General features: G+C 35.2%; 4 protein-coding genes and 1 long non-coding RNA gene across 5 annotated transcripts; 1 reads left to right on the forward strand and 4 right to left on the reverse strand.

Moving 5' to 3' along the window:
• Positions 1 to 18,025: 18,025 nt before the first annotated feature.
• LOC123533449 (sodium-coupled monocarboxylate transporter 2-like) lies at positions 18,026 to 19,843 on the reverse strand. Its single transcript, XM_045315089.2, has one exon. It carries the CDS (start codon positions 19,841 to 19,843, stop codon positions 18,026 to 18,028), a length of 1,818 nt encoding a protein of 605 aa, XP_045171024.2.
• Positions 19,844 to 23,054: 3,211 nt separating this feature from the next.
• On the reverse strand, positions 23,055 to 23,954 carry LOC128547600 (sodium-coupled monocarboxylate transporter 2-like). Its single transcript, XM_053520632.1, has one exon. The coding sequence runs from the start codon at positions 23,952 to 23,954 to the stop codon at positions 23,055 to 23,057; it is 900 nt and encodes a 299-aa protein (XP_053376607.1).
• A 5,572-nt stretch (positions 23,955 to 29,526) lies between these two features.
• LOC123544870 (uncharacterized) lies at positions 29,527 to 34,858 on the reverse strand. The gene is made up of 2 exons (XM_045330952.2): positions 34,398 to 34,858; positions 29,527 to 30,520 (listed from the first exon to the last, which is right to left on the reverse strand). Exons 1-2 carry the CDS (start codon positions 34,609 to 34,611, stop codon positions 29,922 to 29,924), a joined length of 813 nt encoding a protein of 270 aa, XP_045186887.2. The 5' UTR covers positions 34,612 to 34,858; the 3' UTR covers positions 29,527 to 29,921.
• Positions 34,859 to 39,963: 5,105 nt separating this feature from the next.
• LOC123535076 (protein unc-1-like) lies at positions 39,964 to 56,684 on the forward strand. Its single transcript, XM_045317608.2, has 9 exons — positions 39,964 to 40,076; positions 42,456 to 42,598; positions 43,407 to 43,479; positions 44,047 to 44,129; positions 47,862 to 48,074; positions 48,733 to 48,785; positions 49,339 to 49,417; positions 53,020 to 53,258; positions 55,583 to 56,684. Exons 1-8 carry the CDS (start codon positions 40,055 to 40,057, stop codon positions 53,245 to 53,247), a joined length of 894 nt encoding a protein of 297 aa, XP_045173543.2. The 5' UTR covers positions 39,964 to 40,054; the 3' UTR covers positions 53,248 to 53,258; positions 55,583 to 56,684.
• Positions 56,685 to 60,715: 4,031 nt separating this feature from the next.
• LOC128547431 (uncharacterized) lies at positions 60,716 to 67,952 on the reverse strand. The gene is made up of 4 exons (XR_008366537.1): positions 67,710 to 67,952; positions 66,308 to 66,466; positions 63,540 to 63,619; positions 60,716 to 60,775 (listed from the first exon to the last, which is right to left on the reverse strand). It is a non-coding gene; the product is annotated as an uncharacterized LOC128547431 (long non-coding RNA).
• Between the last annotated feature and the right edge of the window lie 4,137 nt (positions 67,953 to 72,089).

Below are 72,089 nucleotides of genomic sequence, written 5' to 3' on the forward strand. Positions count from 1 at the left end.
GGTTAAAATAAACAGCCAACGCTTTCTCAGCACGGCCACAGTAAAATGTTCCTTTTTCACCAAGAAACGCAAATGCTTTCCTAGCACGACCAAAGTAAAACGGTCACTATTTCCGCATTATAGCCAAATACTTATCTTCCGTCGCAGTTTTCACATATTTTTAATTAAAATATCTAAACAGTATATCAATCAAACAATCTCTTCGTTAAGCTAATAACTACAGTTTGAAAACGTCTGAAATTTATGTCAGCCAAACAATGTTACGGTTATCACATCTAAAATAATTAATGGATTAATGATTATATTTTATTGTAAAAGCCAAGGTAAAACGGACAGTAGCCTCATATTCGAAAAATTACAAGAACAAACACCATCACAGCACGGTTGTAAAACTACTGAATATATCAAAACATAATAATCCGTCATTGAAAAGAACATTATATATTAGATATTTCATATTTTCATAGCAGAATTTCGTACATTGTAGTTTTTTGTTAGCCTTACAACTTCTAAAATAAATATCTACCAATCAACGTTTTCCTAATCACGACATCTGAGAACAACAATCAACAGATTGAAGATTGATCTACATGTAAAACTCTCATAGTATAACAAAGATAAAACGGTCAGTGGTCTCAAGTACTTCTTTTTGTAGTTGAATTTATCACACAACTGCAATAAGACAGTCAACACAATAATGCATGACTTAATGGCAGAAAACGTACTAATGCACGGAAGGCTAAAAGCAACATAGCTAACTCAGTAATAAATTGTCTCAAAAATCCATAAAAGTACTCTGAAATGACTAGTGGTACAAACTTATAGGCATAAGAGTTTTGCACACATTTTACATTGTTCTTGCATTTTTCCCAATATCTAACTTTTATTTTCACCCACTTCATTTTTCAGTGTCATATGCAAAACATGACAGAAATGAACATATTGAAAATTTTCACCTACACTATGGCCGAGTAGTCTTAAAAACCAAATTTATCTAAAACATATACTTATCTTTTCACTGCAAATTTATTCTTGAAAACATATTCACCACGTGGTCTACAATTAACCAAATCAAAGCTTCTGTGCTAAACACAACATCACACGATTCCAATTCAACATAACTGACGTTTTGGTGACTTCATGTTACAACTAAAATATAAGAACAAATACTAAATTTTTATCATAGTTCTAACCAATTCTGAATACTGAATTGCAACAACAACAACAACATTACCTTTATTAAACTCAAATCACAAAGTGACACAAGAGTATACAGTAAAACATTACATATCTGAAAAATGCACATCAATAAACGAGCTCTACGTTAACGGCTGATCATCTCTAATAATTTTTCTCAAAATTCCATAACAAGAGGGTACTCTGAAGTGACTAGTGGCATAAGATTTTTTGAAAGATACTCTTAAAGACCCACCACGACCTAGTGACCTACTTTTTCACCAACAAAATCTTCATGAAAATCATTCTTAAAATACAGCTATACCACAAGATTTTAGGTGGACAATTTAGGCCTTTCCTGAATAAATGTGTTTTGACAACTTCATCTGAAAAATTATTCAGGAAATCTCTTTTCAGCATAGTTTCAAAAATATATATGAATAACTATCTTAAACTGTTGAAACAAAATGTGATCGAAATTTAACTAAATACACTGATTTATGTACATATTGCTACAGTAATTCAATAAAATCTTAAAACATTACACACATTGTCTTGGCCATATATATGCCCCTGTCAATTTGTAACTAGATACTTGTTATTTCTCATTTTCTCATGTATAATTACCATCATGGAAATACAAAAGAATACAGTTATTTTGTGGTGCCTCTTTAAAAATAACCAAATATAGAGTGCAGAAGGAACAAACAGTTTCAACGCTATTGAAGTAATGCAGCCAATTTACATTATTCTTGCATTTTTTCCAATATCTAACTTTATTTTCACCCACTTCATCATTTTTTCAGTGTCATATATACATTCTATGCCAAACATGGCGGAAATTAACATTGAAATTCATTTTTTTTTGCCTAAACTATGGGCAAGTAGCTTTAAAAACCAAATTTATCTAAACATATACTTATCTTTTCACTGCAATTTAATTTATGAAAACATATCCACCACGTGGTCTACATTTAAGCAAGTCAAAGCTTCTGTGCTAATCACAACATCACACGATTCAAAATCAATCAGAAACTTTCTATTGTTTTCTCTGATTATGCTAAAAGCCAATAGCATCATCTTGTGCACATGTGCCATAAAACTAACTTTCCGAAATTGCTACCTTTTTCGCAGAGTATTACGTTGAGTGTTCATTTCCAGATGCAAATGATGTCCAAAAACTGAATATTCGTCTCAGAAGGGTTTGTCAAGTTTTCTTACGAGAATAAACAAATAATCAAAATACTTGTTATGCTGTCAAATATTCAACCTCGAGTGAAGAATATCAATTAACAATCACTTATATAGTGCACTGAAAACATGAGAAAATCGTGAATTGCAAGCAGAAAACGCGGTAAAATAACTACCGGGAACTGGAGACAAAATAGTTAGCAGACGATGAAAAACGTGAATAATTTTATGCTACCGTCCACGCCCTCTAGCCCCGGGTTGAGCAGAACTTTACACATGCTAAAAGTACAAAGAGCAATTTAGAGACATCCGCAGATGTATTCAAACGGCGGTGAACATGGAACCTTCAATGATACACGTGTTGAGGCGTGTAATTCCATGAACAGGGCGTTTGGTCCCCAGATAAAGTAAAGGGTTTGCCCCAAACGAGGAAACAATGGGCAGAACTAAACAAACTGGAATTTAGAAAGGGGATCTGAGGTTATGGAGCCTGCGTATCACAGGAACTGTCAAAAGACAAAATTAAAAAGCAGGCACCATATCCAAGGGGTGATTAAACAATACCCAATGCTATGAAAGCGGGAGTATTGAACCACCCAGGCCGAAATGGTCATGTTGAGAAACTAAACAGTACCAATAACACGACATAAAAGTCGTGCTGAACGATCTGAGAAGATCCAAATATAACAGCCCTGATTGAATGTACGGGGAGACTTTTTACGGCCGCCACACGGCACAAACAACGCTGCTGTGACGATAAAATAGAGAAGTGGAAACATCACAGGTCGCTCAACACGACAAAAACGAAAATGTTGCAGGCCCGGTTTGATTGAGCCTGTTCATGGACGGTAGTGGAAATGCATGCTACCGTCCACGCCCTCTAGCCCCAGGTTGAGCAGAACTCAACATTTACACATGCTAAAAGTACAAAGAGCAATTTAGAGACATCCGCTAATAAACCATGTGACCCCCGGGGCGGGGCCATATTTGACCCTAGGGGGATAATTTGAAAAATGTTTGGTAGAGGACCACTAGATTATGCTACACACCAGATATAAAAGCCCTCGACCCTATGGTTTTGGATAAGAAGATTTTCCTTTCGGTTGCCACGGCAACCAGAGTTCTGCATGGAATAAATATCTTTGAACAATTTTGAAAGGGAGCCGCCAAAGGATCATTCCTGTGAAGTTTGGTGTAATTCTGCCCATTGGTTTTCAAGAAGAAGATTTTTTTAGAAATTGTTGACGCACGACGGACGACGGGACTGACGACGGACGACGGACGTCAAGCGGTCACAATAGCTCACCTTGTCCCTTCGTGACAGGTGAGCTAAAAATATAAAAGTTCTCAATAGAATCAAATTGTTATGATTGAAGGGGGACAACTCAAATAACTTGACAACTGCCTGTTGTGTTGATCTTACATTCTTTCGGGTAAATATATTTTTTACTTGTAAGATCCGTACTTTAAAACGCAACAGGTCAATAGATTCTTTTAAAACTATCCTAAACACAGAGATCTTGTTTCAAACTTCGGTTGAACTCTATGTTAGGGAAAAGTTTGTTTTTTAAAGTACACAATATAATGTTATCTATATGTACGTGTAGTAAGACATTTCATTGTAACCTTTATATTGCTGTTTTGCTGATATCAATCTAATATGAAATGAAACATGTGTGTGTGTGTGTGTGTGTGTGTGTGTGTGTGTGTGTGTGTGTGTGCATATATATATGATTTTTTGATATTAAGTTACCTGTCGCTGAAAATAAAATAATATAAAAAAATAAATAAAAATAAAAAAAAATAAACCAATTACTTTTGTCAGGTAACTATGAGTTACAAGCTTGATATCACTATTTAGATTAAAATAAAAAAAGACAAAAAACTGTTCTTCTCTGCCACATAATTAATTTTAAACTATGCACTGTCGCCACACTTTGTATTAGACAATGGCAACAAGCGTCAGTTTCTAGGGTCTGTCATATGAAGGTTCTAAACATTGACCAGCCCGAAGTTATCAGATCGTCTGTCTGTACATCCGTCCAATCAGTTTTCAATCAATAACTGAATAGGCGCAGGAACCTCAAACTTGGCAGGCTGGCATGCCCTAAACGCGAGTAGACCGAAGTTTCCTTCATATAAGTTGTTGACTTTACAAGGCGGTGTCCCTAGTTTTTAACATGCTATTTTCTGTCTGTTTCATATTAGATGTTCTGTATATTGTCAGGTATATTGGTGATATTACTTACCTTAAACCCTCTCCCACCCTTAAGTTTACGCCCTCACTCCTCTTTAAATGAATACTAGTAAGGTTAAGTCCCCACCACATACCGGCTGGTGTTTTGCCACTGGCTGTTCCTGGGCGGTGCTCCACTGTGTTCCTGAGTCTGTTTCGTTTGTCCGCTTGACTATTTGTTTTAATCAGTGTGTGTGTGTGTGTGTGTGTGTGTGTGTGTGTGTGTGTGTGTGTGTGCACGCGTACGTGCGTTAGTGCTTAAGTTCGCGCGTATGAGTTGCTTTTGTGCATCCACGCGTGTACTACTGTTGGCAAGGAGCTTGCGTTGTTTTGAACGTGACATTCTTGGTTGGATTCTGGGCTTCCAAAGGATCTTCTTATAGATTTTATTTCCCTGTTGAGTATCCATTCTTGGTTTTTTCCCCTCTCAAACAACCCCAAACAATTGTTATATCTTTCATGTAATGAAAGAGTACTTTTTGATTAATATTTGAAGCAATCCATCTACAGATTATATTTGTGGCGGCCCCCACTTTGCAATGTGTGGCTGTATTTGTGTTTGCTGTGCTATCCTTAATTTTTATGTTTTGACATTTATTAGGTTTAAAATAGTTTAGTTGTCTACTTTGTTACCCTCTACCTTTTTAAATATCTTTGTTTTGTTTGTTTTGGGTTTAACGCCGTTATAATACTATGACTGTATCGTTCTGTAATTAATAAGATTTTGATTTTAACTATTTTCTAAACTTGAAATCATATTCATTTTCTTTAAAGTAGCTAGACTATAGTAAAGGCGAGGCTAATTTAAGGGACAGCAAGTTTAAATAAAGCGTGACAAGTTCCACCGTGGTATCTATTCGATGTGCAGATATCTATCCTTATTTTAAAATGTTACTGGATTTCTTTCCTTAAATATACCTTGTTAGAATATATTATATACTAATTCCAATAAGGTGGCGTGAGAAATGGTCAGCAGTTGACACATCATCTTCTACGGTTTTGCTATATAACTTTTGTCTCATTGATAGACTAATATGTGGGTTTAGGAGGTTAGGATGGGAGAGCACCTTAGCTAGGCAGCACTTTTGCTGCAGAGCGCCTTGGCTTCGAGCAGAGCTGTAAGATGATGGGTGTCTCTCAGTTATGGCATTTAAGATCTAAATTATAATTATTATTAAACTTAATTTATTTTAAAGGACTATTTTGGAACTATGGATAAATTAATTAATGAAAGATAGAATTATTTATCTTAAATGTGCATCTAGAGAGAGAGATTTTATGTATTAATTAATTCAGGATAATTTCGGGATTTGGAATGAATAAATCATATCTAAAGAACTTTGTACCTCATGTTTTTATGTACTAAATAAAATTCACTATACGACCGACTAACGAACTATATAAAACGGCCGATAGGGGTACACCATTTTTCAACAGTATTTCAGTTATGTAACGGCGGGCAGTTAACCTAACAAGTGTTCCTGGATTCTGTACCAGTACAAACCTGTTCTCCGCAAGTAACTGCCAACTTCCCCACATGAATCAGAGGTGGAGGACTAATGATTTCAGACACAATGTCGTTTATCAAATAGTCACGGAGAACATGCGCCCCGCCCGAGGATCAAACTTGCGACCCCGCGATCCGTAGACCAACGCTCTTACCTACTGAGCTAAGCGGGCAGGCTTGGATTGAAATTGAATAAAAACAAAACTGTAGGAATGCGGATCGGTAAATCAAAATTCAGCAAAAAACTAATTGACGGGATAAATTGGCCTGAAACCCCCATCAAAGTGTCAGGCATTTATTTTGGTCACAATGCATCTAAATGCTCTGAATTAAACTGGGAAGAAAAAATCGTCAAATGCAAAACAAACCATAATTGATAAGTGGAAAAAAAAGAAAAATTTCTTTTTTTGGCAGGATTCAAATAAGCAAAACACTAATCATACCAAAATTCACATTCGCTTTTCATGCACTAGAGGTCCCAAAATCCGTAATCATAGAGATTAACAAGTTTATATTTGATTTTCTCTGGAATCTTAAACGAGAAAATATAAAAAGCACTCCACTCATTGGAAAGAAACTTAACGGAGGAATTGAAATGATTGATACAGAGTCTTACATCAGCGCAATTAAAAATCTTCCTTCTAGATGTAAAACAAGCTGATTGGAAAATATTACCAAACTATTTTTTATCAAATTTCGGATATAACTTTCTCATATTATATATGAATATTGACAGTCCAAAAAGTATTCATACAACAACTCTACTAAAGTTCTATCAAGATCTTCTACACATCTGGATTAATTTGAAAAACAAAGAACGGTATTATTATAATACATTTTACGATATAAGAAAGGAAGTATTATGGGATTAACAGAACAAAACAACGAAATGAATCCACCTGATTTCACGAATGATAGAAATAGTCATTCAATGATTAATTACGCTGATGAAGAAGATAACCTTTCTTTACCTAGTCTCGTTCGTCAGAATGAACAGAGTGGACAATCGTCTGTACCAAGTCATACATATCAGGGCGACATTATCAATCCCACTAACGCGAATGAAGGAAACAACAGCTCTCAAACGATTCAAGTGATCATAAGCAACAACGGTCAAGATCATGACAACATAAGTCATCCCGACCTAAACAACCGACATTATAGACCCCGTGTCCTCATTCAGTCACAGCAGAAACCTGAAATGAAAGAAACTAAAACGAACCATTCTAAAACTAAACGCAGTCAAAATTCGCAAGACAACGTTATGTAAAAGCGTAAAACATCTTGCCAATACAAAGTGTTTTGTTTTCTTTGTTGTTGGACTGGCATTTTCATATCCACCTATTATGGTTCTTATAACATTCATTATAGATACGTTTCAGGATTCTGGTCTACCGACAGACAATGCTAATATGGGACTTCTCCTTCTGGATTCGGTATAATAGGACGTCTGCTTCCCGGAATCATGATGCAGCCGAAATATATCAAAACAATGATTGTGCCCGTCATTGCGAGTCTAGTGACGGCCGTGTGCATGTCAGGGTTCATTTTGACAAACTTGCTGTATCTAAAATTAGTTTTCTTAAGCCTGACTGGAATTGCATATGGTATGTTTGTATCCTGCTTCAGTGTTACATCATTGGATATTGTGGGCGCCGGCCATCTTGGAAATGCAATTGGATTTTCCTTCACATTGAACGGCTTAGCTAACATCGCTGCTGGACCAGTAAGCGGTAACTTTTACTATTGCTTTTGGTATTTTACTTTAAAACATAAAAAATTCGATAAAAAAAAACGAATAATAACTGACACGAAACAATTAAGGTAACTTTTTATACAGTAAGCTGTATCATTACACATCGTTTCGATACATTAATTTAGTAAGTAATTGAGATTGTTTAGATTAAAATGAAAACGAAGCGTGGTATGTGGACCTAAACCCAGATGTAATGGAAAAGATTTTTTTATGCTTGTTTTACGAAAAAAATATGTACTTTTGAAAATATGTAACGGCAGCAGACCTAGTGAGAATGTTTTTTTCCATACAAACTTATTGATTGTCTTATATCTATATTTCAGGCTATATTCGAGACTCAACCGGATCATACTTGCTTGTGTTCCTGTTAGCATCCGGTTCTCAGTTAATTGGAGTAATTATGTTTGTAATAGCCCACAGACTTCAAAATCTCAAAAAGGAAACACAACTTAGACAGGAGAATGTATATTATATAACAAAACTTTAATATGTATCGTGTACCTATTTTTTCATTTTCATTGATATTTAGGTATTCATATACAAGCTTCTATGCTAAAAGTAAATTTATATACATAGATATATAATATATATAAATATACTGCTCTTCAAAGAAAATACCACGGAAGTCGTCGTAAAACCTTAACCTATACTGTGTTGGTGCGCCTTAAAACCCAAATAAATAAATAATGTTATTTATCTTGTAAAAGCATTAGAGAAAATGATATGCGTTACCATGTAAACACGAGCTCCGCGACATACATTTTGTGAGCTAATACATACATTGATAAATCTTACAACAATGTAGAATGTTTTGGTACCCATCTAGCAGATGTGTTTTCATACGTAAATTCATCATTTTATGATCGTAACGAATCTCATATATGTGTGAAACAACAAAAATTATTATCGCTAATATTACAGGCATGCAATGTATACTGGTTGTTTCCGGACACATGTAATAAAATGTATACACATGTATCTGTTAATAAAGTCAAATCATAGGAAAAACATGCCATAAAATTGTTTGAAAAGATCGGTATAAGTCATATACTATCAAACAAGCCGTGCAAAGCAACATGTATTAGAATTGCGAAACAGAAGTTGCTAGATATTGATATTGTTAATTGGAACAATTGTTTATATAGTGTTGGCAGAAATACAAGTAATGGCAACAAATTAAGAACATATAGCACATGTAAAAGTATATTTAAAACTGTGCCATATATATTGTTAAATATGTCAAGGGAACAACGCCGTGTTCTTGCCGAATTCAGGGCCTGTATCTCCCTCTTGCAATAGAAACAGGACGATATCATGCCACTCCAAAATACCTGTTAATGAAAGCCTCTTTATAAACTGTGACACTAGTGTCGTTGATGATGAGACCAATTTTCTTATAGACTAATTTTTATAGTGATCTTTGACATTAATTGTTTGAAAAAGCATATAGGATAGACCCACACTTTTACATTTTAATGAATACAGATTGTTTACAATTCTCGGTTGCAAACTGTCTCAACTTGATGTTAGAAAGAAGAAAACATACATTACAGTTTAATATATAACTAACAATTGTTAGCTTATTGTTCAATATCTCGTGTAACAGTGACAGAATGTAAATACGTGTTGTAACTGTCATAATTTTAAATATTAGCAATTAGAAAGCTTTATAATAGTTTTTGGTTAGCTGTTGTTGTAACATAGTGTGCAACAAACATTATCTTTAGTATGATTGTGTCGGGGTAACACCCCGGTTTGTATACATTAACTGACAATTTATATCATAAAGACTATTTAGAAGAACAATTACTGTACATCACAAATGTGCGACCTTATACCATAAAGAATATTTTGGAGAACAAATATTGTACATCACCAATAAGTGATTCTATTTTTATAATAATTATAAAGAAGAATATTTAGAAGAACAAGTATTGTATATCACAAATCAAATAATGTGATCTCATAACTTTCAAATATAGACTCATGACAGTATAAATCTGTACCGGTGTCTCATAAGCCATATTTGGCTGGGTGTATAAAGAATGATTTGGTTATGTTAGTTTCAATTATATGTGCCGAAATGTGTATATGCTTTTTGCATAAGCCACATTTGGCTGGGTGTATAAAGAATGATGTGGTTATGTTAGTTTCAATTGTATGTGCCGAAATGTGTATATGCTGTTTGCATAAGCCACATTTGGCTGGGTGTATAAAGAATGATGTGGTTCTTTTAGTTTCAATTATATGTGCCGTAATATGTATATACTGTTTGCATTAGCCATATGTGGCTTGGTGTATAAAGAATGATGTGGTTCTTTTAGTTTCAATTATATGTACCGTAATATGTATATACTGTTCGCATTAGCCATATGTGGCTGGGTGTATAAAGAATGATGTGGTTCTTTTAGTTTCAATTATATGTACCGTAATATGTATATACTGTTCGCATTAGCCATATGTGGCTGGGTGTATAAAGCATGATGTGGTTCTTTTAGTTTCAATTATATGTACCGTAATATGTATATACTGTTCGCATTAGCCATATGTGGCTGGGTGTATAAAGAATGATGTGGTTCTTTTAGTTTCAATTATATGTACCGTAATATGTATATACTGTCTGCGTTAGCCATATGTGACTGGGTGTATAAAGAATGATGTGGTTATGTTAGTTTCAATTATATGTGCCGAAGTGTGTATATACTGTTTGCATTAGCCATATGTGGCTGGGTGTATAAATAATGATGTGGTTCTTTTAGTTTCAATTATATGTGCCGTAATATGTATCTACTGTTTGCAAAATTATGCATGTGACACTTTAATAAACACTAAAATTGTAAAAATTGTAGTGTATTAACCGTTTTATTGGGCGTTATTCACACGATTGTTTTTATTTGGATTATTTGGATGTTTGCTCTTCATGTCTACAACAATCCACTGTTTCACAAGTCTGTATAATGTTAGGTTTTATGATGATACCTCACCTGTATTTACAAAATATTTTTTCGGTCTTAACGGGACATGAAGTTAGCATTGCGCATGCGCAGAGGTTTTAACTTGTCGAGGTATCAATTGGGGAAGAAATAATTAACCTGTATATTTATTTTCTGCTTATAACATGTGTTACTTTTAATTTCTCGGAAATAGTTTCATAAAATGCATGGCTGTTTTTTATTCTATATCTATTTGAATTATCAAGAATTAGTGTTATACGAAATTCGAGTTTTTGAAAATTAGCCTCTCTTGCCTTTCGTAGATGCTGTTGAAAGTCAAGTAGTCTGTCATATGCATTGTTTGAAAAATTAATGATAAAGAAATGTGTAAAAATAGTTTTATTACATTTTTCGATATCAAAATAACAGCAAACCATCGTCAAAATATTTGTCCAGTTACCTCACGGGAAAGAAATCTTAATTTTGTGACCCGATTTGAGGTCCAATGGAACCCATATTTTACGTCACAACGTGATGCTGATTACAATCGGATGCGGGAGCTGAGGTTTGGGCAATGTGGGCTTCAATTATGCCAACTATTTTTGAGAAATTAGTGGAGTGTTATGAGAGTTATATTTCAAAATTTAACTTTTTTTCTCACTTTAAATACGTTTTTAGAATACGTTAATGTTTTCAAGAATGTAAATTAGATACACGAAAAAATAAAATCTCAATACGGGGAGGGTGGATGGACAATCGTTACTACATAATACACATAAGCCTAGTATTATGCATAACACTACAATTCCTTGAGTGTCAAATACATACACGCTTATCCTTATTTCTTACTCGTCTCATGTTTTAGTACCCTACCAGTAACACCGGAGGATAATATAGGAATGCTCTCCGTTCGTCCGTCTGTCGGAACGTCCGTCTGGCTGTCCGTCCGTCCGCAAATATGAATCCTGCAAGTACTCAACAAGTATTCAATCTAGGTTCATGAAGCTTGGTATGTGAACAGAGAGCAATATGTAAATTATGCACGTACATGACTTATGCTTGTAGGTCAAAGGTCAAGGTCACTATTTAAAAGTAAAAATTGATTCCGCTTCATAACTTTTATATGCATTGATGCTACACAGAAATGTTTCCAGTGGTGAGACAATGTGTCAACACAAGACCTATGCTTGTGGGTCAAAGGTCAATGTCACTATTGAAAGTTTTCCACCGGTAGGGGACCTCTGTATTGCCACTGCAATACTCAATCACTTGTTCTGTCTGGCTTTCTCTATAAACTAAAAAAAAATCCTCACGTGAGAAGGTCTTCATTTGCAAAAAAAAGAAAACAGATTTGTTAGAAATAGGATAAAGATCACATGTTGTAATGTAAAGAATTCGACTGATGTACGGTGATGTCTCTTTGTACATGTGTAATAATTATTTTTGACATTGACAGATTCTTAAAGCAATGAACAAATTTTGTCACTTGTTGTGCTATCGTCCAGATAATATAACATATTTTATGAACAAGGATATCTATCTCTTTACAGTGCTAAGCTTTACCCGGGTTAAGTTTTTTTTGTTTGTTTATACATAATGTATTTTAGGTCGATTGTGAAGCAAGTTCTACAATTTATATTAATCACTCTCGACACCTCATTCCTGATGGAATCCATCGCAACGAGAGTATGAGAGAAGAGTAGCCAGTTTCCCTTTTAATGCTGAGCGCCAAGCAAGGGAGCTACACTGGTACCATTATCACGTCTTTGGTATGACGCAGCCGGTGATCGAATCACGACCTCCCGCACTCGAAGCGGACGCTCTACCACTAGGCTATCGAGGTGGTACCCGGGTTAAGTTGTTTGCAGTGTATTTGCAAATTTGAAGTTGCTCGTTTGATAAACCGGAAGCCATGGCGTAATGCCATTGTGCGGACATTTATGCAGAAAACATAAAGCCTGCACTCGGCATACGGAAACTAAAGTCATTACATGAAAAAACGTTACCTTTATATACATCTATAAAAATAACGACAACGTTTTTATCTTCCTAAAGATAAAATGTAATAACGAACATATTTACACGTGAAAAAATCTAAACTAGTGTCTTATGAATCACTCAAAATTTATGGACCTCATAAATCATTGACAAATATATAATTATAGAGAAATGTAAGGAAGTGTGTTTTTAATTTGACCATATTATAGACATATGTTTATTTTCAACTGTAAACTTTTTCAATACATTCTATAAAGAAAACCACATAGTCGAAAAACATTTCTAAATAATTTGGTACCAAATAACACTAATAAATTTTGTTAGATTTTAGAAGATATAGACATGATAGAATATACTGTTATCAGAGAGTCGTGATCAGATACCACGCATAACAAGAATGTGTTAAAATTGTGATAGCTTATCACTGGGCGAATCGTTTTTAGAACGATAACTTTAAAAGATTAAAACTCTTTTGCATACAACCTTATCATCGTAGATATTAAAACACGGTTGTGATGTAATCCTTTGTTAGTTTTGTACATTATATAGGTTATTGTACCGATACCGCTCTACATACACGATTATTTTACTATACCTGTCCATTATTAACCTGTAACTGTCCATTCTTAAGATAATGGATACCTTAAGAATGGACAGGTACAGGTTAATAATGGACAGGTATAGTAATAACCTTGTACGTTGAGAGGTGTGAGTACATCAGCCTATGAAATTCGAAAGTTTTGAAATATATTAAAACTGCAACGTGTTTTTCCAGAATTTATAGCTGCAATAAAAAAAGCACCCTGAAGGGGAACGTATGATTTTAACCCAATGTGCCACAAGTAATTAAAATCTTAAACCATTAGAAAGTAGTAAAGTCCCATTCGTGTACTCCTGAATCTCAATAGAAAAGTATAGCAGATATACAACCTGGTATGACATTTTCAGTCGAAAATAGATGAAAGTAGGCAACGTAATGTAAAAACAAGAGCTGTCGGAAAACAGCAACGCTCGACTATTCAACTGCCTTGTCAATTGAATGAATAAAAAAGCCGAAAAGGGGGCATAATTTTGTAAAATTGCAAAAAGAGTTATGGAACCTGTGCAATGCATATCAGTATATGACAATGGACAATTGTGCAAGTTTCAATCCATTCCCATTAGAGGGTACTGAGATACCAGCTTACATACGAAAATGTAACCAACAAAGTCTTAGTCGAAAAAAATAGCATAATTTTGTAAAAAATGCAAAATAGAGTTATGACATCTGAGCACTTTATATCAGATTATTACAGTGGAGAAGTATGTGGCGTTTAAATCCATTTCGGTTAGTAGGTACTGAAATACCAGGTTACATATAAAAGCTTATTCAAAAAATTCTAAGTCGTAAAAGGGGCGCAGTTTTATACAAAAATAAAATAAAGTTATGAACCTGTGCAGTGTAAGCCAGTTTATCACAGTGAATAAGGTTCATGTAAAGTGTTTTGAAACTGCCCACAGGTGATTTTATTTTGTTTTATGGCATCATAGGCCTTTTTTGTCATAAAATGTATACCAAACTGTTCAGAATAAGTAGAAGTGTCTTTCAAGAGAAGTGTTATGTTTGGAATAATAAATTTTCTCTCATATCACATGTACTTTGCTCGTCCACATTCTGTTTTGTAGAAAATATCAAACATTCCTTTAAAAAATATTTTGACATTATGTCTATACTTACTGTGTGCCAAATATATTTCTCTAGGTACTCCCAGTGTTGAAAATGTTAAAAACATGTACATTTCAAAATGTTGCAAAACTTGCAAAGTGAAAGTGAAAGCAGAGCTGTCAAAATGACAAAATACTGCTATGTTCAAGAAAATATGTAAGTTTACCATATTTCATTACTGGGAGTACCCAGATAAATATGTTGCACGCACAACCAAAAAAAATACTTTGAAAATACGTTTGAAAATGAAGTTTGATATTTTCTTAATAATAGAATGTTGACAGTCGAAGTGCCTGCGATATTTAACAAAATACACATTTCCAAACAATCTTACCTTTAAAATGTATTTACTACTTACTCTGAACATTTCAGTATATTTATTATAAATGGTAATGGTCTATTAGAAGTAATTTTCCAAAATTGATATTCACCTGAGGGATGGTCCCCAAACACTTTTGATGAACCTTAACCAAATCGGGACGCCGACGCAGACTCAAAGATGAAATAAAAAAGTGGAAAACCACAGGTCGCCCAACACGACATAAACGAAAATGTTCAGGTTCGGTTGGATTGAATCTGTTCATGAACGGTAGTGGAAGTGCAAGCTACCGTCCACGCCCTCTAGCCCCGGGTTAAGCAGTACTCAACATTTACACATGTTATAAGTACCAGAATGTAATTTAGAGACATTAGCAGATGTGTTCAAACGGCGGTGCACATGGTACCTTCAACGATGCACAAAGTGCAATTCCATGAAAAGCGGATAAAATAATGGTTGGGCCCTAAACGAGAAAACAGTGGGCAGATTTAAATAAACTGGAGTCCAATAGCTCTACCTGTTCTTTGAATAGTCGAGCTAAAAAACACCTGGTTAAATTTTTTGCCATAACTGACATTCAGAAATGTGCAATTTTACATTTCTACTACAGAGATAAAAAAAAAGAAACCTTCCCTAAAGTTTTACTGCATGTTTCGGTATTTCGGTATACCATACAATTTGGCCGTAATGATCTTAATTTACAATACATTTATTTTTTTTTTAACTTTCATCACTAGTACACATCTCATATAATACGTGTTATTTTCTTCTAATAAAATTGATAGAATACCTCGTAATTACGAGATCAGAACGATTGTTTTGTAATAATGATATATAATACATATACATACATTTTAGAATGTGTTCACCTGGACCCGTCATCTACAATGTATATAAAACTGCAAACTCAGCACGAACAAAGCGTGGACAACTATTGATACATACATCATACGGCCAAGTAAAATTTTACTTTTTGTAAAGATACTTCAAATCATTCATAAATATGACAAAACGAGATATGTTCGAAACTTTCCTAAGAATCAGCACTAAATGTCATTGGTGTTTTAAAAAAAAAACTTTTCATTGCAATAAATATTTTTACGCAATCTTATTTAAACTTCGTATTTTTACTTAGAACAGAGACACAAATCAATGAATTGTCTTTGCCTCAAAGAGGACAATATTATAGACATTATACAATATCACGATAATCTTGATTTTTTCGTGAGGACCGTGTTTTAAGTCAGAGAAAAGCCGAAAACTGTCCATTATGTGAAAGAATGGACAATCTCGGCGCGTTGCGCCTCGATTTGTCCATTCTTTCACATAATGGACAGTTTTCGGCTTTTCTCCTTTACTTAAATGTAGTAATATATTATTGTAATGAAATTTGTTTAAATATTTTTCGACGTCGGTATTTGCTCTTCGGTGCATGTTGAAAGTTTAAATGGAAAACTTAATTGTAACCGAAATCAGAGGCGCTAGATATCAAAATTGGTCGATTTATATCCATCACATAATTTATGTTGACAAAAGTTATATTGGAGGATGCTATGACAGAGCTTTCAGCATTGTAGTGGTGTTTGTCCAATATTATGGTACTAAGGAATCCCTTACAGCTTTACGTGGAGAGCGATTTCGTTTTGTTTGGTCCAAGTACAAGCGCATTCCTTTTATTTCATCATTAAATTCATTCAGTGGCACTTTGTATATGGCGACTTAGCAGCCTTTCAAAACGTTTGGTCGCAAATGTTGCTACTCCCAACACTAACGACTACATGTAGTTTTAGCAGGAACCCGTTTTAAAACAAATCAAGCATGGAGTACAGTATAGTAAATTAGTTTCTCTCATTCTTGAAGCTGGTTCTTGAAGTGTTGAATGCTGCACCATACTATTAGCCCGAATAATTTGATATTGTTACTTCCACGTTGAACGATTTCATGTCCTTATCTTAGTCTCTTTATTGTCTGCCCTCTTTTAAATATCAGGCTAATTCGAACTTCACAGGAATGTTTTAACTACTTTTCGATATGATAGTATCTTTAGCTATATGCTTACGAGCCCTTCTTGCATTTGATTGACGAAATATACATGTGTATTTAGTGTTCATGTTGTAAATCCGAATAAAGCTAAACTCTGCAATACATAACGATTGAATGGTCTCCATGATCCCGTAAAGCCAGAAAATGTATTAATACTGAACAGACGTACAGGAAGACTTTCCACGGTAGCCACATGTCACTGAAAGACAATTGGTGTTTTAAGTTAAAGAAATTTATCAGAAAATAAGGTCATACTTTTATACGTTTGTTTCGAAAAGGAAACGAGAGACTTATGTTTTTATCATTTACGGTCAGATGAAGGGTTTATTTGGTGAGCACATTGAATCTCCGCGAAATAATTGGTGGATATTTTTTAATTAAATTTCGATAACAGCTAGTGTGAATTAGTATTTCTAGAGTTATGACCCTTGCATAAGTCATAATTGAGAAAATTGACGGTGTCCGTAAAATAGTACGTCCTGGATGAGACACTTCTTTAACTGACATGTACGAGCATAGTTTCCGGTGGATACCAAGAACCTATTCATAATTATATAACATTAATGTTATATATTAAAAACAGAATAATTACTTTACGCATATGTTAGTTTCACCAATGGCGTTAGAATTAGCCGTCTGCAGAAAAACAGGATTTTAGTGTATGCACATCGGTGAACGGGGAGGCCTGCTCATGAGGGAAAACAGTACGTTAGAAGTACTGTAAACATTCTTTAGTGGCAAATAGTTTCATAAATTTTCTTCTCTGCTGAAATGTTTGTACTTTGAGTTACAAAAAACACATATTAGCAATAGGATATATTTGAAATTATACGTAGACATCGACATATAAGAATAGCTACATTTTTATTGCATGTATATACATGTATTTTAAACTTGGCTCGCCCAAGCAAACGTGTCATAAATAACAAGTTTTTGTTTTTTTAAAGTAATGACAAATCAAAATGGCAAAATGAAAAACACAACATTCAAACAAAAAGATGATTAATGCATTTGTGTGGTCTAACTATCGTATTAGTATTTCAGTTTTATGATTTATTTATTTTTGGCATTGAGTACACTCTCTGCGAAAACGACCAAGATGTGCAATTTAAAGTATATGCACTTTCTTTATATAGACATTTATATATTGTACAATATATGTCACAATTCAACATCTTTTGACATGAACTCCATTACTTCTTCCATGTCAATATTATCATCAACATAGGAATCAGATGCTGGTTTGTGTCCGCATAATTCCTCAAGAATATGCTTCCTAAACGAGAACAAACATCGTTCGTCAAGCTGCTTAGGCGGACTTGTACACAGACTTACAAGAAATCCAACGATAAGTGCGGTGATCATGCCTATGAGAGAAAACAGTACGTAAGAAATACTGTAAAAAGTCTCCAGTGACGAAAGGTCACGGACATTTTGTTCTGAAGAAATCGTTGATGTTGCAGTTTTCTGAGTTACAGAAAACAATGTAAGATTATAAGCAAGAGGATAAATAGTATTCGTTGACATATTAGAAAAGTCAGAACTTTCACCGTAGACGCTGCATTGATCGGTTGGTCCAGAGGGAAGGTATGGATATGGTGGAACACCTGAAAAATGGCTGCCAATGTTTACCCAAAATGCAACTGCTGATCCGCATATTGCGCCAGTAATAACTCCTTTCGCAGTTGCTTTGCGGTACATTGTGGACAACAAAAATGTTGCAACTATTGGTCCGTCAAAACATCCCATGAAACTGGCAAATATGGCGAAAACAGATCCTGGTATTAGTGAAACAGCAAAAGCAAGTCCTATAGCGATAAGGCCATACATCAAAACTATAACTCTTGAAAGTTTAGTGGCTTTATAAGCGTGCATGTCTGGAAATTTGACTTTTATAATGTCTTCATATGTTACAGCAGACAGACTGCTGAGGCAAGATGACATTGTACTGAGAGCTGCACTTGATAAAGAAGCTGTGAACAATCCTGCTAATCCGGGCAAGTCCTGAAATAAATCCAGGACAGCTAACGGAACAATTTCATTGATGTTGTCTACAACGCCCGCGCCTAAAATGTCACACCGTTTTGCCACATAGTAGGCAAATATAGTTGCACCTTCTAATGTTGCCATCAATATAAATACACAATAAAACGGTGTGGATATAAAATACAGGTAACGTGCAGTTTTGACAGTTGGTGTTGAATAAACCCTTTGCATAGCTGGTTGCATCAATGATATGTACAGATAAGAACTGATTGTTCCAAAGGAGGTATTCCAAACCTGGTAGCGGATTGTTGGATCAAGCCTGAGGTCCGTCGAACCGATTCTGTCTTTTGCATATTCAATAACTTTTTCTACTCCTCCAGCACCAGTTGTTGATTTAACCAGAATAGCTGTCATTCCAGTAAGCATTATTATGAATTGAAATACATCTGTCCAAATTACGGCCTTAACACCACCAACTGAAGTATATACTGTAGTGACAATAGTATAAATAAGTATTGTCCCCCAGAAAGGAATTCCTATAACGACGTCGAGAGCAACGCAAGTACCGACCATCACTGTTGCCATGTAGAACAAACTAAATATCATACCGGCAATTAAAGTCATATACCTGACAGCATTGTTTCCGTATCGTAAGCGGAAATATTCATTCACGCTCGTTAATGTTAACGGATGAAATACTGGAACAATGAACAAAGCCGTGAATATGTAAGCGGCAGCACTTCCAACTACATTGTATGCAATTCCAATGCCATATGCATATCCTTCCGCAGGAAATCCAAGTACTAGTAAAGATGACTGAAATGTTACAACAAATGACAGTGCTACAGGCCATGTGCTGGAATTCCTGTCTGCAAGAAAATAGTTCGTAGGCGTGTTTCGTTTCCTCTCCAATATTGCGAAGAAAACGCCGATGGAAAACGATATTCCAATTGTACAAATGAAAACTAAATAATCAGCTGCTCCGAAAAGCATCTTGTTGGAAAAATAATGTCAGAAAATTTGAGGCAGATACTCTAAAAGCACAGCCTACTGTAAAGATGTGAACACCACCGTTTGACGTAAGTCAGCGAAGTGTTTGTTTATGGTTCTGAAGTTATATCAGATAATTAGTATAAATGCTGATGAAATTGATTTTTAATTTTATGCTCGACTTTGTAAAGTCAAGTATAACGCAATATTCTAATTTGCATACACAGCTAATTATGAGTTAATTATATACACGCAACGTACAGGTGTTTTGCATAACATGACTAATCTATACAGAAAATATATATCACATGTTTGGTCGAATTGACTCGGACTATAACAGGTAAAGAATGAAACAATATTGATGTTTCAGCAAGAAAGACTAAAAGGTGATAACAATGACATTATATTAGTGACTTTCCACATTGGATTTATTAAACTCGTTGAATAACAATGATAAAATGCCCAACGGAGCCTCGTATTTTATTATTTTGCGGCCATAAAATAGTACGGTTTTTGAAATCAGTGTTTTTTTTTTCAGTGTCTGCTACCAGCCCTTTACTTAACATGCAAGACCTATTTATTTGAGTGGGTCCGAATACGCACAAAGATCTTCATGCAAAACTGAAACGCTTTCACATTTTTCACTTTAGGCTGCACATTTAAAGCTTGAACAATATGACGGTTAACATTTGTAATGGTTTTACTGCTGTCCTTATTTATTTAAATTAATTAGAATTTTATGTTGCTGTGGTTACCGTAGGTTTCTTACATTAAATTGAAATCTTAAGATTTGTGCCGATAAAATAACTATTGTAAGGATGTCTTCTCGTGTAAGACGACCTTTCTTCTTCATAAGGCACGATACTGAAATTAAAACGAACGTTATTTACACCTTATCTTCGTAAAAAGTCTGCTTTACACAAGAGAAACGCCAATCTGGAAAGTTTACAACATTGCAAAAGTATCGTAACTAACACCACTAAAAGTCCCTGTAACATATACATCGACAAAGCAGTAATCATCGACAATCCATCGTATGATATTCGTCCATGAGTTTTGTTTCCTGTGCGATGGGCGGGCATAGTAATTCCAGGGCTATTTAACAAGGTTTTGAATCTTAGTTTGTGCCATTTGCAACCAGGAATGTCTCTCTTGCTTCTCCATTTGAAAACAAATAATTATGCCAACAAGCAGCCATGATCATCAGCTGTCGTGGATTATTGGGCCTGTTAAAATATCTGATGATTCTCCAATTTACACTATTCTGACGGTATCAAACATTTTAGCCACATCGACAAAGGATATGAAAGACTGTTAATTAAGTCTGGCATTTGTCTTGCAGTGATAATGAATCTTAACAGATGTGCTTTTCCACACTGGCTGCTATGCAGAAAGTATTGTTATTGAATGGTTATCAGGCATCTAACTAGGACATGGATCATCGTCTTGCCTGTTATAGCTAGACGAGAAATCATTTTAGGATTGTTGCATGGCGGCTGAGAATTTGTATTTGTACGAATATCAAACAAGGAAAGCCATGTTAAAAAAGCAGCCTTCTCACCTCACGATGCGCGGCCATGAACACCACTAGCTTACTTCCTGCTACCCCCTCCACCCCCACCCCCGCCTCGTATAGACAAAGCAATCATGAGGACACAAAGAACAAATATGACAAACTGTGAGTAAGGCACTGCCCTAGAACAATCAGTGGCAAAACAAACACCACTGGGGAGCTTAAACAGGTTTCTGGTGCTCATCTAAACTCACTCTTGACCCCGCTATATTCACAAATTCAAAGGGCAATATAAATGAAAGCTATCGCCGCAAGGTGAATCCCTAACATTTAATCTCTATGTCGAGTATAAAGGCATCTTTCTGTTGCATTGGAAAACACTTTCCTCAAGTATCAATTGAAAAAGTCATGCTTATATACGTTAAAGATTTGTCTCTTAACTTAACTAACAGTCATGATAAAGAAAACGACTTAAGTCGAGAATCATTTCCAAACAATTTGATACCAAATAAAACTAATAATTATTGTTTCATTTTTAGTGGATATAGACATGATAAAAATATACTGTTTCTAGTGAGTCAGGTATCACACACAACAGGAATGTGTGAAAATTACGATTGCATGTCACTGGGCGAATCGTTTCCAGGAGGATAACTTCAAAAGTAGAAAACGATTTTGCATACAATATTGTCATCGTAGATGCTAAATATAGTGATATTAGAGTTGTAATGAAATTCATTCAAAAACATTTTGACGTTAGTAGGGATAAAAACCTGTTTGAACTTCTTCTGTGCATATTGACATGAAATTACAATGAAAACTTAATTGTAACCGAAATCAGAGGTACGTGCATCAACATTTGTCGACTAACTTTATTTAAGTTACCAAAAGTTATAATGCAGGATACAAAGACGTAAAAATGGTACTAGCAGCTTCCTCGCTTGGCGCTCAGCATTAAGAGGGTAGTGCTAGGACTGGTCAGCCCGGTGTCAGTATAATGTGACTGGGTGGGGTATCATGTCACGTGTCTACGGCATGATATTCCAGTGAGGCAGCACTATAAAGTTGGGCATTGTGCTAACTGCTACAACGAGAACAAACATCGTTCGTCAAGCTGCTCAGGCGGATTTGTACACAGACTTACAAGAAATCCAACGATAAGTGAGGTGGCCATGCCTATGAGGGAAAACAGTATGTAAGAAATACTGTAAAAAGTCTCAATGAACGAAAGGTCACGGACATTTTGCTCTGAAGAAACCGTTGATGTTACAATTTTCTGAGTTACAGAAAACAATGTTTGTTTATAAGCAATAGGATATATAGTAGTCATTGACATATTAGAAAAGTCAGAACTTTCACCGTAGACGCTGCACTGATCGGTTGGTCCAGAGGGAAGGTATGGATATCGCGAAACACCTGAAAAATGGCTTCCAATGTTTAGCCAAAATGCAATTGCTGATCCGCATATTGCGCCGGTAATAACTCCTTTGGCAGTTGCTTTGCGGTACATCGTGGACAACAAAAATGTTGCAACTACTGGTCCGTCAAAACATCCCATAAAACTGACAAATATAGCGACAACAGATCCTGGTATTAGTGAAACAGCAAAAGCAACTCCCAGTGCGATAAGACCATACATCAAAACTATGAATTTTGAAAGTTTAGTGGCTTTATAAGCGTGCATGTCTGGAAACCTGATTTTTATAAGTCTTCATATGTTACTGCAGACAGACTGCTGAGCAATGATGACATCGTACTGAGAGCTGCACTTGATAAAGAAGCTGTGAACAATCCTGCTAATCCGGGTAAGTCTTGAAAAAGATCCAGGACAGCAAATGGCAAAATTTCATTGATGTTGTCTACAACGCCCGCGCCTAAAATGTCACATCGTTTTGTCATGTAGTAGGCAAATATAGTCGCACCTTCAAATGTTGCCATTAACATAAAGACACAATAAAACGGCGTGGATATAAAATACAGGTTACGTGCAGTTTGAACAGTTGGTGTTGAATAAACTCTTTGCATTGCTGGCTGCATAAGTGTTACGTACAGAAATGCATTGAATGATCCAAAGGAGGTACTCCAAACCTGGTAACGGATTGTTGGATCAGATCTGAAGTCTGTCGAACCGATCCTGTCTTTTGCGTATTCAATAACTTTTTCTGCTCCTCCAGTATCAGTTGTTGATTTAACAAGAACAGCTGTCATTCCAGTTAGCATTATTGTAGGCTGAAATAAATCTGTCCAAATTACGGCCTTAATACCGCCAACTGAAGTATATATTGTAGTGACAATAGTATAAATAAGTATTGTCCCCCAGAAAGGAATTCCTATAACGACGTCGAGAGCAACGCATGTACCAACCATCACTGTTGCCATGTAGAATAAACTATATATCATTCCAGCAATTAGAGTCATATAACGAACAGCATTGTTCCCGTATCGTAAACAAAAATATTCATTCACGCTTGTCAATTTTAACGGGTGAAAGACAGGAACAATGAACAGAGCCGTAAACATGTAAGCAGCACTACGTCCAACTACTTGATATGCAATGCCAATGCCGTATGCATATCCTTCCGCAGGGAATCCAAGTATCATTAAAGATGACTGAAAAGTAACAATAAATGACAGTGCTACAGGCCAGTATATGAGACGTTGGTCGAATTTATATGAGACGTTCGTCGAATTGTCCCGGTCTATAACAAGTAAAGAAAGAAAATATATTGATGATTCAGCAAGACGGGCTAATATGTGATAACAATAATCTTATATTGGTGACTTTTCACATTGAATAACAATGATAAAACTCGTTGAATAACAATAATAAAATGCTCAGCAGAGCCTCGTATTTTATTATTTTGCGGCAACAAAATAGTATAGTTCTTGAAATCAGTGTTGTTATTTTTCAGTGTCTGCTACAATCCCATTTAATCACTAAGTCGAGTATAAAGACATCTTAAAGACACTTTGCTCATGTGTCGATTGAAAAAGTCATGCTCATATAAAGTTAAAGTTTTGCCTCCTTAACTTAACTAACAGGAATGCTGTCTGGTTGTGGAGCTTTGAAAAGATTGTTGTATGGCTTCCTAAACATAACGCAGGCCGTTCACGTCATTTTTTTAGTTTTACTAGAGATTAAAATGACGGAGACCTTGGAACTGTCTGCAAGCCGGAAGAGGAAAGGGTTTCATTTCAGTTTAGTGGCCACTGTAGGAGAAGCTGGCTACACAAGGGACATAAGCAGTTGCAACATTGTTAAAGAACACAGTTTTGCAGACTTGAGATAAAAAAAAGAAGATATAAAATATACATAAAACAAAAAGCAAATAAAATGCCTACATATCTTAACAGGCAGTTAAATTACGCCGGGTTAACAAGCCGAGACAGTCTGAGGAATATCATACATGTTGGATGGTTACTTCGTTCGTTAGTTGGCTAGTTAGTGAGTCAGAACGGAACGCTGAAACCATTTGAGCTATTTCGTACACTGCGTTAAAATCAAATCACTTTACTATACACTAGTATATATATATTACAGCATGTCCATACAGAAGCTGAATACCTAGACATTGTAATCCAGCAGTATCAACTCCACACACAAGCTGAATACCTAGACATTGTAATCCAACAGTATCAACTCCACACAGAAGCTGAATACCTAGACATTGTAATCCAGCAGTATCAACTCCACACAGAAGCTGAATACCTAGACATTGTAATCCAGCAGTATCAACTCCACAATGAAATCATTGAGTGAACAGTATAAGTCTTTTATCTGACAGACTTTGGTCGAATACTGACAAGAATTTGAGAAGCAGTTAAGAACATGGACCTATGACGTGCGAATATTTCATATCACAGTGACACTGCATATCATGTGCTTTTCTCAACGTTACAGAAAGCTTTGTGTGAACAACCAATCATATGTCACTTCAATTATTATTCCCTGGGACGATTTTGAGATACAGTTAAATAGCTGAATATGTGTTCCTTAAAAAAGCCAGTGTCAAAGCCTTTGAATTTAAAAGTTTAATGGTTTGTACATTTTGTTTCTTTTGGGCAATTTTTATAATTTATTCTTTCCTAATGGATGGAAAAAAGACCAAATTATTCAGTTTTAGATTTAAACAAACAACAACAAATAAATATGATTATGATATTTATTGATAAAATACTTTAACCAGTAATAGCTATGTCTTTTACATTCACACTTTCAACTAGATTACTAATTGAACACCTGTGTTAGTAGTTCAGTGTAATAAAAGCAATGAATTAATATTTTAATTGCACTTAAACAAGATGATATGCTTTAACGCAAAAATATAAACCAGAAAATGGATTTTCATCTACTACAAATTGTTCATAAGAAAGATTTCAGTTTGGCCTAGGCAAATCCGAAATCGGTATAGCTAAACTAGAGTCTAGGCAGATGCGGAATCGGTCAAAACCAAATTAGAATTCTAGTTTGGCCTAGACCAAACTAGAATTCTAGTTCGTCTAGGCAGATTCCGGATCTGCCTAGATTCCAGTTTGGCCTACGACATATATATATATATTTGATATACAAGAAACTTTATTTATTTCAATTAAGCTTTTGATGTTGCACATATGTGGTTTGTGTATTATACATTTAAACGTTTAGTTATCTATCATTCTGTGCAACTATGCAGTGTGGTTTACGCTTGAGACAAAATGTTTGGAGAAAAAAACATTAAATACTTTAAAAATAATCAAGGCCTTCGAGTGGTTTATCGTCTTATTTACCACGGTTCAGAGTTACGATGCGTAAGAATTGAACCACTAGGGCGGTAGCCCAAGTGGTTAAATACTGAAGCATCTGAACGACGAACATTATAGCATTAATTTCCTGATATCTAAAATGTTTCTCTTTTTTGTTGACGCACGGTCTTTAAAGACCACCTCCGAATAAAGGTAACCAACTTTGAAAACTGCTTAATCAGTATTAAGGCCATGCTTTTCTCTCCCCGTTTATATAAGATACATGTCAACTAGAAACACTTTTTTCATATCCCAATGGTTGTCTTTTCAGTTATATTTGATAGTGTATGCGATCACATTTGTAGTTTTTATTATTTGAACGTTAACATTTATGTTTTAATTGTTTGTTTCGTACATGTATAATATGACATATTTGACCGTGTGGTTTCATATGTGCCACTGTTTTGTGATTTAAACATGATCATTTATAAATTTGCAGATACATTTACATGAATAAAATGGATTATGCATGGAAGTGTGGATAAAGAATCATCTTTATGTTGTTTTTTTTTTTTTTTTTTTTGTTGTTGTTGTTTTTTTTTTTTGTATTTCCATTATTAATGAATTAACACCGCAGTGATACATTTACCTCTAAAGTTTTGACATGTCTCGTTGAGACGCAACCACTTATAGGGAGAGCGCAGATCTACGGATAGCGGGGTCGTGAATTCGAACCCCGGCATGTTCTCCGCGACGATTTGACAAAAGACATTGTGTCTGGTATCATTCGTTCTCCACCTCTGATTCAAGTGGGGAAGTTGGCATTTTCTTGCGGAGAACAAATTTGAACTGGTACAAAATCCAGAAACACTGGCTACGTTAACTGCCCGCCGTTACATAAGTGGAATACTGTTGAAAAACGGCGTTTAACCCGAAACATACAAACATTCAGCTGTCTGAGAGTCCCATCCAGCTACAAGGTAGTGTATAATGCACATTATTACATAACCGTCGGTCCCCTTTGTGCTATTGATCTGTCAATTTGCTGGGTTAAAGACGACAATTGAGAAAAGAAAGTATGAACATTTATTTCATTTATTTTTATAAAGAACGATAACGAGGCTCAGGTGTTAATGGCGCACATTTTAAGTTCTCTGCGAGTTTTCAAAAAATAAATACAATTTTGTGTTAATATTGGTGGAAATAAGCTTTAAAATAGTTGCAAAACAAACATTTATGTGGATATTTTATAATCAAAGTGACATTTCCTGGATATAATGCCTGATAATAAAGGGAATAGTAACTCGAACAAAGGAAACAAAGGCGGTAATGGCGGTCATGATGGTGGGGTAAGTGATGCGCCAAGAACAAGATCACAAGCCCAGCCAAATGTAAACAATAATAGTGACAATTTGAATTTATATTCTGGTCAGGCAGCGTTCATTCCGCCTTACCCTGGACCACACCCCACATATTTCGTACAACCTGGGGGGCCAGGCCCCATGTATCGCCAATACCCCGCACACAATCAGGACAACGGGCTCTATGAACTCATTCAGGAGATGAACACGCGTTTGAAGGTTATCTAACATACTGTCTCGAAAATAATTCCAATCGAGAATGAAGTCACTAACCTGAAATGCCAGATTTCCGATATCCAAGGAGTAAATAAAAGTCTTGCAAAGCGAATTTCCGAGGTTGAAAACTTTTGCCAAACCTATAGTGATATTACGGACGACTTTATCACATCAAAACGTAACCTTCAAGATGAATTATCCTGTGTTAAAAATTCAAATCGAACCCTTGAAACGGATGTAAAAATCCTGCAGACACAAACGTCAAATCTGAAAGAACATTGTCTAAATATACAAACAAGATCAATGGAAAATAATCTCCTTTTCTTTGGTATTAATGAGGCCCAGGCAAAGGCAAGTACAGTCGACGGTTCTAAGTCACGTGAAAATGTGGAAAATGTATTACCCACTTTTTTAAATGATAGCATACAAGAAAATACAGATATTAACCATGAGTGTCCTGTAAACGTTTCTTCAATGAATTTTGATAAAGTTATTCGTTTGGAAAACCCGGACCGTCGTTTTGCAAATGGGCGACCTAGACCTATAATGGCCAAATTTGAACGTTATTCTGATCGTGAGACAGTTCGGCGTGCTGGAATTCTATTGAATAAATCACAGACCAAATACAAAATTTATGAACACTTCCCACGTGACATTGAAGAACGCCGGAAAAAACTGTACTCAATCGCACGTGCCTATACACAAAAAGGAGCAAAGGTGTCAGTCATTAGACACAAAATGTACGTTAACATTTTGCTGTACGATCCAGAAAGTAATACGCTCAATCGCATTATAAGAAACCCCTTGCCCCAGCCAAGAGGGAATTCTGCCCCTGGAACGTTTGAGCAACATGTTGAACAAAACCGGCAATATCTCCCCCCCCCCAATCCCCCAAGTTACTATAGCCGTACAACTCAGTCCCAAGTGCAGCAGAAAGCGCAACAACAAAAACTGTTTGAGACCCCTAATCGGTATTAAGCTCTTTCCGATAGTGCTGTAAACCCAAAGAGAAAAGCAGGTTCGCCTCTTGACATTGATTATGCGGCCAAGCGTGTAGACTCTGGAGATACAGTGCTGTGTGACGATGAAATAGTCCCGATTACATCATTTGCAAGTTCGGAAATGTTAGAGAACCCATGGACCAGAAATGACACTATATTGAATCTTCCGGAAATACCCCAAGCAGAACCTCAAACCCAGTTATAGGCCAAGCATGGAGAGTCATGCATAAACAGTGATAGCTATAAAAACGGGTTTTCAGTAATGACAAACACTTTTTTAAATGGTCAAACATGTTTCTACAACGGGAATTTTAACGGTGGATTAAATAATTATCAGTGCATATTGCCTTCTTTTCAGCTATATCAAGCACAAACTGTGCTAGTGAGTTACACGGACACCTTAATAAATAACCAGTTTTTGAGTGGGCGGATTTACGATGTCGACAATATTGATAATTGTGACTTGTATTTTAAGCAGTACCCATTATTTTGCAACGCGACTCGGACACAAAACCCACAACAGGCAAAGCATACTGAAGTAGATGTTTCTATTTATAAGTAACTTGTTAAATCATCTAAACCTTGAAATATTTAACAAAATAGCATGCTATGCCTGTCGTGGTTTTCTGGGACCATTTGAAAGGAGTTGAGGTAAAAACGATGTTGCTCAAGGGAGGGGCCGTTGTAGAGAGGTTGCACTGTAGTTATTGTACCCGTGAAAATAAAATCCCACCGTAACGACATTCAATTATATATAGTACTTTAGTACTTTAATCGAGATTCAATGGACTCTTGTTTCAACTATCCTTTTGTTAAATGTCGTTACAATGTGATTTAGCTGTAAATGAAACAGTAAGTATATAAGACAAAACATTTTCATTTTTACGTTTTTAATTAACTAAGGTTTGGCATTAATTTGGCCATGACTGAATGATAGATATTTTAATAAAATAAGATTTTCCCCGATTACGGTAGAAAATCCCAGAATACATTCTGCAGATGCATGTTAGTATTATGCCAAAAAGGGGCGCGATTTAGACTAGCTAAAGAGTGAGCCTTCCGCCAAAATCTGCGGACTAGCATGAATCTGCAGGATATTAACAAGATAACTGGTCATGACCATTGCTAGCTTATCAGGACTATATTAATTGAAATTTTGCCAAACATTTTTATTATTAAACTGTCAAAACCAGAGTTATAACTAAGTTAGACTGATGAACAGAAAAGGGAACAAGAACAACAGTCAGTTTTCCTTAGTTAGAGTAACACTATGTACATGCATATACTTTCTCTCCTTCAATTATTATTTTGTACAGAGCAGAAGACAGTGTATTAAGCATTATATCGTATCCAAGTTCTGACAAATGAGTGTCATCCGTGTGAAAAAATTGTTTTTCTAAAGAAATGTCAGCGTATTTTATATAGCCACCTCCGTTTCTAATAACAAATGTTGCGAGAGAACTGTTGATACGTTTTCTAATGTTTTCCGCAGTTGGTGTGTATGGTACATAACGCCAGGTTCTGCGCGGAAGAATTTGTGACCAGATAAGCCTAGTGTTGGGCAGTAATGGCTGCAGGAAATCAGTTATCAACATTTTGAATTCGAATGTTATGTCCCAAGTGGATTTGGTGCCTATGTCATTTCCACCACAATGAATGACAATGATGTCTGGTTCATCTTTAAATTGTAGTAAATATTGTACAGACCTGCGTATATCTCTAATTCTCATGCCACTGAGAAATTCCCACGTGATCCTGACATTATAATGTTGCAAACCTAAACTGTTGCCATCCGGTCTAAAGGCTAGTCTATGGTACGCTCCTTTTATTAGGGAGGACCCTTTTATCCAAACATTGGTCAGCTTAACTGCAATATTTTGAAATAAGAGTTTTTCTATTTCCATTTTCTTAAGATTGGTATCGTAATTTTAGTTCTTGGCGTAAGGATACAGGTTAGATTGTAGTGAATAAAATGCACTTTCTCTTATTAATATCAAACAGTAACATGAATTATCAATAACAAACGGTAACACACAACCATTTTTTAAACATATTTACAGATATGTAACTGGAATAAAAAAGAAAACTGGCTTAAAATTAGTATTCTTCATTCAAAATGTCGTCTGTTCTTACAACAGTTTTCCGTATGTTGTTGTATAATTGCTATCAGCCCGATGCGGTGCTGTAGCTTGATCAATGTATTTGAAAATAATTATAACTGCCGAAAAGCGGACTGCACAGCCTGCCATATACCAATGGCTTTAATGGCATTTGGCACGTCCTTTACACAAAACTTTTTTTTTTTTTTTTTTTTTATAAATATTATTTTAATTTGATTATGCTTGAATTATGTGCGCCATATACCAATGGCTTTAACAAGCAGGTAATACCAACAGGTATAGCAATAATGATACTGTGACAGCGAATGTGACTTTCAAGATATGATTTTTTACAAAGGCACACTCATTTTCAATTTATACATTTTGAGGCTTATTACCGCCAAAATTAGCACTCAGTCAGAGATCAGTCACAATTTTAACGAATGTAAGATTTGTAACTATCAGATTTCCATCTTCCTTGGGACTTTATATTATTTATTGAAGTCCCGTCTCGAAACATTGAAGTTGCGCCACCAATTCTAAAAGAGTGTGATTTATACAAATTGGCGTCTAAACCTGCAAATTTTATTGCTTTTCTCAGAACTGCGTTAAACTGGAAAGAAGTTAGCGGGCTTTCGTCAAAATGAACAAAGAATGGACCATCTGTATTTGGTCTGAAGGCAATATAGTTAGCAATGTTTTCACAACAGAATTTGTTCTTATCGCTTATTTCGATGTCAACTGATGTTCCGGTGCCCGTCTGATCAGTTTTTGATTTCTGTAAGTAAATTCGTATTTTGTTTGACCCAATGATTACATCCTGAAACTTGAGAACGCCTGAAGTTGTTGTTTTATTGCTAGAAGTAAATTCGCTAATACGTAATAAGCCAATGTAAGCTAACGAGAAAGCCGCCGTAAACAACATGGCTTCAAATTGTGATCTGCAAACGTGTGTTAGGGAATCTAACAGCTTCAACAGAACTGACTGCGTTATTGGTTGTCTGGTATCGGTGTTTGTTTTCAGGCGCTTTAGCCCTTCTAACATGCTTCTAACGATAAACTGTTTGGTATTATCCAGTAGGCCATTCAATTTATTCACTTAACTGATCGCAGAAATATGGCAATTTACAGATGAGTGCGAGTATTGCCTTAAAGACATGAATGCGATGTATTCCGTTATTTGCTCGACGGTTGGTGGCCAGTTTAATTCGACATAACTATTAATGCAGAAGTTTGTAAAAGACTCGATTGCTGAACGATATCTTTTCTGTGTATTTTGTGAAAGGGAAGCGCTGATAAGCCTGTCTATTTCGCCCTCAACAGCTGGAGGAAGGACTCCGGAACTTGACAAGGCTCCCGGTCCGCGGAGAGGGGCAGTAGATGATTGAGTCTTGTCCACTGAAATCGACTGATAGAATCAGCAATACTGTTTAATTTTCCAGATATGTGTTTGCATTTTAAAACAGTGTTATTTTCCATCAGAAGGAGCATAAGATGTCTAATTAAATGCATTACTCTACCGTTTTTTGATGTCTTTTTATTTATAATGCTGACTAATGCCCCGTTGTCCGAATGTAAAATTATTCTTGTATTTTTTACCTTTTTGCCCCATATATGAAATGCTAAAATAATTGGTACAAGTTCTAAATATGTTATATCTTTGAAAATTTCTGATTCCCATGAATCGGGCCACTTTATGAACGACCACTCGCCCTGAAAATAACACCCACAGCCTAAATGGCTGTTTCCTGATGCGTCTGTGAAGAAATCAATACTAGTAGCATCAACCCAATCGAAATTAATAAAAGTGCATGACCCGTTGAAGTTTTTGATAAATTGTAACCAAATATTTGCGTCTTCTCTTATTGAATGTGTTACTCTGATCCAATGAAACGGTTTTACGTGCTTGACACATGACGTCATAAAATCTGCGAAGGAAAGCTCTACCTGCCGGTATTGCCTTACACATAAAGTTCAAGAGTCCTACTGTGGACTGCAAATTATGGAGGCGAACTTTCTTGGAATTTATTAAAGACAGAAGCTGCTGTTCCGCTTTCTTAATTTTGTCGGAAGGTATCCGAATTGTATTATTTCCGCGTCTATTTCTAAACCTAAATAAGTAATTATTTTGATAGGTCCCGTCCATTTATCTTCAGCTAAAGGCACGCTTAAATCTTCACAAGTGTTTTGAAAATTTGACATTAAACTTGAACAACTTTCATAAGAATCGTCAGCCATGAAGAAATCGTCTAATAAATGGTCAAAATTGTTAGAACCTGAATCTTTTTGTACGCACCATTGAAGAAAAGTTGCGAATTTTTCAAAAATAAAACATGAACAAGATGCACCCATCGGTAACATTTTTTGAATCCAGTATCCGTCGTCAGTCCGTATTCCTAGCAGATCGAAGTCGGCTGGCCGTACGGGACATAGGTTGAATGCTGATTTTATATCTGCTTTTGCCATGTATACAGACGAGCCTATTTTTTGCACCATTTTGACAGCATTATCAAAACAGGAATATTCAACATGGCTATAGTCCTGATGTATAAAATCATTAACACTGATGTCAGGTGGAAAGGACAGGTTAGTTATTAGGCGCCAGCCTCCTGTTTTCTTCTGGATTAAACCTACCGGATTAATGCGCAGATTTGAGATTGGGGGTGTCGAGAAAGGTCCTATAATTCTGCCAGCTAATTTTTCAGCATAAAGTTTCTCGTCTAACATTTTCGATTGTTTGCGTGCTGATATAAGATTATTTGAATGTAGAGGAATTCTCGGCCCGGAATAATTTAAGCTAAAACCATGTTTGAAACCAGCCAACAGAAAATCTGCTTCTTTCTTATTTGGATATGTCGATAATCGCTTTTCTAAAGTTGTAAGATTAATTGGAGTGATACCGAGGTCCCATAGCCCGTTTGTTTGCACCATGAGGTCCTTGTCCCATAAACGGCCTTGGGGCTGGTGCCCTGAAACGAGTGTTAAACGACGGTCTCATTATGTTATGCCTGAATCTGATTTGGTGCTGACCATTCCCAAAGGTCTGGTTAGTGTGACAGTTCATGGAAGGATGGTTACCATGACACCTTATACAGGAATGCAGATAAGGACAATACCTTTCGTTACAAAAACCTAATCTGTTGTAGGCAAAACATTTCTTCTCTGAGCTAACGGACATGCTATTTAACTGATTTGCATGTAATGATTGCATGAAAAGCATCCAAAGTTCAGGGTCAATCGTCTCCCACTTGGTTGACAGAGCTAGCGACTTTTTGAGCCGGAACTGTTTGTCGTACACCCACCAACCTGTGTATTTACTTGCAGCTAAACGGATGTTATAAAAATATTGGAGCATTTGTAGGGTTTCCCCGGGGCGCTTTAAGCCGTAAATATACATATATACTAGAAAGGCATCTGACCAGATTTCGATTTTTTCCAAAATTTTAGCAGATTGTTCTTTCTTAGCTAATACTAATTCTCCGTCTAATAATTGAAATGTTTGTTTTTGAGAGGTCTGATTGTTCTGGCTATGAAGGAGAGTTTGTAAGTCAACATACTGGCCTAACCAGATTTTTTCCTTGACAGTATTACTGACGTGAGCATCTAATATGCCGTTAGAACAAGTATATAATGGGATATGTTCACCTGATTGTCCCGGGCTGTCCACGTGACCTTCGCTCCTATTCGGCGGTGCCGGCTGTGTCTGCTGACGTTTCCTATTCGGCGGTGACGGTGGTGTTTGTTGACTCTTTGGCTGGCCAGATTTCGGTGTTGCTTGATCCGATGGACCCTTGTTTCCATCCGATGATGATGTATGTGGAGCTCTTTGTGATGTCCGGGCCCGTTTTCGTGGAGGCATGCTCAGTTTGTTTAAGTTATGGAAAAAAGCAAAACAAAAAATTAATATTCAGTTTAGAGGAATTCAGATCGTAAAGCTACCATGTTTTCTGTTGATGTTTTTGTTTTTATTATAGTTATTATTTGAGCCGCGCCAAGAAAAAACCAACACAGTGGCCCCGCGGCCCGCAACGACCCATTCTATTCGCTGACGGTTTCTCTAATTGTTACAGGCTTTGAAATTGAACAGCATAGAGCCCGACCAGACCGCCCGGACACGAAGGCCGGCCCGGACCCGATCCAGCCGCAAAAGAACCCTTCTCACGGCGCGGCTCATTTATATGACGTCACCTTGATGACGCGTATTCAAATATATACTGTAAAGCAAGACTTAGTTTAAATGAGCTAGATCTAGAGCGTTCAATAAATTTATTTTTCGGATAGATACTACAATGAACATCTTCCGAAAGTAACAATAAAATAACAGTCGATCTTGATACAAGTTTTAAACATGTACATTTTATTTTCTAAATGTATACTTTTAAAAATTTAACTATCTACCTCTCGTTCTTGGAATTTGCAGGAAAAAAGACCGCTCCTGAAGCGTGGGCTGTTTATATATGGGGTAAAATGTAGTGGGCGGTTCTAAATTTTTGAAACGGATTATTTGATTGGATCTTGGGAACCATGCGGTCGCGTGCAAAATAAATGTTGTTCACGCTATATGTCGTAAACATTTTATTGTATAATTCTTTTCATGAAAATTACGGTAGTAATACCGCACAAGGTCGTAATTATGTTATAGATTGTTGTAGTAATCTTTACTCAATTTTGAATGATTGCCTTTGGCATGTAACTGATCAAAGTACAAATTTGTTAATAACAAATAATCATAGTGTACCGTTTTCAAATAATGATGTTCTATGCGATACTTTACAGGTGGAAAATATAGATGTATATGGAAGACATTTTGATGTCAACTCAAATAGTGATACATGTCGCACATTACCGTTTTTTCTAATGTATGCGATAGTAAATGCATAACAATGGAAAACAGTTTAGATTTAAATCAAAATGTAAGAAATAATTTGAATTCTAGTGATACGCCCGCGCCGCGATCGGAAAGGTCAAATTGTAGAACACCGGGTACAAATGAAAATTCACATAAAAGTTCAAAAAATGATGTAACCGTTGAACATACTTCTTTGAAAATCCTATCATTAAATGTATGTGGATTAAAATCGAAAGTGTATACACCAGAATTCATTGAGTTACTGCAAAGGTATAATATTATAGGTTTGCAAGAAACAAAACTAGATAATTTGGATTACATTGACGTTAAGAATTTTGATTTTTACCGCAAGTGTAGGAAAGATATAGTTAGAAATGGACGGAAGTCAGGCGGACTCGCGTTACTTGTAAATAAAGACGTATCAAAATTTGTAAAAGTGATAGAAACAGATTGTAAACTTGTTTTATGGTTTAGTTTTTCTAAACAGCTTTCACAGTCAGATAGCGATACTTTGTGCGGTGTTATCTATATTCCTCCCGAGTATTCAGAATACTCATCTGAGGACCCATTTATGGAGATTCAATCCGATTTTATTAACATTTCGCATAATTATAACGCATTGTGTCTTTTTGGGGATTTGAACTCGAGAACTAAAAGCTTGAACGACTACATTGTTGTAGATCAAGATTTTTTCGATTCGCAGAATTTAGATGATATATATGATGAGTATAATGTTGAAATGACAAATTTTGAATCCTCCTCAAGTGTATTCAAAAAACGTATTAACATGGATAGCTCAGTAAATAATTATGGTTACAGATTTATAGATTTTCCACAGTTGAATAATTTGTATATTTTAAACGGAAGAACTAGGGGCGATATACCAGGAAAAGTTACATGCAAAAATGTTAGTACTGTAGATTATTTCTTATGTACATCAAGTTTGTTCAAGAATGTATGTTCATTACAAGTGTTAGATCTTTGTCCAATGTATTCTGATGCACATAATCCGTTGTGTGTCTCGTTTGATATTGAACGAGTCATGTTAAAAATGATACAACACCGAATTTTCCAACTGTAAAACTCTGGGATAATGCAAAATTGAATAATTTCGTTCAAAACATTGATAGACTTGAAGTGCAAAAAATTCAAAATAAATTACAGGAGCTAGAACAACATAATTCATTTAACCAAGAAACAGCGGATGATGTTGTAACATCAATATCTGAACTGTTTTTAAAATGTTCACAGGAGTCTTTTGGTTATCATAATTCACATAGTAACAAAAATGGCAATAAAACATCTGACTGGTTTGGGTTACAGTGTAAAAAGTCCAGAAGGGACTTCCATAGAGCTAAGTATTTATATAAATTAAGGAAAACTGAAAATAATAGAAGTAATCTAAAAATACAAAGTAAGAAATATAACAAAACTTTGAAATTTTATCATGACAAATCCCATAAAAGAGATATTGAAAAATTACGCAAAATTAAAAACTGCGATCCTAGGAAATATTGGAAAGTTATAAATGAGAAAAATCAAAATAGTAAACCCGAAGCAAATATTTCAGACTTGTATAATTATTTCAAAAATGTAAATTTTTCCCATAATATCGAGGAAGGCATTAATGATATTGTACCAAGCGAACAATTGAATAACAACATAAATATTCCAATTACACAAAATGAAATAGATTTTGCAATAAAATCATTAAAAAACAATAAAGCGAGTGGAGTGGATAAAATTGTAAACGAACATATTAAGTCTACATATCACATCATGAAAGGTATATATTTGAATCTTTTTAATCTTGTTTTTAATAGTGGAGTTATTCCAGAATCGTGGACTATTGGTGTTATAAATCCCATTTACAAAAACAAAGGTGATATTTTAAAGCCAGAAAATTACCGACCTATTACACTTCTTAGCTGCTTGGGCAAATTGTTTACGTGTGTAATTAATATATATATAATTGTATTATATGAGCATTTATGTGACGTAATTACTCAGTATATTATACAATATATACAATATACTGTATTTGCATTATATACTGTTAATATCATGAATTTGTATTTTATAAATGTATGTCTTGGCCATCTGAGATATTGTTTTGTAAATGGCCAAAGGCATGTTTATGCCGATATGCCAAATAAAACTGTAAAACTGTATTAATAACAGATTGATTAAATATATAGAAGAAAATAATGTTTTGCACAACTGCCAAGCAGGATTTAGGAAAAAAATTTCAACATCTGATAACATGTTAATACTTCACCATTTAATTCAGTACCAAAGTACTAACAAGGGAAAATTGTTCTGTGCCTTTATTGATCTTAAACAAGCGTTTGATACTGTATGGCGAAACGGACTTTGGCAAAAACTTTTGAATCTTAATATTAACGGTAAATGTTTGAAATTAATCCAAAATATATACCAAAACATAAAATCGTGCGTAAGAGCAAATTCTGAATGTTCGCATTTTTTTACATGCAATGTCGGCGTTCGACGAGGAGAGAACTTGTCACCTCTTTTGTTTTCATTATATTTAAATGATCTCAATGATTTCTTTCTTCAAAATAACTTTGAAAGCGGTGTTACTATTGCAAGCTATCAAAACGGCGCACTACGTGTCTTTTTAAAGATTTTTATATTACTCTATGCTGATGACACTGTTATATTATCAGAATCAGAAACAGGCCTGCAGAAAGCTTTAGACCTTTATGCCCAATATTGTGACCAGTGGAAACTGACAGTAAATACTTCAAAGTCTAAAATAATAATTTTCTCTAGAGGACGTCAGCCTAACTGTAATTTTCTTTTTAAAAATGAACGTATGGAAATAGTAAATGAATATAAATATCTAGGAATTTTGTTTAGCAGAAATGGCTCTTTTGATAAGTGTAAATCTCATATTGCATCTCAAGCAACACGAGCTATGTACAGTTTGATTAGAAATTCACATCACCTTGATCTCCCAGTAGATCTTCAAATTGACTTATTTAATAAAACAACCAAGCCTATTTTGTTATATGGTGCTGAAATTTGGGGAACAGGAAATAATGAAGTAATCGAACGAGTACAGTTGAAATTTCTCAAGTACGTTCTAAAACTTAAAAGGTCAACACCGGGTTACATGGTATATGGCGAGACAGGTTGCATGCCTATAAATATCGATATAGAAGAAAAAATTATATCTTTCTGGTCAAGAATTGTCAACAATGAAAATGATAATTTTCCAACCAAACTCTCCTCCATTATCTACAAAAATATGTATGCTATTAGCAGAAATTGTAACCACGATTCTTTTAAAAAAAATGTCCGTGGCTGTATGCTGTTCAATCTATTTTAATTAAGTGCGGTTTTAATAATATATGGGATCAACAAACATTCACAAATAGCAAATGGCTTAAAATGGCAGTTAAATACAAACTAAAGAATTTATTTATAAACGCATGGTACTCGTTAGTTGAAAATTCTAGCAATAGCACATTCTATAGATTATTCAAAACTTCATTTGGTCAAGAAAAATATCTATCAAATACCCTAAAGTCTCTATTGCATTCTGTCATAAAATTTCGCACGAGAAACCATAGGTTACCTGTGGAAACAGGAGATTGGACAAGATTACCATTAAACCAAAGAACATGTAACAACTGTGAAAATAAGTTAGGAGACGAGTTTCATTATCTTTTAGAGTGTAACATGTTTTCAAATGAACGAAAAAAAACTTATCAAACCATATTTCTTCAGAAATCCGAATGTATTTAAATTGGAACAACTTATAAATACTGGAAATAAAAAAGAGTTTTTAAAATTGTGCAAATTTGTTAAAGTTTTATTGTCACAGCTAAGATAAATGAATTTTGTATTTTCATCTCCGTACATTTTATGACTCTCCGATGCCCGAATGGGGGCATCATTTATTTATTTATATATTTAGTTATTATATTGTAATACTGACATATGACATCTAGATATGAAAGGCGTTATTGTGAAAACATCATATTTTGTTAGAATTGAATTGTACTATTATTTTCTTATGAGCCTCCAATATATTGTTAAAATATCTTACCTCATTTATTCATGTATTCATGAAATGAGTGAAATAAAAGGTTTTTGACTTTTTGACTTGACTATTTCTGAAGTCATGTAATGAAACACTTAATGCATTGCATTAAATAGTATGAACTATTTACCCAAGTTCCGAAGGAATAACGAGAGCAATAGTTGGTAAGCCATCCGTTTTCCTTTAATACATACAAGTTAAATAACGCTTGATTAAATAGCATTAAACTACTTCATGTGTCATCAAGTTCAATAAAAACATCGCTTGCTTTATTTCTTGACTACAGCCTACAGGTAAATTCCGGATCGATAAGCTGTACAGGTTTTTATCCTTGACACAATAATGTATTTATAAACATGTGGTCATGTTTGTTTCCGTATCAACATGTCTGAAAGGACAGAGGCAGGTAAGACCTTTGTTGTATTTTATAATAATGTACTAATAAAAGATTTTAACTAAATTGATTGGGTTTATGTTATTGGCCTGGAGTTGTTTTATTTTTCGCCGATTATGAAAAATAAAATATTTGGAGGCAGTTAAAATGAAATATACTTTAGAAATATTGAGCTACAGACCACGGTACATAGCAATCAATATAAACAAATTGTTTAGTAGAAACGCAAATGAAACATTTTTAAATATTGTTAACATATTGATCACATTATGTAAGATAACTCAGAAATCATTTCAACCATAACATTAAGTTTAAACCCGTACACAATAAATGTCTGAAAATATTGGTTATACTATTTAATATAGGCCTACATCGATGTATAAGTGGATGCAACTTGACCCCGATGGTTGATCTTTGCATTATAATACATGATAAGGCACAACCTATTATTAAAAAGGAGTGTACGTAAAACACGAGCTGCACGAGAAAAAGGAAATAAAAATTTGCGTAAATATAAATTAGTGTATTGGAAAGTTTTAATTGATAAAATGTAAGTAAATAGACTTTGATACTGCACTGTATACAAACTAATTCCATATAAATATACACGGCTATCCTAAGCACCCTTGATTTCTACAATGAAATTATCGATATGAATAATCAGCCTAAGGTCAACCATCGCGGTCAAGTTGCGACTACTATAAAGTCAATAAAATAAATAAACGTGTTTGTAAACATAGACGGATCCAAACGGAAGGGGAAGAAGCATTTTATAGAAATATTTCGATGGCAAAATACAATACATATCGTAGTCCTGACCAACCTATAAACCGGGCCAGTCTATTTTATAAGTGCAACAACACGGTTGACCCAGTTAAACGAACTGTGTTGTTTAAATAAACCATAACATTGCATAATATGTTAACTCAATTTAGTATTGAACACAAATTAGAATAAGTAAATGTAGACAAAGTAACATTTTCTATTCATGGATTTTTGGTGTAACTATTAAGCTTGTTCCCAGCTTTCATTATATTCTGTTCACACCTCTATAAGATTAACATGAAAGCCGGAAACATGTTTTTACAGTACAATAATAACGTATAAAACGGGACGAACGTTCTACTTTGCACTTCCATATGCTGTCTTGTCTAAAACTGACTTCGTTTCATGGTATTAACTTATTATCTCATTTTGGTTGGTTAGATCACACTTGTTTCCTATCTTGCCGACTTTAAATAAATCTTATCTGATTGAAATACCGGTTTCGACATTCCTAAGAAATGGATTTATGTCGCCCATGTAATTATGATTTACACATATGTATAAACTATATATTACAAACGATCTAATGCTGATTTCTATGATTTCTTAGGCAAGTGTTTCCAAGTCTAGTACTTAGTTAATTGTGCATGAAAAATCAATAACACAACCCTAGGCATTGCCACATCAGTGTTCATATTCTGTGGGTTTAACGCCCTTTTCAACAATATTTCAGCTTGACGACGTGAAATTTCTACAACGCTGCCACTTACTAATAGATCACAGCTAAGGAAGTGGTAACGCGCGCGGACAGTATGCCGTCTGCTTCATGGTGAATGTTGAGGAAGTTTTGAGTAAACAGCTTGCAATAAATAGCATAATTTAATGTAGGATTGAAAATGTTAGAATATGTATTACATGACCTTTTGATGGGACCAGTCTTGCCTGTTTGCGGCCATTTAAAGGCTGTTCTTCACACGGATGTAGTATGGTTCAAAATGGTGGATAATAGGGCAGCTCAACCCAGTGTTTATTGTGGTTGGAGGTTTTTCTCTTGAATAGTTCTACCTACTGAGCTACAATAGCCGGGCATACAAAATATGTAATATTTTCATTTTTATGCCTCCGGCATCTCCTGATGCGGGAGGCATATAGTGATTGTCCTGTCCGTTCGTTCGTTCGTCCGTCCGTCCGTACGAGGTTAACCAAACGGGACCGTTTCGTCTAACATCAATACCCCTTACTAGAATGACTTGACACTAATGCAGATGTAACTGTGACCATTCCTCATCTTCAGACATCACCTGACCTCAGTTTGACCTTGACCTTGACCTCATTTTGGACATAGTTGCTTTATTTGGGCCATCTCTTGGTTACCCAAATGGGACCGTTTCGTCTAGCATCAATACCCCTTACTAGAATGACTTGATACTACTGCAGATGTAACCTGTGACCATTCATCATCTTCAGACATCACCTGACCTCATTTTGACATTGACCTTGACCTCGTTTTGGACTTAGGTTGCTTTGTATTGACAAGGATGCCACCGGGGGCATCAAGCGTTTATTGAACGCAGCTCCTTGTTTAACTATACAAGCGTTTTAAATGTTGCTTTTCTTGAATTTCAGCGGAAGCTTTGCAAGGTACCTCATCACAAGAGAAGACCGATGACACTGACACACTCCAGATTGTCTTTGAATACATCGCTGTTTGTTTGTCTGCTTTACTTCTCCTTGTTACCTTCCCTTTAACATTGCCGGGCAGTATTAAGGTATTTTTGCATTTGCTTACGTTTGTGTGAATCTTACACACATGATACTTTTTATTAGTCCCACCAAATTCCATCGAGTGTAAAATTAATAGTCTGGTCTGTCTTTCTAGCTAATACTTCACATCAGTTTACTTGTTTGTATATTTTAAATTATACATTTACATTAAATTGTCTTTAGTCATCTTACATGTGTTAGAATTCTTGTAAATTTTAAAGTTTCATGTTGGATTTTTCTTGGCATTGACATAAAAAGTCATATAGTTTATAGGTACTTGGACACACACTTAAGCCGGTCACGAAGTCTGTAGATTATAGAATTGAACAAAAAGTGACATTGTGGGGAACAGTATCAAAAATTACAGTTTTTCAGTTGTTAAAGATAATTATAAGGTGTAATAGGATTAAGTTGTTTAGAATATATGATTTTACAAGACACAGAGCAAACCAAGACAACTATGTAATACACATGTAATACAATTTAAAATTCGTAAAAGTATATACCAGATCACGCAGTGCTTTCAAAAACAAAAATGAACTGATAAACCAGTCGAAGTTAAACATATGCAAACTTACAGTTCTCAGTATTCTCGTGTAACTTTTAAGTAGAGTATACCCCACTATAATAACAAAATTGAACTGGGCGGAACATGCACTATTATCAGTTATTAGCACTCCATGAAGCATAACAGGAAATACTAAGTCATGAAGCTGCAGCAAATTTCTTAAAAATTGTCAATAAAGTTTAACGCCCGCTAATAACCCTTTAAGACACGATTAAGTGAATATGAACTGCTTGTTTTTCTTTCAGATTATACAGCAATATGAGAGAGGAGTAAAAGTGCGACTAGGGAGAGATCGTAAAAAAGAACTTTTGAAACCAGGTATATATTTGTTTTAATTGTTCTGTAAGTGTTTTGCTTGGGATATGCAAAACGTAATTTAAGTGACTGAAGTTTTTACCCAACAGTCATATCTGATGCAAATTGCCTCACACGTGGATGGTTGATCTAAATCTCTAGTCACAGATTTTGTCATTCTTACTTGTCACTGATATTTTTTCATTCGATTATGATACTCTTAGTTAAATGTTGCTTAAAAATTACATGGTACTTGGAAACTCATCTCAAATTATGACTTATATTTAAAACACTATTTTATAATCTATAGGTTTTTGAATATGTAATTTTTAAACTTATTACAAGCAGTTTAAAGCGTTGTTTTATATTGCAATCGGAACCTAAAGGTGCTACATATATTTGTATTTCCATGATACGTTTAGAAGTAATTTTTCAGGATATTTTTAAGGTGTATACGTTTTATTTTCAAGATAATTCTAGGTGCTGTCTTTTATTTTCATGAAAATTTTGAATGAAAATGTTCACCTGTTTAATGTTTTCCTGTTTTAAGGATAATTTACAGGTGTTTCCATATTTCATGTCAATTTCCAGGTGTTGTTTTCGTGTTTCCATGTGTCGATGAGTTGTGGCTTCAAGATATAAGAACCAAGTGTTACGAGACGCCGAAGCAACAGGTACTCTTTTGTTACAGAATGTGATTTTAACGCATTCTTCGAACGTAAAGTAGCTCACCCAACATACACATAACATTCCACGAAATGGAGAAGTGTCGAGATCGAATTCGCCCATTCTCTTAACATCAAGCTGATAACACATTGATACAGAAGATTGATATAATTATCATGCGGGCTTAATTGTGTCTATTATCCCCCGCCGAAGGCGCAGGGATACTGTGTTTGGTTTTGTCCGTCCGGATGTTCGTCCGTCCACTCGTCCGTCTGTATGTCCTTTCGAGTCCACATTTGCATACTTAGGTGGCTATAGGAACAATAGATAACAGAACATTTTCTTTGATTTCATTCATTCCGTAAGGCTTTTATATTCATTTACGTGACTAAAAGATCAATAGAGAGAACAAAAAAGAAGCAACATAAATACCAATATGTAGGACCTTCCGTCCTTGCGTCCGTCCGTCCGTCCGAAATTGAAAATGCCCATAACTCAAAAAGTATTTAAGCTAGAATCATCAAACCTGAAATAATTACTAATTAGCACGTGACTTTTGTTCACACGTAGTTTTATCCTCCAATACCAAGTAAATGAAGAGTTTTTTTCCCTTTATTTGTTCAAATGCTTATTTCATTCAGAATTACCATACCTCGCATAATCATTGATTCGCACATGACATTTGCTCACACACAGTATTACCCCCTTGCCTAAGTAAAAACAGAATTTTCCTCATTTATTTGTTTGCAATAAATTGAAAATACTTATAACTGGAAAAAGTATTTCAGCTAAAATCACAAAACTTCAACTGATTATTAAATAGCAAATGACCTTAGCTCACCCTTGACCCAGTAAAAACGTTTTTCCTCTTGGTTGAAAAATTGAAAAGGCATAAATTCACAAAGTATTTTAATTAGAATCACAAAGCCTCACATAATGATGTATCAGCACATAACCTTTGGGCAAACATAGTAATACCCCCATTACACAAAAAATCAGAGTTTTCCCCCTTGATTTGGTAAAATAATAGGTAGTTTTTACTGTATCTGAGTAACCTTTTGCTGGATCTTCATGAAACTTCGCACAGATTTATATCATTATAGGGCAGTTGTGCACGCGCAGTTTTGTCAGGATATTTTCATAAACCAGGGTTATTTCCCTTGAATTATTTTACAATCCGTCAGTTTCCACATAACAGAGTGATCCATTGATGGTTCTTCATGAAATTTAACACAAATATAGATCATTGTAGAGTGACGATGCATGCGAATCTTTCAGAATTTTTCAGTAACTGCTGAGTTATTGCCCTTTAATTGTTTTAAAATTCATAACTTTCCAAAAAACAAAGTAAGCCATTAACGGATCTTCCTAAAACTTATGGACCACTACAGAGCAGAGTTTTCCCCCCTGACTGGTGACTGGTTAAAAACTAGAACCAAAGGTGGCAGGGGAGTGCAAATTTGCGAATTCCACATTGACGTGTGGGTACCAGTGTTGAAATATCCATAGAAATCTCGTTCTTGCTTATTTTTCTTTGAAACTACTATGGGCCATTGCAGATACTATAGACTACATAAAGACGCCTCTCCGGTCCTATGCACCTGTCGCTTACCACGCCAGACGTAGTGAAAATCGGCCAAAGCACTTAAATTTTATAGACCAAAAATAGCCTAACGGGCCTCACTTTGAACTTTGCCATTCATCCATTTCTATTTTTAAATCCAATTTCGTAGCATATATGTATAGTACGAACATAGATGCATACCCAGGTGGTGTGGAATGTGTCTGCCAACCACCACTTTATTTCCCTGATTTTCACTTGGAAAAAAGTGGATGGATGACAGCCGCGCGTCTGGCCGACTTTTTGTTCTGATATTTATGTTTAAGCCTCAACCGGAAGTACGGAACTAGGAATTTTAAAACACCCGCCATGTAGAATAATTAACCGTTCCACATTCCCCAGATATATTAAAGAATTAATAATGATAAATAACCAGTAAGATAGATATGCCTTTATATCTACCCTGTCCTGTTTATACAGAAAATCGACAGGGGCCAAAACTACGAAACCGCTCCCCTGCCACCCAACAAACCGTTGCACGGCCCTTTTGTACATAGCTTGTGTATAACTGGAAATATCTTTCAAAATATACTCACCTCATTCACAAAACAGCTTCTTCGGCGGAGGATATAAATTCACTGAATTTGCTTGTTCAAAGTTGTGTTCTTGGTTTTTGCAACTAATCCAACTCAGAGCAGACAACTAGTTTGTCGTTTATGTTATTGAGACATATCTTGCCATAGTTTATATCAATTAGTTTTTTTTCAAAAGGAGTAACCATAAAGTTGTAACTGTTACATTGATTTGAACTTCAGTTTCCGTTTAGGACAGACATATTTATGTTAGAGCAATTGTAGGTTAAAGAAATACTAACCTGAAGCAGAAAAGATAACTAGCGGGACAGGGATGATACTATGAGACAAATCTATACAGGGATGATGCTATGAGACAAATATATACAGAGATGATGCAAAGAGAAATCTACATTGGGATGATGCTATGAGAAATCAATATAGGGATGATGCTTTGAGAAATCCATACAGAGATGATGCTATGAGACAAATCTATACAGGAATGATACTATGAGACAAATCTATATAGGGATGATGCTATGAGAAATCTATATAGGGATGATGCTATGAGAAAGCTATATAGGGATGATGCTATGAGACAAATATATATAGGGATGATGCTAAGAGAAAAATCTATACAGGAATGATGCTATGAGAAATCTATACAGGGATGATGCTATGAGACAAATCTATACAGGAATGATGCTATGAGACAAATCTATACAGGGATGATGCAATGAGAAATCTATATAGGGATGATGCTATGAGAAATCTACACTGGGATGATGCTATGAGAAATCTCTATAGGGATGATACTTTGAGAAAGCTATATAGGGATGATGCTATGAGACAAATCTATACAGGAATGATGCTTTGAGACAAATCTATATAAGGATGATGCTATAAGAAATCTATATAGGGATGATGCTATGAGAAAGCTATATAGGGATGATACTATGAGACAAATCAATAAAGGGATGATGCTATAAGACAAATCTATACAGGGATGATGCTATGAGACAAATCTATACAGGGATGATGCTATGAGACAAATCTACACAGGAATGATGCTATGAGACAAATCTGTATAGGGATGATGCAATGAGAAATCTATAAAGGGATGATGCTATGAGAAATCTATACAGGGATGATGCTATGAGAAATCTATATGGGGATGATGCTATGAGACAAGTCTATACATGGATGATGCTATGAGACAAATCTATATAGGGATGATAGTACGAGAAATCTATATAGGGATGATGCTTTGAGAAATCTATATAAGAATGATGCTATGAGAAATCTATATAGGGATGATGCTATGAGATAAATCTATATAGGGATGATGCTATGAGATAAATCTATATAGGGATGATGCTATGAGAAATCTATATAGGGATTATGCTATGAGAAATCTATATAGGGATGGCTATGAGAAATCTATATAGGGATGATGCTGTGAGGCAAATCTATATATCATATATGGGTGATGATATGAGAGAAATCCATGTATGTACTGATAGAAACATCATTGTATGACAACGTTCAATTACAAAAAGGAGCTTTAATTCATGTAGTCATCTTTTTCTTATTAAACTTTTTTTCAGGTACTAACAAAGGACTCTGTCTCAATCGAGGTAAATGCCGCTTTGACAGTAGATGTAAGGAAGCCGTACGATTGTATACTCGTAGGACAAGGGACGGATATAGTAAAGGGGATGTCGACAAGAAGGGCACTGGCCTCATTGCGAGCTGTCTGTGGAAAACTTACATTAGCCGAGATTATAGAAGGAAGAGAAAAGGTTTCAAGACAGATAAAGGTGAGATCTTTTGATATTTACGTTTGATAGACCTTCCCTTAATAAAAATGATACTTTTTGATATTCATTTGATAGATATGTCTGAAAGGACATATAATCTGTAGAAAAAAAATCTGGAAAGTAGATCCCTCTGAAGCACCGAGAACAAGGCAAACAGTGAAAATTGCAGACTCGGTTTGATTGAGTCTGTTCATGCGCAGTAATGGAAAATGCAACACTGCCCACGTCCCCTAGCACCGGCTTAAGCAATATTCAATCTTCAAATCTAAATGAGTTGAAATCGATGATCTTGAAAGACCAAAAAATATAACAACACTGAGATAAAGTCGGGGCGACTTGTTATGGCCGCCATAAAGCACTTAAAACTTATATGTATCTTGGAACTATATTTGCTGACAGTAATATGATTATAACGTGTACGAAATGTCATGTCTTTAAATATTTTCAAGGGATATCACACGGATCATTCTAAATCACTTTCATAACTGATCAGTCGTGCAAATTTATTTTATATTGTTTTTGAGGTATTGGGATACTTAACTAAACCCTTAGAGACTAAAATTAATACCGTTCGTTTGTGTTAGTTACTGCATATATATATAGAACAGTTCTAACTAATGTATATTACTTGTATTGATTTTATCTATGTTCTTATTAGACAATGATGAAGAAACGATGGGGTAGATCAGTCGAAGTTACTAGAGTTGAGATGTAAGTATTGATTATGTGTATGTGTCTATACATCCTATTTAAATAACTTGCTTATGCCTAGAGAAGCATTTAACTGTAACTTTGGAATATTAAGGGGATGAAAAATGTGCGTGTACGCGCACTTAAGGTAAACGTCCCATAAAAACACTCGGCAATTTTCGTGTTATTACACGTATTCTCTTGAGGCAATTCAGCAGTCTTCGGTCAGGCGTAAATATAGCTCAACGCGCTCATCGCTTACCGTGACAAAAGAGAGTAAACCTAAAATCAACTACAGAGAATACGTCGTATAACATTACAAGTCCACTATTTTAACTGGACCAACCGTAATCATGACATATACCCGAGGTTCAGAAGGGTTCAGACAGGAACGCCTTGTACTTACCATTACCATATACAGGTATGGCGTAGCATTGTAAAAGCCAAACCAAATGACATGTTATATATACACAATATATGAATGAACTTCGAGGATTCTGTAAGAGAAGAATTTTAGAATATTTCTTTAATGAGAATTACAACAGGAGCAATAAAATACATTTTGATTTTACAGTAAGAACATAAGTATGCCGACGGAGATGGAGAGATCAATGGCTAGCGAAGCAATTAGCAGGAGACAAGCTAAAGCTAAGGTAAAGGGGATAATTATTTTGATATAAAATAACACAAATGGTTGGTTCTTTTTGAAAATATAGGTAGTGTATATTAATTTACACCAATACCATACATGTAATATTTAATTTGAGTTCTTGACTTGACCGTGAGAACCATTTTACCAGCCAGATATATGTGTGTAACTTCCAGCTGGTCAACGTTTGTGATACTAGTTATAGAAGCTTTGATGTATGTGAACGTACATCTACCTGTTCGTTTTTCAATATTTATGAAATATGGTAAATTAAATCCTCCTGTGATTACTAAATCCTATAACAGGTCAGGCCCGGACTACACATTAAATTTTGTTGAAGCAGCTTAACAATTTTATATTTATCTAGGACACGAATGATTATTAGATCTACATAGGAATTATGTACAAGACCTTAAACATGAAAGATAATTATCAGCGTTGATCATTTTAAACAAACGCTTACTTCGAGCCGAAACTATTTGTAACTCAATGAAATATTTATCTATGAATCGAATGTTTATTAAACCCCAAAGTATATGGGCGTTATATTGAAGTCATTCATGTCCGTCCGTCCATAATTCTTATCCACTCCATATATTCTTAACGGCGTGGATTTTTTTTATATAATTTATTAACCTATTGACCGTACTGTCTGCTCCACATTATCTGAAGCACCTGGAAAATGTTCTTATAACTAGCGTCAAATGTTTACCTCACCAAGCCAAAGTGCAGAGCTCACAACACAGGTCACCTAGTTCAAGGTTAATGTCAGACTTGAAAGTCGAGGGTTACATAAGTAAACTTTGAGTCCGCTCTATATGCTGAAAACCGCCTTGAAGATTTTTATAAAACTACCATCACATATTTACCTCATCAAACGACATGCAGATCGCACAACTTAATATGCTACAAACACACAGCTACCACTGACATGCTGCTACAAATCAATGTCATACAAATACTGCTGTAATTAAAACGCTGTTATCAATTGATGTCGTGCACAAACGCTGCTGCCATTAAAATGCTTCTACCAATCAATATTATAAAGACAAGCTGATATCATTATACAAACAGGCTGCTACAATTGAAATGATACTACTAATCGATGTCATACAGATTGCTACCATTTAACAAAAACGCTGTGTCCCTTGAAATGCTGCTGTCAGTCAATTTCGTACAAACACGATGCTTCAATCAAAATGCTGCTAACAATCAGTGCTCTACAAAAACGCTGCTACTGTCATTGGTACCAGTCAATGTCATACAGAGACATTGCTATCATTAAACAAACACGCTGCCACAACTGGAATGCTGCTACCAATTAGGCCTAATGTCATACAGAAGGGCTGCTACCATTACACAAACACGCTGCAATCATTGAAATGTTTCACTCAATGTCATACACACACGCTACTTCCAATGAAATGCTGCTACAAATCAGTGCCATATAGACACACTATTACCACTAAAATGCTCTCTCAGCTAGTGTCATACAAACACAATGCTACCATTGACATGCTGCTACTTAAGAAATAACATTTAGTGATTTGTCGCTAAATAAAATCATTGTTTGGAGTTCAGATGCGAAAGAATTATATAATGATACGCATCTGAACGACAAACAATGATTTTGTTCAAGAGCAAATCACTAAATGAGATATATTATTTCGATTCTAACAAATTACCAAGGATTTTTAAGTACAGCCATGACGACACTCATTATTGATTATTGGATTGTTACTGACCCTCTACGGAAATATGTAGGGTCAGCATGCTTTATAGAGGCCGAGACGAAGCCGAGCTCTCTATATAAAGCATACTGACCCTACATATTTCCGTAGAGGGTCAGTAACAAACCAAATAATTGATTTGTTTTATCGACCACTTTATTACTTCTCCCGGGCAAGTAGGGTGTTATTCTATCTTCATGCAAAATAAAGGCAAAAATCAAGGGGTCAGAAAAATGTTGCTTTATCAGGTCAGTGATCAGGATTTTAGCTTTTTGCAGAGCCTCGACTTGTATATATTTTCTCCGACTCTCTTAATAAATTTAAATTTATAAGACAGTAACCTAATGTTCTATTTATCCTACCTTCTGATCTAAAATCACTCTTTAATTAAATTCAAAATTTACAACAAACTTGATCCGAGTCTCCCTTGCATAGAAATCTAAAAATTAATACGCCGAACCATTACACAAATAGGTCTTTCAAATCAAAAATATTATAAAATAAGAGCTGAAAAACAAAGGCTAACCTTGTTTTGTTTTGTGCCCGACCTCTCTGTTCTGCTGAACATTAATGAATAATTATAGTTTGCTGCCAAGTGAAGTTTTGTCCGAAGTTCAGTCATGTCAGTTGCATGCCGGATTACCCATCCTCACCAAGCAAACAATTGACGTGACTTATACACACACCATAACGCCGCTGGACAGAACAAATAGGCAACCCGTTTCCTCGATGATTTTATTCAATAACACCCCATTCCAGATGCACTATATTCCTAGATCGAAGTGCAGAAAGCTTAAATCCTGAACAGTCGCTAACATGAGTCACTTTCCGTTTCTCCAAGCGTTTCCGTTATAAAAACTTTTTTGTAGTAATTGCAAATACGGTATGCATACACTATACATTTGTACCATGGTCTCACGTACCTAATAAAAGCGCGTTTATAAAAATAATTGCATAAATATGTCTTTTTGCAGTTATTCTCAAAAACAAGATGGCGTTATTTTAAGAAAAAATCAAAACAGTAGCAATTCTCATGTAGGGTCACCGAATTACCCTCTATAGAAATATAGAGGGCAACCACGTGACACTACTCAACCAATGAAAGGACTAGAATCTGGTGGGCGATAAAACAATAAATATTTGCCTGTTTTTGTTGGTTTCTTTTTTAGTGCCCCGCTATGCCGTTTGACGCTATGACGTAATAATTGTGACGTCAGAAAAATGAATTTGTTGTAGAATAACACACAGTTTTCAGCCTTCTTTGTTTAATAGGAAAATGAATCGGGTCGTGTAAGAATAATCAATGACATAATCAATGACATAGAGACATGCTGCTACTATTGAAATTGTAATATTAGTCAAACACACTGCTACCATTGAATTGCTGCTATTTTTTATTACCATTGAAATAATTCTATCAATGTCATACAAACACGCTGCAACTAATGCACCTGTCAATATTTTGCCCGCCCGGGGGGCGGCGGGCATACACGGGACTTTAGACAGAAGACCATTCCCGACAGGCGGGAATTTGACAAACATTTGATGTACCAACCAGGCTCTAGGGTGGGATTTAGACAAAAAAGGTTGTCCCTAGGGTGGGGATTTAGACAACAAAATTTTTGAAATGTCAAATTCCCCCGGGTCGGCCCGCCGCCCCCCTGGGCGGGCAAAATATTGACAGGTGCATAATATGTATACACGCTGCTATCATTTATATGCTGCTACCAACAAATGTCATACAAAAACGCTCCTACCATTGAAATGCTAGATCTACAACTAATAAATACTGCTACCAGTCAATTTCAACGCAGTTAAGAATGTCAAAATGCAGCTTATGTTTGACTGTTTACAAGACTTCTCATAATTTTTGTAGGTATTAGCTGCTGATGGAGAAATCCGAGCGTCCCGTGTACTAAAAGAAGCAGCAGACATTGTTTCGGCATCACCATCGGCCATTCAGTTACGTTTACTTCATACTATGCTAAATGTATCAAAGAAAAACAACAACACAGTCGTGGTTCCTGTGCCTCGTGAGATCACACAAATGATCAAAGAGAAGCTTTCAAAAGAAGTACGTGTGACACGAGTCAAACCACTTTGATTTCAAACATTCAGTGTGTCACAAATTGACATACGGGCCTTATTTTATCTGTATTGTTAATGCAGGTATTGCATCATCAAGTACAATGCCCGAGGTTCACTTGTCTTCACTCGCCTGGATGTGATATTCCCAGCGCAGAGCTTTCGTCCCATGGTTGTGTCGTAAACCGCAAAGACGATGATTTTTGTTATCCTCTGAAGTCAGCTCAGGGATGCAATCACCTACCACCATAGGGAGCCAATACGGAATCAACGTATTCACGGTTTAAAGGGACTGTATTTTGAATTTAGAAGCTGTTTTGTTTGTGCTACTTAAAGTTCACAATTACATTAAAGACCTGTGTCACGTCAGATTAGAATGGAAGTATAAGAACTTTTGTATCTAGAGATACTGAACTTTTTTTTTCTTTCTTATATTAATCAGTTTTTTTTTCTTTTCATATCTATTCATTGTTAATAATCATCTTATGTAAATAAATTTGTAAATATTGTAAAGGGTGTTGATTTGAAATTTTCTTTTTAAGGGGGGACGTGTGTCACAAATTGACATACGGGCCTTATTTTATCTGTATTGTTAATGCAGGTATTGCATCATCTTTTTGTACATTTTTGAGTTATTGAGGTAAATGTCAGATTTCACGCATGAAATACCTCTTATATTTTTCTGTATTTCATAACATAAATTTCCATGTAAATTTCGTTAAATTCTGTTCAGTAATAAGAAAGTTGATATTTTATAAACTTCAGTAATTTATGTTTTTATCCCCAAAACCACTATAATGGGCCTCAAATTGTCAATATAAATTCGCGCCAAAGTAGTTAGATTTCCCGGCTATATCGTGAATCCCGTGAAAATGACAATAGTCATAGCTCACGGCTTAGCCGTGAATCCCATGAAATTTAGTATTTGGCGGGACATTATCCTTTAAATAGACTGGACTAGATATGCCTTGCGCACACCACCTTACGACTTTATAGACGAATCTATGTCTGAATTATTTTCTTGCTAGAAATTTATGCTCGATCGAGGTAAGAAATTTATTTGTTAGATTTTTGTATGATTTTTGCATTACGATTTTTTTTGGATAAATTTTTGTTCATTCTACAGAATTCTGTAACATTTACTTTTCGGCATATGATTTTTGCTAGTTTCGGTATGTCAGGATGATTTATTAAATTTTTCAGACTTTTGTAAATTATTTCGAAAGAGGAATTTAAAATGTTTCATTTATATAAGATGTAAAATTTGTACTGAAATTTGTAACATGATATTTATAAAGTACTTTGTTTCAAAAACTTATGTCAAACATTTTGTTAATTATGGAACGCCATTACTGCATTGTATGGTTATGTATAAATCTATATGGCAAGTCTAGTGCCATGTTTGTAATATATTATTGTAATATGAAATTGTGTGACAGTCTATTGCATACACATACAATGTCCGTTTTAGTGTATGGCATTAGATATTATATGGATGCCAACTATCATATAACGTTTGATTTACATTGAATTTTGTTAATTTGTAGTTGTAAATAATGGCTGCAGTTTATCATGTCCGTATCTATAATGTTTCCTCATATACTTTTCATATCATTTCATACTTTAACTTTAGTCTTTTAAGTAAGTAATCTTTGTAATAATGGAAGTAATAAGTGACGTATTTTAATCATGTGACGTTTGAACTTAGTAGCACATATATTTTGTATAAGTAGCACGTATTATTTATGGGAGCCTACGGAGGTATGGTATACCCAAAGGAGCAGTTTTATGCCCTGACTTATTTGTTTTGCTATGGTGCTTACCATATGTTATATATTTTAGCTTCTTCCGCCAGACGATTTTACCTGGTGATGTCATAACCCGGAAGTACAATGCCCGAGGTTCACTTGTCTTCACTCGCCTGGATGTGATATTCCCAGCGCAGAGCTTTCGTCCCATGGTTGTGTCGTAAACCGCAAAGACGATGATTTTTGTTATCCTCTGAAGTCAGCTCAGGGATGCAATCACCTAACTCATAGGGAGCCAATACGGAATCAACGTATTCACGGTTTAAAGGGACTGTATTTTGAATTTAGAAGCTGTTTTGTTTGTGCTACTTAAAGTTCACAATTACATTAAAGACCTGTGTCACGTCAGATTAGAATGGAAGTATAAGAACTTTTGTATCTAGAGATACTGAACTTTTTTTTTCTTTCTTATATTAATCAGTTTTTTTTTCTTTTCATATCTATTCATTGTTAATAATCATCTTATGTAAATAAATTTGTAAATATTGTAAAGGGTGTTGATTTGTTCTGATGGTTACTGTCGCCGGTACGGCCTTTCCTGTCACACAGTACTGTATTTACAAACTAGCTCTGAAGTTGATAAAAATCACTCAAGACAGCAACATATTACACACTCGCCTTGTAAGTGTGTAGTTTGTGTAAGAAATCAGCGGTATTTATGAAACCAATTTTCATAGGTCATTGTATCTGCACATGTCTGATATGTACCCATATATGTATCTATACAGGAAACGAAAGTTTCCCTACTCATGATAATTATTATTATTATTAGTCTTGACTGTAGTCCAATTCAAAGTTGTGGAGACAAGGGAACATTTCGTAACAATACGTTCCAGAGAGAATTGATCAGTAAACTTTGATTTACTATTTAAATCTGACTAGTTTTACAAAATGCACCAGATGAATTTGTTTATAATCTAACTATAGACGGAAGCTTGCTAATGTCTGCAAAGACTCCCTTTTACGTAATTATGTTCCTGTGACTTTGGTCAATTTATTATTTTCGTATGACTAAACATTGAAAATATTGCAAAACCAGTTATGTCAACCACTGTTATATACCTGAAATGTGAAATTTTGTTTGCAGTTTAATACACATTATTTATGTAAATAAGCAAGAGCAACATTTTTTAACCCTTACCTTGCTGGACAAGATTGTTTCTTCATGCAGTCTGATCTGACATCCGTGCAGTCTGATCATGATCTGCACTGTTCGCAATTCAGTCGGTATCTATTTTTTTTTGGTAATCACCCCTTTTTACGGTTAATGGTACTGTCCAAATTGGAAGATGGACAAGTCCATTTTAGAAATTTAGCAGGTAAAGGGTTAATATACGAAATCAGTCATACCCTGATTTTATTTACAATTGATTTATAGCGAAATCGCTGTCAAATTGTGCCTTTATCAGCATATACTGAAATATTCCGTTGTTTGATTATTTTTTTTCCTTAGAATAAGCATTAAATTGAAGTTTGTTTATTTTTTCAATCATATAATTATGTCTTTTTGCAATATTTAAGTTAAAACTTCAAAATATTGCATACAGTTTATAATCTTATCAGATTTACCCAGTATGATATTTTATTGATGCCATTTATACACAGATCAGGCTCGTAGGAAGCGTTTTCAAATGAGGGGGGGGGGGGGGGGGGGGGGGGGGGGGGGCACACATTATAAAAATCAGCCGACCGAAATAAAAAAGTAGGGAAGTAGGTAAAGGGGTCCAGGGGCATGCTCCCCCGGACAATTTTGAAATTCAGCGCTTCATTTCCTGCATTCTGGGAGCATTTAAGAACAATTTTACCACTGGAATTTTATATACAATATACCCCCTGTTTTGACATTTTCAAATGAATACAGTATAATGAGTATAGTATAAAACCCCTCACTTTTTTCTCGGGCTTGGGTCCGACAAAGAAACGCTTTTCTAAGGCCTTTTTTCATTTTTACATGTTTTCTGTTTAATAAGGTTAACAATACAATTATAAAACTGCATGTCTGGTGACAGGTCACAGGTAAAATGGACTCGCTGTCAAAAATAATTAATTGCTAGATAATTACCATAATCGGTCAAATTATTCCCCCCCCCCCCTCCCCTCCCACTGTTCCTACGGCCCTGCAGATCAGATTTTATTACCTCTTCGGCAATTGATTTACAGTAACAGTTCCTTCATTCCATTGTTAGCTCATCTGATTTTTTTTTTAAATGATGAGTTATTGTCATCACTTGATCGGCGTCGGCGTCGGCGTTGCCTGGTTAAGTTTTATGTTTAGGTCAGCTTTTCTCCTAAACTATCAAAGCTATTGCTTTGAAACTTGCAACACTTGTTCACCATCATAAGCTGACCCTGTACAGCAAGAAACATAACTCCATCCTGCTTTTTGCAAGATTTATGGCCCCTTTTGTACTTAGAAAATATCAGATTTCTTAGTTATTTTTTATGTTTAGGTCAACTTTTCTCCTAAACTATCAAAGCTATTGCTCTGAAACTTGCAACACTTGTTCACCATCATAAGATGACCCTGTACATCAAGAAACATAACTCCATCCTGCTTTTTGCAAGATTTATGGCCCCTTTTGGACTTAGAAAATATCAGATTTCTTGGTTAAGTTTTATGTTTAGGTCAACTTTTTCTCTTAAACTATCAAAGCTATTGCTTTGAAACTTGCAACACTTGTTCACCATCATAAGCTGACCCTGTACATCAAGAAATATAACTCCATCCTGCTTTTTTTCAAGAATTATTGTCCCTTTTGGACTAAGAAAATCAGTTTTCTTGGTTGAGTAATATGTTTAAGTCAGCTTTTCTCATAAACTATCAAAGCTATTGCTTTAAAACTTGCAACACTTGTTCACCATCATAAGCTGACCATGCACAGCAAGAAACATAACTCTGTCCTGCTTTTTGCAAGACTTATGGCTCCTTTTGGACTTAGAAAATATCAGATTTATTGGTTAAATTTTATGTTTAGGTCAGCCTTCTCCTAAACTATACAAGCTGTTGCTTCGAAACTTGCAACAGTTGTTCACCACCATAAGCTGACTATGTACATCAAGAAACATAACTCCATCCTGCTTTTTGTAAAAATTATGGCCCTTTTTGGACTTAGAAAATCATGGGTAGGACAATGTTTCTTTTATACAAAAAAATTCAGATAAGCTTGTTTGAATTAGATTTGATATTGTAATGTGACACTGTGATATTTTTGTTATGTAATATATTTGATACTATTGCCTATATTTATATATTGTTACTTTTGAAATTAAAAGTCATGTATGTTTTGCAAGCGTTTGTTTGAAATGTTTATTCAAAAAGGTTCAAGATTATATTGTTGCGGTTCAACAGGAGCTGTGTTATTCTGTCTTTGGTTGAACTTGATTATAAATTTCAGTTGCAGTTGTACTGGAATTTCTTATGAACATGATTGGCTTTCATTTAGTAAATTTAGTAAAGAGTCATTCACAGTGTTCAAATTGTACACTTTAAAACATATCTCCGAATTACTTTGCTTCACTCTTTGTTTGCAATCAGTAACTAATGGAACCACTTTCTTCAACTTTACAAATTTGAGTCGGGTGTTCAAGCACAATTTAAAATTTCTGTGTTATAATATAATTCACTCCAAAGACAAAAGGCGTAAAGACAGCGCAAACCTAAGCCTGCTTGACATACGGCATCACATTATTGTACAGTGTAAACCAAAGAAAAATGTGTAAAAACCTGGTAAACGCCTGAACATTGTTGTCCATACCAAGCTGATCTCATGTTCAGGGTCCCACGGGTTTTCCTCTGGAAAGACGAACATAAGCATGGTCAGAGCCATAATGGTAACGTACACCATTGCCATGGAGATATGACGAGATACTTCGTGATTTCCTTGCATTCCGGACAGAATTTTCCCGTGTTTTTGCCGATACTACAAAAATCCGTTTTACACCCCGTATTTAGAAAACACAGCTTAAAGAAATATAAAAATCTATTAAAGCACACTATATATTTCATTAAAGGTTTATTCGTCGCAAATATTTTTTCTTTTATGCGAAAACCAGTGTATGCGACGACATAACTCATATAACTGTTAAAACTCAATTTCACATATTCCTGGATATTTTTCTGTACACCCGTTATCATTCCAGTGGTGGTAGAAGGGTCTCCAAGGTATTATATCAACACAGTCCTCGCTTCCTCCGGTGTTATCAGGCTGAGAACCATACCAATATGTATAACTACTTGACATTAACGTGCCATCGGACCATTTAAATACACCTTCGCTTCCCTTGTCGTTGCCCCCAGTCCAGTGCGATATCGAATCTGGCAATAAAAGTAAATAAACGACTATTAGAATGCATTCTTATTCGTATAAACGCTAGTTTGAAAATACAACGTGTAAGAAAAAGGAACATCCAAAATACACATTCAATCGCTTCCATTCGGTGCGAACCTGAGCTTGGAAATCTAAGTAAGTAAAGAGTTGTTAGAAAACACACTAATCGCAGCTCTCAAGTATAAACACGAGTTTGAAAATAAAGGTATATAAAAAGCTATCCAAAATACCCATTCATTTGCTTAGATCATTATGTAAATAAAAGTAAACTATAACAGACATTCGAATACACCTTCATCCACTACACTACACGAATCTGAAAATATAAGTACATGTAAATAATAAGCTATGAGCCAAACTACATATAAACACGAATCTGAAAATAAACGTAAAAAAGAGTGACCTAAACATCATCAGTTTCTCTATTGCATGAACGTGAACATGAAAATCAAAATAAATAAACAGTAATCCTAGTACACATTCATTCGCTTCGATCCGTCACGAGCAAGACTCAGGAAATAGGAAAACATCTGAAATCACCTCTACCCAATATAAAAATAAAATATCAATAAAATGTAAATAGATCTAGATAATCCATCGGAAAAAAATCGTTACCACTATCAGTTACCAATATACCTCTTTTCCACCTGGCTATCTCATTTTCTACGTATTATAAAATAAATATGAATATGTGATATGTATAGCCAGTATCAAAATACACGTAGATCTTTCATATATCCAACAAAGATGTAAAAATACTAAAATGTCATATTACAAGTAAATCGAGTATGGCGGCACTTGATAAAACAGATATGCCACCATATTGTCCACAACCCACCCGCTTAGCTCAGTAGGTAGAGCGTTGGTCTACGGATCGCGGGGTCGTGAGTTCTGCGTGACTATTTGATAAACGACATTGTGTCAGAAATCATTAGTCCTCCACCTCTGATTTATGTGGGGAAGTTGGCAGTTACTTGCAGAGAACAGGTTTGTACTGGTAATCCAGGAACACTGGTTAGGTTAACTGCCCGACGTTGCATGACTGAAATACTGTTGAAAAACGGCGTTGAACCCAAAACAAAAGAAAATATCGTCCACAGTTACGTGAAAATAGCTCTTGTAACTACTGAGGTTAAGCTTCATGCTTTTAGATACCGGCTTATGTGGATTTCACTGAAGAAGTAAGACACCTATTTCAAAACGGTTTTGTACTAACCAATCTACATACTGTAGAAATGTGTGATAATATTATCCATGAAGTGTTTACAACCAATTCTTCTTCGCGACCTGATTCTTTATGAAGTTTTAACTTAAAACTTACCAGCGTTTGCTTCCATGAGTGTTAAACAAACTGTTGCTCCCCATCCGAGTTCACATCCACCAGATGTCCACCTATAGCTTCACAATCTGTCTACAAAGGAGAAGCCGCTTTGTTATGGTGGCTGATTTCTGCCATTTCGTGTTTTCGTGTTGGCGGGGCGAAAACACGAAAACACGAAAACTCGACAAAAACCTAATTTGTCGTGTTTTCGTGTTGTCGTGTCGGCGGGGCGAAAACACGACAAATGTTACGCGAAAACTCGACGTTTAAAGGGCGCCGACACGACAGATTTATCTGTCGAGTTTTCGTGTTGGCTGGTACAAATATGTCGTGTCGGCGCCCTTATTGTCGAGTTTTTGTGTTTTCATGTTTTCGCCCCGCCGATACGACAACACGAAAACTCGACAAATTAGGTACTTGTCGTGTTTTCGCCCCGCCGACACGAAAACACGACAAATGCATTATTTGTCGAGTTTTCGTGTTTTCGCCCGCCGACACGACAACACGAAAACACGACAAATTCTTTTCAGACATCTCTTATAAAATGTAGAGTTATTTTTGAAGCCAGTGGCAAAGGGTTTTAGAAGCAATTTTCTTTCTATTCGAACAAACTGCCAGTTCAAAATTTATTTATATTTACTAAAGCTGCATTAGGAGATTTGAGATTATAAAACAGTACAATAAAATGTCAGATGTTAGTTATCGTTTCAAGAATACGAAGTGTATGTATTACTGACCCGGTTCCAGAATATTTTATTAGGGTGCGGGGAGAGGCAACAGTAAAAGACTGAAGGCGGCATCGGCAAGCCGAGTGGGGTTAGGTAACCCCTCATGTTAGGTGGGCCAGGACGTGTCTGCCTTTAAATGTTTGAAATATATATATAAAATGGTGGCCTCTGCTGCAAAATTTGAGGTACGGGTTAACCCCCTCCTGACAGTGGAGTCACAGGGTCTTTGCCTTGTCATTTTTGAAATATAGGTATGAAATGGTGGTCCCTGCTGCACTTTTTCCAATTTTTGAGATACGTTAGGGGGTCATGCCCTCCTATTTAGGGGTCAGAGGGTAACATCACGGACATTTTTGAAATATAGGAATGCAATGATGGCCTCTGTTGCATTTTTGGGTCTAAATTGTGAAAAAATATTATTCCTTTGCCAAAATAGTTAGGTTGGGTGCAACTATGAAGAGTACAGGTCACTTTGGGGGTTGGGGGGGGGGCGGGGGCACGGCCATCGGCCCTGGCCCAGGACCCGAGCCTGTACAAATAGAAAAATAATTACGTATATGCGTGGGCCTCACTGAAGATTAACTTATTCACACGAAATACCCAACCCTCATACCTCAAAATTTTGGCTCAAAAATGCAGCAGAGGCCACCATTTTATACATATACTTCAAACATTTAAAGGCAGAAACGTCCTGACCCACCTAACATGAGGGGTTACCCCTTTCCGTACCTAACCCCACTCGGCTCGCCGATGCCGCCTTCATTCTTTAACTGTTGCCGCTCCCTGCACCCCAATGAAATATTTCTGGAACTATGTCAGTTATACATACACTTCGTATTACTCTACATTTTATAAGAGATGTCTGAAAAGAATTTGTCGTGTTTTCGTGTCGGTGGGGCGGAAATACGACAACACGAAAACTCGACAAATACCTTATTTGTCGAGTTTTCGTGTTTTCGTGTCGGTGGGGCGAAAACACGACAACACGAAAACTCGACAAATAATGTAATTTGTTTTTTCGTGTTGTCGTGTCGGCGGGGCGAAAACACGACAAACACATGATTTGTCGAGTTTTTGTGTTGTCGTGTTTTCGCCCCGCCGACACGAAAACAGGACAAATAAAGGGCACCGACACGACATATTTATACCCGCCAACACGAAAACTCGACAGATAAATCTATCGTGTCGGCGCCTTTTGCACGTCGAGTTTTCGCGTAAAATTCGTCGTGTTTTCGTGTTTTCGCCCCGCCGACACGACAACACGAAAACTCGACAAATAATGTAATTTGTTTTTTCGTGTTGTCGTGTCGGCGGGGCGAAAACACGACAAACACATGGTTTGTCGAGTTTTTGTGTTGTCGTGTTTTCGCCCCGCCGACACGAAAACAGGACAAATAAAGGGCACCGACACGACATATTTATACCCGCCAACACGAAAACTCGACAGATAAATCTATCGTGTCGGCGCCTTTTGCACGTCGAGTTTTCGCGTAAAATTCGTCGTGTTTTCGTGTTTTCGCCCCGCCGACACGACAACACGAAAACTCGACAAATTAGGTTTTTGTCGAGTTTTCGTGTTTTCGTCCCACCAATACGCCAACACGAAATGGCAGAAATCAGCCACCATACTTTGTATATATACAATCATGCAAATCATGTCAACTGCTATTAATGCAGATAGCCTCTTTTATTCTACTTTAAAGTAAATGTGCGAGTTTTATAAAGATATCATTAAGCGTTGTGAAATGCGTTATTGTGTTTTGAAAACACTCTAATCAGGAATTGTATTGTGCACCATAGCAACACAGACTCTACTGTCTTAGAGCAGCATGCTGACATTGTGTATCGTTCCGTTAGTATTTTAAAACTTATTTTCAAATCAGCTTAAGCACAAGCATAATATATTTCGTATAGATAATACAGAGACTGACTCAGTCTTTTCTACGAGTTAGAATAGATGTGATTTCTAAGCAAATTTAAGTGTCATGTCTAAGAAAGAAAATATATGATATGAATTTAGAATAAAAGCAAACCGGAGTACAAAATAAATATCCTTCAAGAAGAAAAAAAAACGTATATATTTGATTTTCCTTCCTGAAGATATAAAATGCAAAGCATGTTCCAACCTTTGCCTGATTCCATGCCTGCTTCTGCGTGATGACTTTATAACAGGATGTTTGGTACATCTGTTGGCCGCTAAGACAACCTGTAACGATGTCAAGCTTTTTTAATGGACCGGTCAAAGATGTACATCAACATATTAATATCACAGAATTTCGACATTAATGTTACCTAGTCAAATGGATGTATTTACCAATTAATGTGCAATGGTGTTCAAGCACACACACGCGCGCAAACGCACACGAACGTGCACACACGCGCACGCACGCGTTAACACTTTAAAAATGTTTACCATTTACTATGAGGTCATTTGCTTTAAACTCCATTTATGACTAGCCTTAAAGAAAACCCACTTGCTTGGCGAAAATTTGATAATTTTTCAGCCGCACCACTAGAAAACCAACATAGTGCATTTGCGACCGGCATGAATCCAGACCAGCCTGTGCTTCCGCAATAGGCTTTGAATGCGAACAGTCTGGATCCATGCTGGTCGCAAATGCACTATGTTGGTTTTCTCATGGTGCGGTTCATATAATTATCTGCTTTTACGTAATCTTTTATTATGGACAATCTAGATTAACAACTCGGTTTATTTGTTCATTTCAGATACTTAGTCTTCCTGTTATTCAAATGATGACAGATGTCAGTTAGATTACTTAATTCTACATTCAGTTCTGACCTGAAACTCAGCATGTATTTCATATATTTCCGTAAATTAATTTTCGGTGTCCGAACCTAAATAGCGATATAACTAGTACTTACATAATTCTTAATTGATATGATGTTATACGTACAGATAGCTGTGCGGACAAAGCGTTGGCTGCCAATCTCAGGGTTGTGGGTTCGAGTCATACGTGTTACCATACCTTCTTTTTTCCCAAAGTTTATATACAAACTTACCACTCATCTGATCAAACTTATCGTGATTTTTATGGTTCATTTACCGAAAGTTATAATATCTAAACGTTGTAGAAAAAAATAAAATAAGATTGTTTTAAATGTATCTTAGATAAAAAGACTAATTACTTGTCATCAGCGTTTCCAGAAAATAAATACAAGAGAAAACAATTAAAATTCATGAAATATGATGCATAAAATAGTGTAAGAATAAAAGTCGTATCGATAACATTACATTACATTAAAAAAAATATGTAAGGTGATTTCGAACCCATGGTAACGTGCGTAGAAGTCAAACACCTTACCCCTACGCTATCGTGTCATCGGGTAACTGTACAATAGGTTACTTTAGTAATAAAGATATTTTCAGGATTCAAATATTGTGTAAAGTAACGAAAACGTCCAAACATATTGGCGAAGATTAATGAGTGCCAGTTCAATACTTACGGACGATATAGTCTCATCCGTGTACAAACAATACAGGCACATAAAATAATGAACACATTAAAAAAATCAGTACACATTCATTCAATACATTAGAATTATAAGAGACTTTTGTTGTTGTATACTAACTATGTCTAACACTCGACAAAAGTGTACATATAATTACAGTGTTAAAACCAAGATGTTGTTGCTAATCGTTAATTAAAAAAAACTAATAAAAGTATGACCTAAAATTACATTGTAGCACGATAAAACTGTCCATAAGACAGCACACGCGACCTTTCTCAGTGCTTGGCTCCGAACCAGAGCATTGCCATTAAAAGGAGCTTACCTCACTCAAACATATAATCAGAGCTATAGGGATTGTCTCTCTTTGTGTAGACTTCGACAGTAAATAACTATTTTAAGTCTCAAGTCAAAAGACATTGATAGTAACAGAGGTATTAAACTTTATCAAAAACACTAACCAAAAAGAATCTAAGTTTAAAATAGACATATAACTCTCTCAAAGTTCAAAACAGAGTTATGAGGATTGTCACTCCTGGCGTAGACTTTGATAGTAAACAACCACTTTAAGGTTTAAGTCAACAGCCTCGATAGTAACAGAGACATTTGACTTTACCGAAAACTTTAACCAACGGCGAGGGTGATGCCAGGGCGAGAGCAATAGCTATCCTTTCTCTTCGAAAGGTCGAGCTAAAAAGGAAAATGAGATGATGATACTTAATCTAAAATGCATTAAAGATAAGAAGCTATATATGTGTGGGTTTTAGACAGATTTCATGTTTTCTTAAAAGTGCACATGTTTTTTCAGACGCAAAGCGTTCCAAAAGGGATAGTTGGTTGTGTTAAAAACAATTATATTTTCCATAATCTAAATGCATTTTTCATACTCTCTGGCTCATTGTTTTTGTTATGTTTGTATGTCAAACGCATGTGTGATCGAACAACATCAAGGACAAATAGAAGTTCTATATGATCATCAGCTTTAAAGTTTAGAACTATATAGGTTCAAACCAAATGGAAAGAACTCAACTGATCTCTTAATTCAGAGTATACCCTTCCTGATTGTGTATTCATATATTTTAAAGGTATTTAAGTTTGAAAAGCGTATTGAGAAGTTTTCAAATTGTTCAGCTGTCCAATTGTTCAAATATAGTTTCTTTGTAATTTTACAAAATAGTTTAGGAGTGGAATATTAGTGAGGGATTTGTCAAACATGGTCAAGTTGAAGTTGAGTCTTTGTTTGGGGATTTTTCTCTACAAGAAACTCATAAAGTGTAAATCGAGGGGTGAATGCGAAAAAGGTCTAAGTGCTTCTTTATTTATATGCACTTAGAACTCTTTCGCATTCACCCTTCGAAATGTAAATACACATAACCATATTCTAAAAACTTTGTATCTATAAACACTCGTGTCATAGCATACTCACCACAAGTGGGACTATCACTCCAGGCACCGTCTGCTCTGCAATATATGCTTGAACTTCCGGTTATGAATAAACCAGCGTTACAAGTTATCTTTATAACAGACCCATATGTGTACACCGTGCTATTTGCAGTTGCATATTGTGGTGTTGGATTTCCGCAATCTAAAAAAAGTTGAAAGTAACGAACAATGCATACGAGATAAATGACACTTAAAATAAATAGAAGATATTTGTTTGTTTTGAGTGAATATGAAATACATCTCACTGAGAAGTGAGAAAATTTCAAATATTTTCACGGGCGCATAGCGCGAGTGCAATGTCAACATTTTCTAACTTCGAGGTGTGATATAATCAATATTCACGAAAAACAAACAAATTTTCTTTTTATTTTATGTTCAATTACGTTGAGATGTGCATTTGACAACAGTTTTAATCTCAGCGGAGACGTGCGTAAACTGACATGACTTCAGACATGCTGTGCCGTTAGAAAGACGCACACAACATAAAGTTCCATTTTATTTTATTTTTTGCTGCATAACATTATGAAATTCTCATTTAGTAAAATAATTTGAATCGAGAAATATACTATAAAGAACAAAGTACGACAACAATTTTCATCCTCTTTTAAGCGAAAAGTTTAAAATTCATATACAATGTATGAGGGGGCGGAGCTAAATCTTTCACAGTCTGATAGGATATAGTATTTCATTAGTTAGCATAAAATAAAATGGTATATTACACATAATGCGTTACAAATATGTTGCTGCGTAAATTATATAATATCTGTTGAAACAGTTCTTCTTTGTCCATGGTCTTATCATATTTTAAAAACGTAATTAACACGTATAGCCATTCCTGATAAACATGTCATTCATTTTTACAGCATGGCTTATGCTTTCTATTAGTTTAATGGGACGTTGTTGTATAAATATCACAAACAATTTTTAAAGAATCTTAAATTCAAAGTCAGTATGTATACCAATATATGTGCATGTTGCACGTTAATCCCAACTCCCAGTTTCAGAACAAGTTATTGAAGCATTTAATATCGGAATGCAGAATTTTGTGTTTGAAAAATCGTTTACCAATGAAAGGGAGTAATTGGAATAATCTGAAAGAAATACTACGGTGCCCCTAAAGTGACATGTTACACACTTTTTTTCCAATTAGGTAATGTGAGACTTTTTTTATTTCGTTTAAAACGAAATGATTTCGTTTAAACGAAATAGTTAAAACGAAATAAAAAAAAGTCTCACATTACCTAATTGGAAAAAATGTGTGTAACATGTCACTTTAGGGGCACCGTAAAATACAGTAATTGTTAACGTCTACTTTTCATCTCTTATCTAATATCTTTATTTGTCGAAAAGCCGTCTGCAATTATTTTACGTGTACTGGAGTGTACCTATCGGTGAGCAAGTTACACCTCCATCCCAACCAGATTCTGTACAAGTAATCAGAGAATTTCCCGACAAGAAATATCCAACGTCACAAGAAAGTGTGGCATTCTTTCCATAAGTTGTTCCCGATGTTGCTGTAAAGCTTCCGTCCGCTATCTTCAATGTTCCACAATCTGCAGGAATCAGAAGTAGAAAAAGTGGAATTCGTGTCAAATAATGACATTAGATATTAGCATATCCGTTTACTTTTGTTTAAATACTTTTCTTAACTAAGCGTTTGGAAGCTAACGTACATCAATTTTTTTCTCTACCATGTTATTGACTAATCCCTGGTTTTCCAAGACTTCAAAGTATATTTAGAACGTTCGACCAAAAAACACAATAGCGTCTTGTGCTTTTTCTACTCTGATTTGAAAAATTGGTACTCCTGCATGTGGCATAGTGACAAACAAGTCTGGGGACATTTTCGCGAAAAGTATACCCTACACAATATAGATTTTAAGTAAACGTCTAACAATTGTAAATAAACATATTGTCTATTATAATAATGCAAAGGTCCGTGTTCTTGTTTGTCAAATATGTGTCATTAATGAAAGAGATCCGCACATTTGAAGCTGAGTTTATGATATTATTTAGAACTATTTATCGTGCCATAAGTTGATGAACTTGGCCAGTATAATAAATTCACTCAGGGGTTATCATTAACTCATAAGAGGATTTTAGTTTCCCTTTACTATACGTAATCCGGAAAAATGACATTATGGCATTACTTCCGGTTTATCAACTTTTTAATATTTTAACTGGATAGGAAACCCTGCCCATCATACTTCGTCTTTTTCGTCGCAAAAATGTCGAGCCATGTTAGAATATATGATTGCAATACTGAATGAAACACAATAGTTTCTTTTTGAATTTCATAAGAACATTTCATGAAATGGGATCGACTGAACCCACGGGTAAGATGAAATTCTGTTCCCGTATTCCAAAACTAATACTGACATAAATGTTATAGGTACAAATAAGATAAATCAGAAATCATTACTCTAAAATTCTATATTCAAACAACATGTAACATGTAAAACGGGCATTTACATCTACTCTTTGCAATATTCTTATAAGTATAGACGTATTTCACGTACTCGTAAAATTTTAGGTGAGCCATTTTGAAATGACTAACTGGCTGTTGCTCAAAAACAAATAGGTGAAGCTTTGAACTTCTCAATTAAAAATATTGATGTCATTTATTTCATATACAATGTATCATCATATACAAAAAATATCTTTGATTATTCCAATAGAACGATAAAAAGAAAAAGGGTTTAAATACGCTTCCTATACGAAAAGATGGATATGTTTGGTTTTCACAATAAATAAAGGATAGGTAAAAATGAACGAACATGGTAAATATTACCTTAAATACAGGTAAAACCCGTCGGGCTCCAAGTGCCATTCTGTTGACATTCAGCGGTATTCGTGGTGGTTATATTAATATCATATCCCGTGTTGCATAGATACTTTATCCCATTTCTAGGAATGTATTGTGTACCATAGACAACCGCTTTCTCTTGGGAGGGATCATCGCATCCTAGGGAAATATAAATATGTACTGAAACTGCGACTACCTTAACATGGTTTTAAAATATTATCAAAATCAATTATTTATTTTCGATATTTTTTTCAAACTGATTAAATGTTTCCATCAAAGTATATTCTTTTTCTGTTCGTCAATCATACTTTTTATTGGTATTATCTGCGTTGAAATGTATCATTGTTTTATTATGCTGCATGCTGAAAAAACATTCAGTTTGGAATACTTTCATGTGATACATTCTTTCTTATGGTAGTATTGTGTCGCTAAAATGTATCAAAAAAGTTTCACAAAGGTTCATGTTAGCAACCCAAGTTTTGTATTAATTGTTTCAACTTACCAGATGTTTCACATACAGTTGATGTCTGGTTTGAATAATTGATACCAGATAAACAGTGGCCTATATCCGGACATGTTTCACAAACACTATCGTCTTCCTGTATGAGAAATTTGATTATGTAACTCAACTTTATTTGCGTAAAGTAACAGTTATTTACAACCACAAATCCTGTGCCATAACCAGAATATCTGTAAATTTTTGCATTTAAAATAAAAAGTAATGTTACGGTCACTGTTGTATGTAAAGTATTACTATAAATAATAAAGTGTGACATATTTAAACACTTTTTTTCGTTGATCAATTTTGCCACAATAAAACAAGACCTGCACAAAAGATGCTTTTATTTTCAAATAAGAAACAAACTCTTAAGTTTATTAAAACAGATAAAATGATAAACTTCATTTTTTTTAAAAAAAATTGATTATTCTAACGATGGTATTGCTATGTGAGAATGAATGATCACAATATTGACCGCTCCCCTAAATTCAGTTAAAGGATATCAATATAAGTTGTAATTAAGCCAAAGTGCTTTGAAAAATAGTTCTGTAAAATTTTCACCACATAACAGCTCCTCCATCAGACAGTTGTACACAGTTCTGTAAAGTACAATGTATTCACATGCAAAATGTTATAAAATCTTTCATTAACCCGCAGACAAATCATTATAACATAAAATGGTTCATTTTTCAAATCTTTACTCACCAGTTCCCACTCTTTCTTTATTCCAAAGAGGTATCCAGGCATTTTTGTTAGTCTTGTTAAGGTGGTTGCAGCAGTTATACTAACTCCATCATTGACGCCTAACAAAAAGCACGTATTTGACCGCGCAATGTAATTTACAAACTGGCAGCGTTTTCTTGACTTATAGTCCTTCATGCATTCCCTTACGCTGATATTTGGAATTATATAAAAGACAGTGATATCCGCGTTTTCATTTGTGTTTGCATCTAAGTGCATTGAGATGTAAACTTTATCAGTAGCAAATACATACGCAAATAAAATAAAATAAATGATTATTACAATCCTAGGAATCATGTCTCTATATGTGTTAACTTTACAGAAATATTCTAGCAGAAAGCGTTTATCGTTTAATATAGTCGCAAAGCTTGCATAATGGTCAAAAGTGCACGGTTTATGACATTGTATTTGTTCACATGTTGAATCTCATTAGGGTTTTAAAATGGGACGATATTATAGTAACTCGAGTTCATTTACTTAAACTTTTAACATTTTGAACGTTTAAAAAAGGCCATTTAAACATTTTAAAAATGAGCCCTACAATTTTCATCAAGGAAATACATGCTTAGTATTTGACAAAACAACAGTGTTCAAATAAACTTACACTATAGCACTCATGCGTTAAATATAAATTGACACGTGATTCTATCTATTTTGCATGCATGTTTGTTACATTTGGTGTAACTGTAAACTAGGATATATTCAGGGACATGATTTTATTTGAAACATTTGTAAGCAAATATATACGAAACAAACATTTCATCTTATTGTGGAATTAACTATCACCCACAGGAAAAATACGCCTTACTAAAACATGAATAAAAGCGTCATATTCAAGGGTCATGCTATTTTTTTTCATTTGTTTTTAAAAAAGTTAATACACTGTTGAAATACCTACATTAATTACCCAATGCCACATGACAGTCATTAAAGAAATAAAGGGTTGGAAAACTTGACTAGACATAGATGAGATATCTGATTTAATTGTAGTAATACGTTATTCTAAAACATCAAAAATACACAAAATACCTTTCCTATTTATACCATCATACATGTATTTAAATGAAAAATGAAATCGGCTTTATTTAAATTCAATACATTTTCAACAGCTTATATTCCTCTAATAAATGCAATATCCTTGCCATTTTGCCATCACTCATTAAGTATTCAGCAAACAATGACCGTAAATAGACCAGAAAGCTCTTCAGACAGATCAAACATTGTAAGTAGGTTCGTGTGGGACACTCCGGAAATGAATTATAGAAGTTACTTACAACCTTAATGGAGATAACTGCTTTTAAACAGCTTCCGGTCATCTATACAACTATTTTCTATTCTTAGCGGAACTATAACAATATAAATGTAACGTGGAGGATACACTTCTGATGTTATAAAATAGAAATGGGAAATAGGATCACTAGATAAGCAGTAAATAAACCATATTTTACAAACATGTAAAGGTCACTTTGAGTTAAACAGGTAAGTACATGTAAGCCTAGTACAGGCATACTAACCGTGACACACTGGGAACTGACCAGAATTTAAATTATCTATGACAGACATGTTCTTGAGTGAGATTTCATTCATGAATCCTCGCAGTCCGTATATGTATACCATGGCTTCAAATCAGCAATTCGAGCACTATAGGTTCCGCTTCAACGGAATTGGGACACTTTTGATGAGTGATTTGCGCAAGGTAAATCTCATTTATGGTAAATG

This window comes from Mercenaria mercenaria, chromosome 12 (genome assembly GCF_021730395.1).
Source record: "Mercenaria mercenaria strain notata chromosome 12, MADL_Memer_1, whole genome shotgun sequence".
NCBI classification, from domain to species: Eukaryota; Metazoa; Mollusca; class Bivalvia; order Venerida; family Veneridae; genus Mercenaria; species Mercenaria mercenaria.

Coding starts and splice junctions, on each gene's coding strand:
- LOC123533449 (XM_045315089.2), bottom strand. CDS start 19,843: ATGCTTTTCGGAGCAGCTGATTATTTAGTTTTCATTTGTACAATTGGA.
- LOC128547600 (XM_053520632.1), bottom strand. CDS start 23,954: ATGATACTTGGATTCCCTGCGGAAGGATATGCATACGGCATTGGCATT.
- LOC123544870 (XM_045330952.2), bottom strand. CDS start 34,611: ATGCCTCCACGAAAACGGGCCCGGACATCACAAAGAGCTCCACATACA. Junction 30,521..34,397: donor GGACAGCCCGGGACAATCAG/GTGAACATATCC, acceptor AAAATATTGCAG/TTAAGCTGACCAATGTTTGG.
- LOC123535076 (XM_045317608.2), top strand. CDS start 40,055: ATGTCTGAAAGGACAGAGGCAG. Junction 43,480..44,046: donor AAAAGAACTTTTGAAACCAG/GTATATATTTGT, acceptor GTCAATTTCCAG/GTGTTGTTTTCGTGTTTCCA. Junction 48,075..48,732: donor AGGTTTCAAGACAGATAAAG/GTGAGATCTTTT, acceptor TGTTCTTATTAG/ACAATGATGAAGAAACGATG.